The sequence below is a fragment of the Nannobrachium achirus genome, assembly GCF_963921795.1.
Source record: "Nannobrachium achirus genome assembly, chromosome: 24".
Taxonomy (NCBI): Eukaryota; Metazoa; Chordata; class Actinopteri; order Myctophiformes; family Myctophidae; genus Nannobrachium; species Nannobrachium achirus.
The window spans coordinates 22,663,797-22,735,885 of NC_137831.1; the positions used below are offsets into that span (position 1 = coordinate 22,663,797).

The 72,089-nt window shown below is 43.2% G+C and overlaps 3 protein-coding genes across 3 annotated transcripts in view; 1 reads left to right on the forward strand and 2 right to left on the reverse strand.

The window, feature by feature from the left end:
- LOC308280042 (receptor tyrosine-protein kinase erbB-4-like) overlaps positions 1 to 90 on the reverse strand; it is a 789,750-nt gene extending 789,660 nt beyond the window's left edge. Inside the window, 1 exon segment of the mRNA XM_080720298.1 lies at positions 1 to 90. This exon segment is cut by the window's left edge and continues 400 nt beyond it. The gene's annotated coding sequence lies outside the window, so the exon portion shown is untranslated.
- A 9,008-nt stretch (positions 91 to 9,098) lies between these two features.
- LOC308280565 (receptor activity-modifying protein 1-like) lies at positions 9,099 to 24,983 on the forward strand. Its single transcript, XM_080720891.1, has 3 exons — positions 9,099 to 9,325; positions 15,934 to 16,072; positions 22,776 to 24,983. Exons 1-3 carry the CDS (start codon positions 9,262 to 9,264, stop codon positions 23,029 to 23,031), a joined length of 459 nt encoding a protein of 152 aa, XP_080577017.1. The 5' UTR covers positions 9,099 to 9,261; the 3' UTR covers positions 23,032 to 24,983.
- A 931-nt stretch (positions 24,984 to 25,914) lies between these two features.
- Positions 25,915 to 37,470, reverse strand: LOC308280404 (putative methyltransferase). The gene is made up of 6 exons (XM_080720673.1): positions 37,236 to 37,470; positions 31,406 to 31,566; positions 29,890 to 30,103; positions 27,977 to 28,080; positions 26,540 to 26,677; positions 25,915 to 26,033 (listed from the first exon to the last, which is right to left on the reverse strand). The coding sequence occupies exons 1-6, from the start codon at positions 37,341 to 37,343 to the stop codon at positions 25,940 to 25,942; spliced, it is 819 nt and encodes a 272-aa protein (XP_080576799.1). The 5' UTR covers positions 37,344 to 37,470; the 3' UTR covers positions 25,915 to 25,939.
- Positions 37,471 to 72,089: the final 34,619 nt, after the last annotated feature.

Here is a 72,089-nt window from a genome sequence, read left to right on the forward strand (position 1 = left end):
ACCAACTCGCCTTGGTGTTGTTGTTTGTTGCCTGTTTGGATGGGTTTTCATTCAGCTCGCTGTTAGTCTCATAGTCATTAGCCCGGCTCTCTCTCTCTCTCACACACTCACATAGACGCACACACTGCCATACTAGCGCCCGGTGCCTGAGAGGGGGTGGGGGGTGGGGGGTGGTGGGGGGGTCTGGAGAGAGAGGGAGGGGAGGGGGGGCTATTGGGGGGGGGGGGGTCTAGACACACCCCCTCGTTACGGCTAACGCCTCCTCCAGTGCGTTTGGATTGGTCTCCCAAAAACCAAGAGAGTTTTTCTTTTTTTTCTTCTTCTTCCAAATACGCCCACAGTGACTTATCACACTGTCCTCCTGATTGGCTCCGTTATAAGGGGCTCCGTGTAGACCCCGCTGTCAATACACCTGTCACCGCCAACTGTTCCATCCTGTGTTTGCTTTGCTCGTGCGTGCGTTGTGTGTGTGTGTGTGTGTGTGTGTGTGTGTGTGTGTGTGTGTGTGTGTGTGTGTGTGTGTGTGTGTGTGTGTGTGTGTGTGTGTGTGTGTGTGTGTGTGTGTGTGTGTGTGTGTGTGTGTGTGTGTGTGGTGCGTGTGTGAGCCGAGCCAAGGCTGAGGTTTGATCACAGCATATTTTCCAGACAAAAGAGAAGCGGGAATTTATGTCCAAAAGGTGTCATCTGGACAAGTATTTCCATGTCAAGGACCCCCAAATTGATGTGTAGGTTAGACTTGGCTCCAAGAAGGGACCCCTAGAAGAAGAAAAGAGAGGGTTACAAAAATAAAAATGATTCCACATTTCTCAAATATTTTCAAGATTTGCCATTCTATAAAATAGGGTATAAAATTGGTTTAAGACATTTTTATGCCATATTAACTCGTTTTGATGGGGACCCCCCCGGAAACCCCTGCCCTCGAGGACCCCTGGAGGGGTCCCCGGACCCCACTTTGAGAAGCACTGACCTGGAGGACATCTAATCTGTGGTGTCTTTGTTAGATTTATACATTCATAATCAGGTCCAGTCCAGGGTGGGTCAAAAGGAATAGTTTGGCTATTTCTGTTGGCGGAGCAGCAATGCATGATGCTGCTGCTGCTTGGTTGTTAAGTGGGCGACCTAGGAATTTGGAATATGGGTTACATGCTTTGTTCTGCTGGTGCTCTGCATAAAAGAGTGCCAGTGGAATGAAAGCCTACAGTGCAAATGTAAAAGAGAGAGAAAAAGCATAATACAATATAACCAGTGATGGAAAAGTGCAATGTTGAAATAATAGCCATACTCTGTTTTGATTGATTGATTGATTGATTGATTGATTGATTGATTGATTGATTGTCAACTAAAAATATAATGAAAGACCACAAGAAAGTTTTAGGCTTGTTTCCATAACTAAATTCAAGTGGGATAGTCGTTTTGCAGAATGTCCCGTTCACACGTTTTTTATTTTATTTTCAAATGGCTGAAATGTATAATATTAATCAGAATCTACAAAGTAACAAGTAACAAGTAAAGTTCTCAAAGTAGGCTATTAGCTACTTCCACGGGCACGGTTACACCACTGGCTACAATATAACCTCTTATTAAGGCGTGTAGCGAAGAAAAGGGGGGGAAAGAAAGAAAGAAAGAAAGAAAGAAAGAAAGAAAGAAAGAAAGAAAGAAAGAGAGAGAGAGAGAGAGAGAGAGAGAGAGAGAGACAGACAGACAGACAGACAGACAGACAGACAGACAGACAGACAGACAGACAGACAGACAGACAGACAGACAGACATAAAGAAAGAATTTGCTCTGAGAGAAAGAGAGAGAGAGAAAGAAATAAAGAAAGAATTTGCTCTGATCTTTGCAACTGTTGCGCATCAGCAGCGCTATATCAGTCCAGGGTCACGCTGTGCGGTATAACAGGCCTGCCTACTTCGCACACTGCCAGCAGCAGTAGCAGGCACGGGGACTGTAAAATGTATACGATGCTGTTGTGGGTCCGCAGTGAAATGAATGGACCCGGCAGTACATTTTCAGGGCCAGTCATTTTTACAAGCAACATGTGTACAGTGCATTCTGCACGCACGTTGCCTCCGTTTGTTGACTGCTGTGTAGTGTCTTGCGTGAAACCAATAAGAGGCCAGGCCAGGGCCTTGCGGAATCCATGTGATTTATGACCTATGTAACATGATAAGGTCTGGGGAGGGTTTATTATGCGTAAAAATATTCTATGTTATTTCCAAAAGCCACTTGAACAAAGCCACTCTCAGACAGACTCTCTATGGTCCGTTGATGCCCATGAAGAATTTAAAGCCCACGTTCATTTGGTGTCGTCTGCTGCCATCTACTGGACTCCAGACAGCATTGCTAGGCTAGGCTACTTTGTATCTCACATCACACAGACAGAGAGATGAGTCATGATATGTTTTATGTAAATGGCGATGTCGAAACTTAATAAAGCCCATTTAAAAACGTATATATAATATAATGATATTAACTGACACGCCATTTGCACCTGTCAGACTTGGGGTCATTTTCATTAAATTTAATTCAGACTAGAGAGAGGGTGGGAAAAAAAAGAAGAAAAAAACTCAAATCGCTTGATAGAGCTTTCATCCTCAGGACTGTTCATGGAATGGATTTTGGCGGAACATTAAGGCTGCTTCTTTTGGAGTTTTGGAGGAAATCCAATTCCTGTTTTTAGCTACTTATTGAGTATTTCCACTTTACATAGGCCTGCAGCTTTACTTCACCACACACACACCTCAAATACAACTATGGCAATTTGTTATCCACTACAAATACTTGACAGCTTTATTAACTATTATATTAATACAACATTAAGGTGATACTTTATGATGTAGCTAGTAGGTTATTATTATAGTGCACGCTGCCCAGCAGCACATCAAGTAATTAAAAAGCACCTTGCAACTGCAACATTAAAGCCATAAAGAAAGACACAATGCATAACTAATTACGCCAATAAAATGATGGTAAATGGGCCGTGGCAGTGGTGGACAAAGCTGGCTACTCCAACATGGCTTGAGTCAAACCAGATACTCAAATATTAGGCTAGGCCTACTCAACAACTGAACATTGCTCTGTCAAATTTGTACTTGAGCAGCAGCACTTCATATAAATTACCTATAAGCTTTTCCAGAAATTCACAAAAAAACACACACACACACACACACACACACACACACACACACACGCACGCACGCACACACACACACACACACACACACACACACACACACACACACACACACACACACACACACACACACACACACACACTATATAAATGTAACACGATAACACAACATCCCACTGCCACATGTTAACAATCTCAAATGCAAACAAATAGCCTATCTATCAACCATACACACACGCAGGTCGTTCGGAGGCCGAGAGGCTCCAAACTGAGTTTTGCATAGCAACAGTGGCCTATAGGCTAATTATTGTCATAAAACAAAATATAGAGTACATAAATAGTAAGAAGGTTAAGTTTGCTTGAGCAAATTAAGTGACATGACTAGGCCTGTTATAGCCAGCTCGGCTGGCCCGACCTCTCCAGTGGCAGGACAGGTGGCAAACGCAAACAAACTTAATAGCCTATTGCTACATTCTACACCGTTTAAAGGTTAATGGAAATATACCCTACTCGAATAAAACAAAAGTTTTAAACTCACCTTGGCGCTGAAAACCACTGTCTGGTAGTTCTTCTGAGTCTGACAATCCCACATCCCAAGGTTGCTTTCACACGAACGCACAGCAGAAAAGCATAGAAGATGGCCATTTTTAAAAGTGGCGCGAATCCGACTGAGGAGTTCTCTGGTCCTATCAGACAGGTGCAGCTTACTTTCCCAATGTCACTGTGACGTGTATTGCTCCGCCTAGCCTAAAGTCCCTCCGCTGGAGGAAATAGTCCTTCCTTGTTTACCAGAGTAAGCTACTGCTGCTACACACACAAGTCAGTCAACAGTAGGCTAAATAGATTTACTTAAATACTGTAGCTTCAATTTTGAGGTGTTGGTACTTGAGTATTTCCAATTTCCAGTAGGCCTACTTTTACTTTTACTCCACTATAGATCGGCTATTTTTCCACAAATGATTCATTTTAAAACATGGGACATTCTGCATAATGAGCTTTTTTTTGACATTTTGACACCAATACTTTTGTAGGCCTACTTTTATTCAAGTAAACTTTGAAATTTACAGGACCTCTATGTAACAGAGTATATTTGTACATTGCTGTATTGATACTTTTACTTAAGTAGCCTATGCTAGTAGTTATTCAGTGTCAGTCAATTGTCTATTTTATTTGGAATTTGAACATAATGCATTGTATTTTTTTGTGTGTCGATCATGTATTGTTTGTACTTCATACATTGCATAAAACAAGTCCTAGAATAAATGTAAATCGTATAGAATTAAATACATGAATACATTATAGAATATTAATATAATTAGGCCTATAAAATATAATTCAAAATAATACATTAAATAAATACATTTAATCCTTATAGGAATTTCATAATCCAATAGGATTCTGGAACACTACATTTCGTACAGTAGCCTAACTATAAGACGCCTCAGGGCGACATGCGACCTCGCCCTAAAGGGCCTAAAGGGCGAGGTCGCGCCAATTCTTGGCCGACACCCCAAGTCCCATTCCCATCACAATGATTGGTACAAAATAGCACACGATTTGAGGCCATCACGGTTCGTACAAATTCAGTATAAAGAAAAGATACCCTGCCCATGAAGTATAATAAAAGAAAACATTTTTTCCCCTCCATATACCCAATTTAGTGTTAAAGGAGCTATAGTCAACTTTTTCATTGTAGGTGTACATCCTAGTCTACAGACTAGGATGTAAACAAAGTACGGGCCCTGTAAATGTAAACAAAGGGCCAAAATGATTATTTTATCATTATTTTACGCTTTTTGTGGTCATTTTTTAATTGAAACACATATATGAAGCTTATTTTTTTATAAAATATTTTCGAAACATTATTTTTATTTTAGCATCCGTTTTTCAAGAAAAAGTTGACTATAGCTCCTTTAAGCCAATTCTCCCATTCCCATACTCTACACGCTATACCCATCCCTGCTAATCCCCATAGTACTCATTGGGAGGGTGAAGACAACAACATCCATCCATCTTTAGCCACTTATCATGGAGTCGGATCACAGGGGCACAGCTCCAGCAGAGAGCTCCAAAATTCCCTCTCCTGAGCAACATTAGCCACTTCCTCCTGGGGGTTCCAGAGGTGTTCCCAGGCCAGTGTGGAGATGTAATCCCTCCATCTGGCCCTTCCTAGTGGGACATGCAGCAAGGACCTCCCTATAGGGAGACGCTCAGGAGGCATCCGTACTAGTTGCCCGAACCACCTAAGCTTCACTTGTGCCAAGGTATTTTTTGCATTGCATTGCATTGCTATAATAAGCCAGTGATTCTCAAACTGGGGTCCCATGGGAACCCCAGGGTCAATTGTCGCATCGAGATCAGTCTAACCACTTTAATCCTACATAAATAGACTATTCGTACAACCCATCGCAATGCAACACTTTGTGAGCTCCTTTATATATTTGAAACATTTAACAACACAAATCGAACATGTGGGGTTCCTGGCACAAAATATTTTCAGATGGTGGTCTGAGGCAGCCCAATACATATTTAATTGGGGGGTGACATTACAAAGTTTGAGCCACTGTGATAAGCTACTTTACTTCCACTGACTAGCATTGACTGTTATGAACACTTTTGTTTGGCGCTGCTTGAAGTACAGTATTGCTATTTGTGTGTGATGTGACACTTATGAGCGTTGATTTTTTTTTGACACTTTATGTATATATTCTTCTTTTATTTTGTTGTGATAGCTTTTTGACACTTTATGTATATTATCTTTTTTTTTTTTTTTATTGTTCCTTGCTTTTTTTGGGGGGACTGTTCACAACAGTACTTTTTTCTTTTCTTACTTCTCTGTAACTTGCAACGTTAAAACTGCTCTGGGCAACTGATTTTCCCCCTTGGGACAATAAAGGTATCTATCTATCTAAAGGTAATCGAGGTCGGGGTGCCCAGACGGACTGCTAGCCATCCGGGCCTCGTCACAGTCAATCATTTTAACCACTTTGACCATATTTAATACTTTCACTGTACAAAAAAAGCAGATATGCAAGCTCATAGCGCGTCACTTCGTTCGTGCCTCGCTATGTAGATCTGCTATTTTCTTTTCTATCATGAAAATGCGTGCAAATATTTGAATAATATATATATTTTTTTTTAAGTGAATATTTGCATCAAATCTTTGCTTCTTCACAAAATATCTTCAGATGGTCGAGATGGGTGCATGTCCACAGCCAAATACATGTCATTTTTGGGAACCAGTAAGGTAGACCATGTGGTTCTCAACCTTTTCAGGCCACGACCCCCAAAATAATCATATTTTAACTGGGGACCCCCCCACCCTGACGAGCACGAAGAGTTGAGGCATTACATTTTGTATAACACGGTTCTATTTTTAAATAGCAGATCTACATGCTCACAACCGTTGTGAGCATGTAGATCGTCTATTTTCACAATTTCTGCCTCTAATATTTGACAATTTGGCCAATGTTTAATTTGTCATTTTAGATGTATTAAAAAAGTCCTTAAATTGTCACGTTTAGAAATGTGCAGATACCTTCTACTTCAACGTTATGCTGGTTGAGTCTGGGGACCCCCCAAAATAATTTGGGGACCCCCCCTGGGCGTCCCGACCCACAGGTTGAGAACCAGTGAGGAGGTAGACTATACTTCCTGCAGGGTTGTGTGCACTAAGTGCAGGCACTTGAACTGTCATGTGAGACAATAAATGTCTGTCCTTATGACCTCGGGCAGAGTTACTCCGTCACACTAGACTGCAGTGGTGGAAAAAGTACTCACATTTTTTACTTACCAGAATTGAAAATGTACTTGAGTAAAGTATACAAAGGTATTGGTATCAAAATGTACTTATAATTAAAGTACCAAAAGCAGAAAGTACTCATTATGCAGAGTGTCCCATTTCACAAGCTTGTAGATCTGCTATTTTCGGCCAAAGTTCTCCTCAGAATAGGGATGCGAGGGTTCAAGTCGTTTATTTATAAGAATGATCCTATCACACAAAGATTTGGAGGACCCCCTGTAGTAACTCTGAGGACCCCCTAAGGGTCCTATACGACCCACCAGTGCATGGGCTCAGGCTCTCAGGTGATCTAAAGCACATGTTCTTAACCAGTGGTCCGGGGACCACCAGTGGTCCTTGAGGGGGTTCCAGGTGGTCCCCTGCAGCTAAATAATGGAGAGTTGGTCACCAAATGGACCCTTGTAGATCTTTAATCCTTGTAAAATGAAACCCGTAAGAGTCCATTTGGTTTCAGTTTACACTCTCAAGAGTTTGTAAACCATCTGTGCTAGTAAGACGCCTCAGGGCGACAAGTGACCGGTCGCGCCATGTCTTGGCCGTCTGGCCAGTGATGTATATCGGACCAGTTCTCCATATATGGATATGAAGTCCTGTTAGATATATGGGCTTAATATTGATTAAAGCAGAAGTGCGCGCACGACTCCAATTCGTTTCAACAATACTCAACTTCTTACCGGGTGCACGGTCAGGAAACGTAACTTTACAAAGAAGATTCTCAAAGAGAACACCAGCACTCACGGAACGTCCTTTTAAGGCACTTTTTTTATTTTATAAGATTGGCATGGTAAGCTGCAGAGCAGCAACAAACGGACGTGTTTCGGCGTTAAGCCTTCATCAGCGTTGCTTAATATTGATGACATCAGGGATCTCCATATATGGGCATAGAGTGGTACCCATGACATCACAACATACAGGTACAATCCCTTTCCCCTGTTAGGGGAACCACAGTGTCAGGTGTTACACATACGGACAAGCTGTGCCGGTTCTGACAGTAAACTGCGACCTACGGTCGCAATTACTTAATTTACAAAAAGTCTACATGATTAAAAATGCTTTTTTTTTATGTTTGATCAACCACATCAATACAGCATGCATGGAATTCAAAATCTTATCTAACGCTAACGAAATATTCCAAGTTTTGGGTCTCATCATTATGAGATCTATAGCTCAAATGCCAAATAAATAATGCAGACCTTGATATGAAAAAGATTGAGAACCACTGATCTAAGGGCCCTGCCTGGACCCCACTTTGGAAACCATTGGTTTCACCGCTTGACTCACCACCACCAGTCACACATGCACTGTGCCACAATATTGGGGTCAAATGCCTGGCATGGTTTGTGTGAGCAGCGGCAGCAGGGCTAATAGAGGAAAGGTGAAGGACATGGGGACCTAAAAGCTCTCTAGTGACTCAGTCTGGTTGGAGTGGAAGTGGCAGCGTGGCCAGATTTTGCGAGAGATGTAAGCAACAAGGCTATGAAAACAAGCCGACAATAATAGTCATCTACGACATGTTTTGAGCTTGTAGATATGCTATTTTCTAATTAAAGAAAAGGGAGAATCACAAATCTAGTACGGGGGTCCCTGCCTGGCACAACATGTTTTCAGATGGGGATATGTGGACATTTACATTAATTTGGGGGTCCTTGACATGAAAATGTTTGAGAAGCACAGGTTTGAACAACACTAGGAACAAACAAGCCCATGAGTATTACAATTCTGAGTATTTGAAAATAGCCGATTTACAAGCTCACAATGTGTCGCGATGTGACGCATTGTGAGCTTGTAGATCTGTAATTTTCAACAGATTTAGGCCTATACATTTTATAGATATGAAAAATTGTGAAATGGGACATTCAAGAGTAGCCTACTTTTACTTTTGGTAGCCTACATTTTGATGCCAATACTTTTGTACTTTTGTTTTACTCAAGTAGGCCTACATGTCGACTCTTTTAACAGAGTATTTTCTACATTGCAAACATTGAGTACTTTTTCCACCACTGCAAACAAACTACCAATATTTACAAGCAACTTTACAGAAAAACATGGCCGAAGTCCCTTGTAATAAGCAGACATGGCAACACGGGCTGTGGAAATGAAGTTCATGGCAGGGCTTTACGCAGAGCGCTCGGATGTCACTCGCCTTGATCCCCGTCCCAGCCAGCATGCCACTGGACCACATATGAGTTCCACTGTCTGCGGGGCTTTTATATGATCCTTTCTTTTATTATAGTGATATTATATGGTCCGAGTGGAAGAATATGAGCCTGGAATAGCAGCTTAACCGGAGCACTGCAGCCTGTACGCGTAAAAGTTGTCCAGTTTGATGGCCGTGATGGCTTTGGAGTGCGCGTCGCTCGTGAAAGTGGGGCTTGTTTTGTTTGTTGCGGGTAAGTGAGTCTTTACTTTTACAATGAATTATTTAAATTGTATTCAGCGGTAAAAATGTCAAATTAGTTCACCATGTTGTTGGCCACAGGCTATATGAAATGAAATGCCCATTGATAGATATGGAAATGAATACTTTTACAGTAATACAAATCAAACCTGCCAGGGGCAATTTCGCGCGGGCTTGTGCGCACGGTAGCAGAGAAGCCACAGTGTAACATGAGTTATCAATCAACGAACAAATTCGAATCATAAATGATCGTGAACGTCCACAATTATTAACCAACAAGTTCATTTCTTGGTCTCTATCCTCTTCATCACTTCTCTTCTCTGACTGCAGAGAGGCATTATGCTGGCAACCAGGGACCCCCAAAAGAGAAGATTTGTGAATTATTATTATAAAATAAAATAAATTGATTAAAATAATTTGATTTTCTTTCAGACATTTTTTGAGATTTCTTTTTCCACAAATAGCAGATCTACAAACTCAAAACGCATGCATTTCCAAAGCTTGTGGGCTTGTAATTGTCTGTTTTTGAATACAAGTACAAAACAAGTAAAAAAAAAAAGGAAAAAAATAGCTGATGTGCAAGTTTAAAATGGTTAAACTGATGTTTATGCTATATTTTACTGGAACCCCCTCAAGGACCCATGGGGTCCCACTCCCAGGGTCACACTTTGAGAGAACCACAGTCCTAATGTAGGGCCAATCTAAACCCAAGTGCGCAATATTGTTAGAAGAATTAGAATTATTTTCTGGTTTTAGTATGATAAGTTCTGAATGAATGATTGAATGAAATCAATGAATGCCTTCAATAAAACGACATATTCCAAGTTGATCCCTGCATGGAATATAGATGACATGGATCATTGCAAAGCGTGGTTTAGTGTCTCAGTTAGCCATTTTAAAATCCACCATCACTAAATACGCCTAAATCCATCCTGTTTAAATGAGGTTCCCTTGCATGATGAGCTACAGCTATGGATAAACATGGATATCCATAAGTGGGTCTTGTCATATTTTGTCATAATCCATAAAGATGGATACGGAATGACATAATTGCATGTCACTGCATGACTTTCATCTCTGGCCCTGAAAGCAAGGCACGTAAGGCAGCACATGATGGATGATGGTACATTCATGAGCATGTTTCCATGTGATGTTCATCATCTGTGGTTCTCATATAACGACAAATGGTTTATTTAAAGGACGACTTCACCACTTTTCAACCTATCTCCATATCATTGGCCCTCACTATAATGTTCATGATAAATAAATAGCACAATGTTTTTCTGTGTCTCATTCTGTGTCTCATAGGAGGGCTGTGGGCAGTTCAGAAACCCATCTACCAGTGACACCATCGATGGGGAATTGTGGGCTCGCTGAAAGCGAGCACATGTATGTTATCTTCATTATTTATCTCAGTCAAGTTCTCCTCAAAATGACTTAATCTATCAGTCAAGTTCTCCTCAAAATGACATAATCTATTAGTCAAGTCTCCTCAAAATTAGCCTTAGCCAATGAGGTGCAGCCAAAGGGTAGATCTTTGTGCCCATACATGGTGATACATGCGAGCCCACACTGTTTCGTAGGAACAGTATTTCTAGTTCTATTTAATTGTTTGTTTAAAAAAATATATCTTCCTAACGATGATGTCACTGGTAGACAGGTTTTTGAACTGCCTACAGCCTCCTAAGAGACGCAGACTGAGAAGAATTTCTTTTTTGCAATTTTATCGTGAACAGTAGGACCAATTATATGACGATGCGACATGCGATGTGACCTCGCCCTAAAGGGCAAGGTCGCGCCAATTCTTGGCCATCTGGCCAGTGATGTACGGTATATCGGACCAGTTACCCCTGGTACCAGGTACCCCTGGTACCCATATATGGAGACCCCTGGTACCCATATATGGAGATCCATGCACTGTATATGGAGATATGCTGTGAGAGCCCAAACGTGCTTACTCAGTTATTTGTTATGTGAAAGTCTTATGATGTCTATGACATCTGACATCATACTGTACCCTTTATGCCCATACATGATGGAGATCCCTGTGTATAGAACCAGCCGTTAGTGTAGTATGTGGCCGATGTGGCCTCCGTATATGGGCATTCCCATATGAAGTCCTGATATGGGCTTAATATTGATGGCATCAGGGAACTCCATATATGGGCATGAAAGGGATTATGTTAGTGTGACATCACAGTGAAGCCAGAGCGTGATGTCAGAGCGACAAACCCATTATGTTAAGAGTGGTTCCCCTGACATCACAGTGATGTCAGAGCATGATGTCAGAGTGACAAATTTAAACAATGCCCAAATAATGTCTGTCTGACATGATGAAACAAGTGACCAACTTTGGAGATGACTGACATCACTGCCACCAATACCCAAATTTGGAGATGACATCACAGACTGGCCTGGACACGGAACACCATATATGGGCATAAAAGAGAGCTAGACAGATAAGAAATCTCCATTAGTGACCGACCGATATATCGGCCACCGATATGACCTTTTTGGCCATATCGGTATGCACCGATATGCGACCATATGCGACCATATGCACCGATATGCGACCGATATGACCGATATAACCGATATGCGACCGATATGACCGATATAACCGATATGCGACCGATATAACTTTTTTAGGGGCTAGTGAAAGTTACAAGTATGGTTTGTGCGATGTGAAATGTGATAATCACAGTAATCCTTAATCATATTCCAACATATTCAAGGGCTTTAGGAGAGAAATGAGACTCCAGTCCAGTTAGAGCACAGCAGATTGGAGGTCTGTGGCTCTTTAATAAAGACTAAAAGGCCTGTTTTATATATATGTATATATCGGTATCGTATCGGTATCGGTGATGGCTCCCCTCTCTAGAATCGGTATCGTATCGGATCACAAAAAAGTCTATCGGTCGGTCACTAATCTCCATAATAATGTATGGGCATGAAAGGGACACATATACTGTGCACACCCCCGGGCACATAAAAGCACTCATTATGCAGAATGTCCCATTTCAAGTTCTCTCCTCCGCCTTTCTGTGTGGAGTTAGGGTAGGTACCCTCACAAAAAAAAGATAGCATAAAAATAACACAAAAATACATATAATCAACAAATATAAAACACATGTACAGAAAGTGTGAAGTGTATACATAAGGTGCATGATTGCGACCGTCAGGGAGCAGTTTACTACCAAAACCTCCACCGTCCGTCCGTCCGTCCGTCCGTCCGTCCGTCCGTCCGTCCGTCGGTCACACGTCACACTTTTCCCCAACTCATAGATACGATGACATCACAGAGTCCACAGCTGATGATGTGGCGACATCACAGAGTGCACAGCTGATGATGTGGCGTGATGTCATACAATACACAAACAAGCCCTATATAAAGGGGCAATTCTCACCAGGGAAGAGAGCATTCCTCGACTCAGACCTTATCGCCAGGATCAACTAAGCTTATAGCTTATCATCACATCCAACCATCTTAAGATACTCAGCTAGTGGGGAATGCTCTCTTCCCTGGTGAGAATTGCCCCTTTATATAGGGCTTGTTTGTGTATTGTATGACATCACGCCACATCATCAGCTGTGGACTCTGTGATGTCATCGTATCTCCATATATGGCCATCTCCGTATATGGAGATATAAGTCGTCCATGCCCAAGTATGGGCTGGTGAGGTCAGACTTTGTGTGATGCGTAGGTTATCTCCATATATGGAGATTCAACATTCCAGGTGTAACTATGGCTGCCCGTATGACGTGAGAGGTGGAGGTTGTGGATTGGCAAGCAAGGAGTGTGTGTGCAAAGTTTGGCATGTGTATTGTATGACATCACGCCACATCATCAGCTGTGGACTCTGTGATGTCATCGTATCTCCATATATGGCCATCTCCGTATATGGAGATATAAGTCGTCCATGCCCAAGTATGGGCTGGTGAGGTCAGACTTTGTGTGATGCGTAGGTTATCTCCATATATGGAGATTCAACATTCCAGGTGTAACTATGGCTGCCCGTATGACGTGAGAGGTGGAGGTTGTGATATTTGTGGAGATAAGCGACCAACGGTCGCTTATCTCCCGATTAGGGAGTCTTACTGGTATATACTACCATAGGTGTGTGGTTAAAATAGCAGGTTGTTCTCCCGACACCAGAGTGTCAGTGATCTGACCTCATCCCTCTCACGTCATGCCGGCCCATCACTGTCCCATCACTGTCATGTCGTCAGCATACGTGATGATGACACTGGAGCTGCGCGTGGCCAATGCCGTAGAGAGGAGAGGAGGACTCAGCACACAGCCCAGATGGGCTCCTGTGTTGTTGAGGGTCAGAGCAGTGTTTGCCCGGGACTCAAACTAGTGAAAACTGCAGATCTACAAGCGCACAACACGTCGCTTCGTGCCGCGTTGTGAGCTTGTAGATCGGCTATTTTCACTATACTTCTTAAACATTTGTTGTTTTCTAATTTATGGAATTTCTTAGATTTTTCATTTATTTATTAATTCGATTACTTCTTTATATATTTTGTATTCATGAATGTAGCTTTTGGGGGAATGTTTTTTTTTGTTTTCATGTATAGAGGGTATGTGTGACATCATCATCATACCTGGAGGTTATGCAGGAAGTCAGGAACGCCTAATGAGTGTCAAAAAAATACTTTCTGTGCCTTGACAGCCCATACATCCAAACAGAAAAGTCCTATCTGATTGCATTAAACTACGTTAAACAACGTTAAACTCACTTTGCCACTCACTTTGCCACTCAATTTGCCATTAACTTTATGCATGTGCATACCCTCTGGCCTCTATTGACAAAATGTAGGAAACAAAAAATTAAGGGACCCATAAAAAGGTGTCCGCGACTCACAAATGGACCGCGACCCAGTGTTTTGGAGCCATTGGGTCAGAGGATTTGATTGTGATGTTGGAAGTCCACTATCCAGTCACTCACGCTCATGTTCAGGTGAAGGCCTAGCTCTCTGAGCTTTGTGCCGACTGTCGAGCTTGGCAGGAACTAATGTGTTTAATGCCAAGCTGTAACAGCATACGTTACAGGGAGGGCAGATGTAGCAACAAAGTAGGCGCAGGGCATCACCCGGCGCAAGAAGAGCACCCAACATCCATGCTATCAATCAGCACATAATCATCAATTCCATAAGGCATTTCTTTCCTATCTTTCACACGTTCATGCAGTCTTTTACCCTATGAACTCTACTTTTACAGTGTTGCTGGTGAATCATATTTTTCTATTGAAAATCTGATATTAGCCTATTGGTGAGCGACAAGGTTATACAAGTCAATATAAGTAATTTCCTCACTCACTCCTCGCTTTTGAAATAGCCCTTTAAGAAAGGTTTGCTGCAGAGGCAAAACGTTAGACAAATGCTTAGCCTTGAGATGCTCGGAGAGTGAAAAAACATACAGTAGCATTCCCCAGAGCGTTAATAGGTGCACTCCTTTTTTCACTCAAAACCAAATCTCTGCAAATCTCTTGTAGATCTGCTATTTTTGCCCAATGTTTTCCCCAGTATGGGGACACTGGGTTTCAAGATTCAAGATTATTTAATTCTGTCCCGAGGGAAATTTGTCTTGGACTTGCAGGCTGCTACATAACATACAAGACAAACAGAAAGACAACTAAAAAGAATAGTGCAAAACACACAAGTGCTGCCATACAGTTCAAGTGCATACATTACATTACATTAAATTACACTACATTATAGAGTCACCACACCCTGCTAACGTCCTGAGTTTAACCCATTTAGGCCTAGGGTTATTGACCGCTTTAACAATTGAAAAATAGCAGATATACAAGCCCACAGCGCGGCACCGAGTGCCGCGCTGCGAGCTTGTAGATCTGCTATTTTTGAAAAATCATGATATTTCTTTGCAAGTATTTGAATATATCCATTTAAAAGCGAACATTTGTAAATCAAATATTTGCTTCTGGGGGGTCCCTGGAACAACATATTTTGAGATGGGGGTCCGTGGCTAAATACCTGTAATTTTGGGGGTCCTTGACATGAAAAAGTTTGAGAACCACTGATTTAGAGGAAGGATTTAGAAGTCGGGTCAAAGATCGGGTCAAAGATATTCATAGACTTGCACACATTTTCACGATTTTTCAAAAATAGCAGATCTACAAGCTCGCAGCGCGGCACTCGGTGCCGCGCTGTGAGCTTGTATATCTGCTATTTTTCTAAGGTTAAAGCATACAATAGTGGTTAAAGTGGTTAAAATCTAACGCGACTCTGGCGCGTTCCAGGTATTTGAGAGTTAACAGAGTAACGGATATGGGAATATTATATAATAACGGATATAGGACAATGTAACGTCTGCCAGAGGGTAGCGGTTCATATTCTGAATACAGGACATGGGAGGGGTCGGCAATTACGATACTGGTGGTCTCTACTCTCTAGAGATTCCAGTGTTAGCAAGAGAGTGCAGACTCCTGTGTGTAGGTGTGTGTCCACCTACACAAATGAAAAACAAAAGGATTATTTATTGCTCCCTTTGTTTATTTGTTTCTTTGTGTTTGTGCTCTCTGGTTTTTCGGATGCTTTTAAATTAATGTTGTTTTTCTCTTTCATCCCCTCTAGTCCATGTTCTTCCGTTGGGGTCTGGCTGCCACATTGGTCTTTATGAGAGGATGATCAATGAGTACTGCCTTCCAACGTTCACGAAAGACATGGGCACTTTGGACCAAGGCCTGTGGTGCAGCTGGCCGGACACCCTGAAGTGAGTTAACTTACTATACATATACAAAAGTGTGACTGAGTTAAATGAGTGAATAAATGAATTAAGAAAGAAAGAAAGCAAAGTAAATGCGGAGAAGTTCATGAACTTGAATATAGAGAAACTAAGTAATCTTGTTTACATTTGGAGAGATTAAAACACAAACTAATCTATTGCTAAAGAGAAGTCCTGTGCGCTCCAGCAGAAGGTAGAAGGGCTCGCTCATCAAGGACAACTTGCATCAGAGAAGATATTGTAATACCTGGGCACTTCAGGAGAGACTACCCAAGTCAAACAGTCAGTCTGACTCTGAGGAGGACGAAAGTTGAAACGTCCATCACCCCTGCAATAGAAAAGGTGCAGACCAGTCGAATGTGTCAGGGGTTCAAAAAGGACTCAATTGCAGAATAGAATAGGACGAATGAAGCAAAGGCCGTCTTTGCATAGAAATATCCCGAACACAGAATAAAGGTCAAAGGAGGTCAGAAAGGCAAGCAAACAAGGCAGGCAAGGGCCATGCAGTAATCCAGCGAAACAGGCCAAACTTCAGGGAAGGGGAGTAGGGCAGGCCGTCAAAAACACACTGGGGTCAAGAGCACAACACAGGTTGCAGTTACAGGCTGGAAGACAAACAAGAGACAGCATTGGTCAATGGTCACTGGATCGCATGTCCGCAATTTGGCAGTCCTCGACGTGAACATATTTGAGAAACACTGAACAATGACTTGTAGCTTATTATGGTATGGTTGTCTATTCTGTTTCCACTGCAATAAAACAGAGAGACAGAGAGAAAAGAACAAAGGAAAGAGAGAGAGAGAAAGGGAAAGACATGGAGACAGATTGAGAGAAAGACCTCAGAGGAAAGAGAGAAAAAGAGATGGTGCGCTACTAAAACAAAATCTTTGCTTCAGTATATGGTTTTGGAGTGTGTGTGTGTGTGTGTGTGTGTGTGTGTGTGTGTGTGTGTGTGTGTGTGTGTGTGTGTGTGTGTGTGTGCGTGCGTGCGTGCGTGCGTGCGTGCGTGCGTGCGTGCGTGCGTGCGTGCGTGCGTGCTTCAAAGTGTGTGTCTGGCCTTGTGCATGCGTTGACACCTATGAATGACATGAACATGACATTTCCAATCCAGTGCTGTTGCTTTCTTCCTTGGTACATTGTGGCAACCAGAAACACTGATGGGATGGCTGGGCTGTTGAACATCCTCACATTCTCCTCCTGTGCTTCTCACACAAAAAAAGATCCTCATCGTTGGAAACAGCCTACTACTTCCTAACGGTGTTCATGTCTGGGTTGGATTTACAGGGGGGGGGAAGCCATTTTTCTGTTTTTAATATCCCTCGTCATTCATCTTTATGGCCGGTGGGCAGGGCAGGAATTTCATGGAGGCCATGGCCGCCGTTGCCCCTCAGTTTGGCCTTGTGCCCCTAAAACAATAGCATGACCTGAGGCCACAGTGGCCTTAATGCCCCAGCTGACTATACCACTTTCTCCTCTGTCTCTTTCTTGTCAATATGTAGACAGTAGACACTGGTGTCTCTTTCTTGTCATGTAGACACCAGTGTCTTTTGTTGAGATTCTGAAATCTTAACTCCCCCGATCCCCATCTTTAAACCAATCCAGTGACTTTGATTGGTGCAGGGCAGAGCATGGATCAGATTGTAAATACCATCATTTATCTATTTCACTGCAGATTAGGTTATCATCCCTAAACCTTAAATTCAAGAAATTATTTCAATCTTGTTTTATTTGATGGCCTTCCTGCCCTGGCATTTGGCCTTTATGCCCTCAGAAAATGGACAACACCAAAGGCCAAGTGGCCTTGCCCCTAAAATGACCATATTCCAGGCATGCCGGTGGGGGATATATTTTATCCTTGTTTCTGATCAGACTGAATTAAATACATGCATTTTCTTTGGGGAAATGTAGACTTGATATGTTTGATATTTATATTTAGTCACAATTTAACAATTTAATAAAAAAGAAAATGCACATGAAACAATTTGACCCTGGCAGCCCCATTTTGGGCAAAAAGAAACATCTAAATGTTTGGTTGACTGAATATTTTATTAAACAGAAATGCAAAACAGTACAGTCAAAACACTTTGCCTAAAAGGATTGTTTAAATGTTGTTATTTATAGTAAAATGGTAAATGGTGCATTTATATAGTGCCTTTATCTAAGGTGCTTTACAGAGATTGTGCATTACATTCACCCGTTCACACACACGGATGGTGGAGGAAACCATGCAAGGTACCAACCAGCTCATCAGGAGCAACTAGGGGTTCAGAGTCTTACTCAAGGACACTTCGACAGTAACTCTGGAGGAGCCCGGGATCGAACTGGGAGCTTTCGGTTACCAAGCGGCCACTCTACCCCTGAGCCACTGCCACGGTGTGTGGGTCATAGCAGCATGACCCACACACTGTCTAGACTTGCACAATAGGAACAACTTTATTTAAGAAACGTTTCGGTCAATAGACCTTCTTCAGGCATCTCTAAGGTCAAAGGTTTATTGACCGGAACGTTGCCTAAATAAAGTTGATCTTGTTGTGCAGACGTGTTGACGGTGTGCGGGTCATTTATTTGATTCTATACGTCTGAACCTACGCACCTGTCTCTGAGCTGATCACGTGTGCACAAGACGTGGTTGTTTCCTGTCATTTATAGTAGACAGACAAGCTCACAACATGTCACTCATAACGCTTTGTGAGCTACGACATAGTATAGAGCTTAAAGTGGTTATGAAAATACCCCCACCTCCTGTATGTTTGTTTTTAGAAACCAAAAACCCTGTTTGTCTGTCAAAAACTAAACAAACACAAAACATCAAAAAACGTCATCTTGTCATGCATCTCATCCAACCAATGGAGTGATAGAGTGACAGCCCCCATATCGTCGTTGTCGGGTGAAAACCTTGTATGTCCAAAACCGTTTGTTTTGCATTTATCATTTTAAAAGGTGCCATGGCATTGGTCCGAAGGTTCATTAGTCCGAAGGTTCATTAGTCCGAAGGTTCATTAGTCCGAATGTGTTAAGAATACTATGCCTAACTCTAACCCTAACCTCAGTAACCCTAACTAAATTCTGACTAATGAACCTTCGGACTAATGAACCTTCGGACTTATGGGCAGTCCCCTTTTAAAAATGATTTAAACTAGTGAAAACAGACGATCTACAAGCACACAACGCTTCGCGGTAGATCGGCTGTTTTCACTACTTTTGTGCGACGGCCTTGTATACTGAAGCAGGGCTTTACTTTGCGAAAAAACATACACATTTGAAACTTGGGAGATACGAGTTTTCCATCCGACAACGACGATATGCAGCTGTACACGTCGACCATCCCAAGTATCTGCAGCCTTGTTGGTATGCGTCTCCATTTCTCCTGCCCCCTTCCACCTAACGGTTATATTTAGCTGCGTTAAGCCTGCCGGTAATTCTAGCTGCTTCTTTGACTTTTTGTATTTATGTATTCCCCCCTTCCAGTCCCCACTACTACCAGCAGCCCCCCACCACATGTCCCTGTGGAGGCTGTGGTCCGCTCTCAGAAAGGACACTTAAAAGGCAAAACTGTGAGAGACCTTGTCCGTGGGAGGAGTACGGGGGCCGCTCTCCATTCAGACATGCTGCCATTCCGACATTGACTTCTAATATAATCGTCTGAGTAGCGGCACTTCCATAGAGGTTTAGGGTTAGGTATATATATATATATCTATATATATATATATATATATATATAGGTATTTTCAAAAGATTTTTATACTTTTGAAAACTTGAAATGGTATATTCTGCACAATGGGTACTTTCTACTTTTGGTACTTTAAGCTAGATGCAGAATAAATACACGCGCTCCTTGTCAGCAGTAGCAATCCATGTTGTATTCCGTTCCGTGGGAGAACTGTTGCTATAGTGAGAATCAAAACAAGCTCCCCAACCGGAAGAAGAGCACGGAGATTCTCCCAGACCGGGGAATTCCTCCACATCACCGCCCCTTTTTCTCATCCTGCCAGAGTCAAATGAAAAGGAACAAAACAGAGAGGGCGCTGTTTTTCCCTTTTCTTTGACGATGGCTAGTTACTTTCCACCACTGGCTCTCAGTCTGAACTCTCAGGCTTCCTACAAACAGTCATACAGTGTATCCTCTTCGTGTCCTTTGAGGATGAGGGGGGGGGGGGGGGGGGGTGTCGTCCAATTCATTCTCTATGGAAGTCACATGGTTTCATGTCCCTTCCAAGCCTCTTGACCAAGAGACAAGAAGATTCAAGCCAAGAGGCTTGGAAGAGACATGAAACCATGTGACTTCCATAGAGAATGAATTGGACGACACCCTCCCGCCCTCATTCTCAAAGGACACGGAGAGGATATATCACTCTTTAGTGTGAATGCGGCCTCAGAATGCCTATATAGTGTACATATGGAATTGCCTGGAGCAAGTATATTACAAAGGTTTGCAAGACCACAGTCATGGTGAAAGAGAGCACCTTACAAGGGCAGATAGTGCTGCTTTGTGAGTTCCAACTAAAGGGTCACAGATTAGATCTTTACTGGTTTTAAAATAGCATTGGTCATCTCCAAAGGAGAAATCTGACCCTCTCGTTTCTATTCCTTTGAGTCAGAGAGTTAATCACTCTATTATGTACTTGGACCATATTTTTCTCTCTACACCAAATGTTTTTGCCCCCACAATAGCTGTCCTGCAAGCTCACAATGCATCTCAGCACACTGTGAGAGGCGGTCGCACAAATGACTTGAGTAATGTTTTATAAAACGAGTCAACTTGATTTTATAATCCCTTCTGAAGTGATTCTAAATTTTATCCACTAAACTGCATTGTCAGTCGTCACCACAGTGTTGATTTTGACAGCAAAGTTTGATTTAGTTTTAGTCACGTTTTAGTCTTCTGAATTTAGTCAACTAAATATCATACGATTTTAGTCGACTAAATCTACAGTTAACTCATTGATCGCAACCCCCGATAGTCCCGAGAAAATCCCTATGTAGCTCACTGCCTGTCTTCTCTTACCTTTCAACGTGGGCGCGAGAGTATCCATCGTGCACGATCGGACCCCAACCATGCATTGTGCGCGTTTACGTTGTCCACAGCTTCAAAACAAAAACAAAACTGTGAAAAACTGGACAATCTGTTCAGGAACTGGCTACTGTGTTGTATAACCAGTGTGTGAACCATCCCATGGCTCGGAAGGACGAAATCTGCTTCCGGTTGCCATGGTAATAGTGCAGCGATCAAATGGGTCCGTGAAGAAACTGTTCCGAGAGGTTTAGTTCTGCTTTTTTTAGTTCCGGGGGCGATAACATTTTTTCTTTTTAATTAAAGCTTATTAAATTCTCAGGTTTATCGGCCTGGCAGGGAGCTACATAGACAGAGTTATTTTTGGCAGTAAGTGAGTTTTAATATTGTTTACTAAAATGTATTTTGGTAGGCCTTGGTGGCATATTAATTGCTGATTTTACAATTCGTTGCAAGTTGAAAATAGCTGATCTACAAGCTGTGACGTGTTGTGAGCTTGTAGATCTGCTATTTTCAAAGCGCAACACCCGAGCGTAACCAAACATAAAATTACTTGTCTTTTAGTTCTACTGGATGTTCTCCACTAGTCCCTCCCTAACGTTTTAGTCTAGTTTTTATTTGTTGACGAAATTGTCAATATATTTAGTCTTAGTTTTTGTCATCATAGCTTAGTTTTATTTAGTTCTTAGTTTTCGAAGATATTTGGTCATAGTTTTAGTCGACGAAATCAACACTATTTCACCAGTGTATTTACTAGTAATATAATTTTTTGCTGTTGTCAATATCTTTTGTAAAGCACATTCACATTTCATATGGTTGCTGTCGGTCAGGCAAAAACCTCATATCTCCAGGCTTCAGCTTTTAATGTTAATATTTTGTATGTATTCAAATGTATCCTGTGGGTCCATTTGGTTCCATTTGCACACTCTCAGAGTTACAGACCTGTTATGGTCATTCGGGGCTAGCTCTTTATGTGTTTCTGGTATTATTATTCGCTCATTTTGTATGTCTGTGGCACAGGGATGTGCTGGCCATTTGGAAAAGCGGGACAACTCCCGAACGGCCGGTTCATTCCCGGCCTGTTGAGGCCGGCCATTAGGAAAAAAAATTAAATAAAATGTCGGCCTTCGTTCCATTTTGGGGGCTGGGCGGCCAACAAAGTAAATCGTTACTGTCGGGCAGAAACCTCGTAAGTTTCAAATGTATACATTTTTTCACAAAGCAAAGCCCTGCTTCATCATACAAGGCCGTTGCACAAAAGTAGTGAAAACAGCAGATCTACAAGCACACAACTTGTAGATCGGCTGTTTTCACTAGTTTAAATCATTTTTAAAATGATAAATACAAAACAAACGGTTTTGGACATACAAGGTTTCCACCCGACAACGACGAAATATAACTCATGTACAGTAATTGGCCCACTGGCTTGTCACTTGTCATGATCTGAAATGGCAAATCTTTGAGTAGCAGCAGCGCTATAGAGAGATTTCTCTCTATAGCGCGCAATGAGGGCTTCTCCAACTCTTTTTCCCGGGCTGAATCAAGGGCCCAGCATGTCCCTGCTGTGGCAAAAATTTTATTTTTACTAAAATGTCCACCACAAGCCAGCATGGCGATGGCCCCTGAACTGTAATGATGGTAATTATTATGCTTTTGTTCATTGTCGCCCCCCCCCTGTAGGCCATATGAGGAACTGACCAACTGCACTTACGTGGTGGCCCTGGGGATGGACTGCTTCTGGCCCAATCACATCATCGACCACTTCTTCATGGACCTCCACCGGCTCTACTTCCACCGCTGTGCCCTGACCGGGCGGCTGCTCCACGACCCGCCAATCAGCATCCTCGGCCCGTTCATCGCGGTGCCAGTGCTGGTCACGCTGCTCGTGACTGCCCTGGTGGTGTGGAGGAGTAAACGCACCGAGGGAGTTCTATAGCGGCGTAGTTCTCAAACTGTTCTCTGTTTAATGGAACCAAACGGACATGTAAGGGGTCCATTTGGTCCCATTTGTACACTCTCAGAGTTACAGACCTGTAAGGGGTCCATTTGGTTTCTAAATATCAATAATTGAAGCTCAGTATGTAGCCTGTTCGCTCCGTTCCACGATTTGTTTTGTCTCTCCGCATCACAGCCTGGAAATGATTCAGTTGACTCGTATTTCTGAACGTCCGTTGTGACGTAGCGAGGTCGTTGTTGATTGGGTGTTGTTCCAACAAATCAGAGTAGGGTTAGGGTAGCTACACGTCATCAGCCAGCCAATACACACTGGTGTATTTGTCCCTCCCCGCACCACATACCAATCGGAAGCCATTGTTGGATTCCACCGAGTTCTATATCCCACCTCCCCTTGGAGATACGGTAGGGGTCTTTCCGGACTGTGATGCGCAGAGACAAAACAAATCGCGGAACGGAGCGAACAGGCTGGCACCCAGGCTACTCAGTATGTGCTCCTTTCCGACGTCCAAACCTTTCTCCGGGAATGGAGGTGATACAACTACAAATTGGCGGTCTCAAAATGTTTTCTTGGAACTCGCACACCTCCATGTCCAAACTCTCTGAAAAATAGTTCAGAAAGCCTGTCCGAACCGAAACCTTTTTCCAACGTCGGAAGGAGCATGTATTGCCTAATTGCCCTTAAGTTAAAGGACCCCCTGGAACCCCCCCAAGGCCCTTGGGGGTCCCCGGACAACCTGTAAAGATACATTTAGTTCCATTTGTATACTCTCAGAGGTATAGACCTTTTGGTTTTATCAATAATGTAGCTGGGGGCCCTCTGGAACCCCCTCAAGGACCCCTGGGGGCCCACGGACCCCACTTTGACAACCATTGTTCTAGTACAGACAGACTGCTATATTTTGAATATGGACTCCTAGAGGATGTTTTTTTAAATGCCTAATCAGATGTGTGGATTATTTTAGTATATGTTATAGTTTTATATAATAATTAGGGCTGGGATGCGATTAAAATCTTTTATCTAATTAATTACAGGCTCTGTGATTAATTAATCGCAATTAATCGCATTTTAATCGCACATTGATATTTGACCTGAGAAGCATTTTTTTTCAAGTAAAAACACATTTTGTTGTACTAGTGAATCAACAAGTGAGTTTTTTAAATCTAAATGTCGCATCCACTGGGCCAAGCAAAGCGCTCTGATTGGCTACTTCTCCCTTTGCGTTTGTTGTCTCTTCTTGGTTGGTGCATCGCTATGATCGGTATGCCCGAAACTGAAGGTTATGTGGTGCAAAAACTAAGTGCGATTAAAATGCGTTAATTTTTTTAATCGCGTTAATTTTCTGTAATTAATTAATCGCAATTAATCAGTTAAAGTCCCAGCCTTAATAATAATATATGTTTTTCCATTAAATTGTGCCAAAAAATGTATATTACGCTACACCAGTGGTTCCTACACTTTTATCCTTGGAGCCCCCTCTTGCTGAGGTATGAGTGTGCGACTGTGCGCACACACACGCATGTTTCTTAGACATGTTTTAATTCAACAATGTTATTACTGTATTTCACGACAATTGTACTTATGGGAGTTACAGTAGCTATGTTAAAGTTACAGGGTATAACAGATAACGTATGATGTGTTAGACTAATATCACATTGAGAATGAGGACGCACACAGGCATGGCCTCACGCCCTCCTTTTGATCATTGGCGGTTCCCAAGGGGAGCATGGACCCCAGGTTGGGAAACTACCTGGGGTATCTAGCCATACATTATAACTCCTGTAGAGAACCCTTATTTTGAAGACGTTTTTCCCTCTACAAGAGTTATAACGGCAAGCGGGGACGCCCTGGCAGGCAGAGCCCTTCTGTCCATTTTCTGCTCCAAACATGTACAAATGCAATACTCACCGCATTGAAACTGTTTTCTACCGACCCGCCAAATATGTTAGTCCATGTTTCCAATAAAGAAGTGTTTACTCAAACTTGTCAGCAAGGGCGTCCCTGCTCGCCGTTATAACTCTTGTAGAGACACGTCTTCAAAATAAAAGTTCTCTACAGGAGTTATAATTCATGGCTATGGGGTATCTACAGTAGAGTGTGTATCTACATATAGAAGATGTTGTGTGACAGCATGACATAAATATTTACACGGAAAACCTACACATTGTTCTTGATTTTTTTTTCCATCCTTCACCTCACTGCCCTTAGAACATAGCATTTGTACATTCAAAACCTTGAAAAGAGTCAAAACACAAGCACACAGGCACACAGTATGCAACAGCACCCTCCAGTGGACAGCCCGTGTATGGGTTTGTGTTTGTAAAGAGAGTTCAAACAAGCAGATAAAAGTCAATCGATGTTTAATGTTCACAGCGAAGGGAAGAGGCGCACAGACAGAGAAACGTGAAACACACTGTCTTTGTTATCTGCCTCTGGTAGGAGACCACATGAAAACTGTTACAAGAAGTCTTCTTCTCTCGCCTCGCCCTCGGGGCTCAGTAAGAAAAGTGAGAAATGTGAGACACACAGACACGTTGCTATTTTTGAATTGGAATCCCAAAAAGTAACTTTTTATTTTCTTCTTTTGTTTTAAAATCTCAAATGCATTTATATGTTCTTAGATTAACTTTATGAACTTAAATACAAATACATTGGACATAAAAAATACAATAACATTTTAATACTAGTCATTTAGCAACTAATATAGACTAAAGTAATTAAAGCTGGTCATTTTTTCCATGTTTGGAATTGTAACAGCTGAAATCAATAATATATCAGTACTCCAATATTAACCTGCGGGCCGCATTAAGTGAAGGTGGGACGCATGTGGCCTCCGGGCCGCCAGTTGCTCATGTATGGACTAGGGGAAGGTTCTGAGGGGGGTCCTCTCCTAGGGTGAGGGTTTGCAGCTCAGCCAGTAGAAGTATTTGACCACCACCACCACCTCTGTGTCCAGAGAAGACGTCCCCATGGCACACAGCAGTCTGGGATGACACAGACCAGAGTCAGATTGGATGGGAACTATAGTCTCCCAAGTCAGACATCTATTCCACAATATTCTAATGCCACGCAGAGTCCCTGCGACGTACTAGCATCGTGTCCAGGGGGTGTACTTGTACATCAAGCTGCCTCATGCTACAGAAACAGGAGATTACAGAGTCTGCAACTACGCCTCCTGAAGGCCAGGAACGGAAGCTGTCAACTTTGCCGGCAGTTATCATTTCAGTTCACAACAATGTATTTAAAGATATATATATATAAAACAAATGTTTTGAAATAGGATGATAAATGCAGACAATTGCTGTGATCTCGCCGAACACCCATTATTTGGTCTACACCACTTTTATAAATGAGGGCAAGCATCTCTGGGGCCGTGTGAGCAAGATTTTATCCGTTCTAATTGGCTATGACTGCCTTCCAAAGTTCTGGGCCCTGGGTATAGACCTGTGCTCCTGAGGAGCTCACTTTTCTGGTCTGGTTTTGAACTGACTTGTCTCTGATGTGAGCAGACAGCCTGGTGGCTTCAGCAGGGTCCTGTTGCAGCAGAGCCTGGTAGCTGGAGAAGGTCTCCACCATACACACGTATGCATCCAGAGGCATGGGCTTCCTCACTGGGACACACTCATGCCTGCACAGAAAGACACGCACGCACGCACGCACGCACACACACACAGCCGTCCATGAAGTCATTTCTAATGACAGACAGTCAACCATGTAGGATATTGGAATTGGGCCCCCAAATAATTGGCAAAACACTACAATTTTGATGATAATATAACATTAGAAAAAGAAAGAAAATGTTTAAAAAGAATTGCGATATAGGTATTCGATGATAAATAAGCAAACAGTGTGATGAGAGGGATTCGATCCCTAGGGCTGGACTCACACATATGCGTGAAACATCTTCTCCGTATCGTCTGAGAATGGCCACTGGGAGCACCGTACTAATGCATTGTCAATGGAAGGTTGTTTGGTTTTTTGTCGTTGCCGTGTCTCTAGCTCAACCACAGCCTGTCTTTTGGCCAAGAGACACGGCAACGACAAAACACCAAACAACCTTCCATTGACAATGCATTAGTACGGCGCTCCCAGTGGCCATTCTCAGACGATACGGAGAAGATGTTTCACGCATATGTGTGTGGGGCGCCTAAGAGTTTTGGGAGTTATTTAATGCGGTCCGCCCACATGAGAGGCGCCTCCACCACCTGCTTCCCCCCTCCTTGCCCCCATGCCCCCCATGCCCCCACCCTTCTGCACAGAGCCAGGAGGAAACGCGGAGTGGAGGGTGGCGATCCAGGAGTCCCGAGTTTGGTGTCAGCATTGCATTGTTGTAGCAGAGTACCCAGGACGGTCTGTCTTCATTATTGTTTGTAATAATAGTGCTGGCAGACAGTTTTATGTCTCAAAGACCCCTCCCCCTCCCAACACGCACACCTCCCATGACACGTTCATATCGTCGTTGTCGGGTGAAAACCTTGTATGTCCAAAACCGTTGGTTTTGCGTTTATCATTTTAAAAATGATTTAATCTAGTGAAAACAGCCGATCTACAAGCACACAACGCCTCGCGGTGCGAGGCGTTGTGTGCTTGTAGATCTGCTGTTTTCACTACTTTTGTGCGACGGCCTTGTATGATGAAGCAGGGCTTTGCATTGCGAAAGAACGTACACATTTCAAACTTGGAGATACGAGGTTTCCACCCGTCAACGACGATATACCTTATGCCGACAGTAAGCATTTCATCCATAAAGTGAAAAAACAAACAAACAACAACAACAGGTTAAGTCCTGGCATTTTAGGCAGCGTTTACTCACATATTGCTGACATGATATGATAATCCATTATGGAGGATTTACATCACAAAGCACAAATTTGCCCAGGTTGCAAAATGATGTTTTCAAGTGGTTGTAGTCAGCAGAAAGACTCACCACTGTTTATCAGGGTAGGGCCAGGCGTCAAACATGTCTTTATAGATGGGCCTGGTGTGGAGTCCTATTGTTGCACTGCGATAGGGCAGCAAGGCAGCATAGAACTAGAAGAATTATAAAAATACATATAGCATACGGGTAAATATACACTATTCCAGGGGTCTTCAACGTTTTCAGGCCGAGGACCCCTTAGTTGAGAGAGAGATGAAGCAGGGACCCCCACAACCTGTTCATAGACTCCATATAGTTTCATAATTTGACAGCACGATTATCAGTGTATTTTGGATTCATGTCAATTTGTGTTTTCAGATATTTAACCACTTGAACCGTCAATACTTAATAAACTTGACCTTTCACGCTGTACTTAGTCTGCTCTTTTTCCCCTCTACACCAAACCTCTTTGCCAAAAATAGCCGATCTACAAGCTCACAACGCCTCGTGCTGCGAGGCGTTGTGAGCTTGTAGATCTGCTATTTTTTGCTACTCAGAATATGAACACTAGGGTTCAAGTTGTTAATATAAAAAGGATTGGAAGATTTGGAGGACCCCCTGTAGTAACTCTGAGGACCCCCTAGGGGTCCCAGACCCCCTGTTGAAGACCCCTGCACTATTCAATATCACTATTTGTCTAAACAAAATAATAGTGCTACGAAATCCTAAAAAAACCTGAGACCTTGTTTGACAAAATGATCATATACTTCTAATTCTACAGACCATTTTGTTTTAGGGATACTGAATAATATATTTTAGGAAATAAATAATAAATAAATACATTTACCTTGTTTATCTCTCTCCCTCTCTCTTTCTCGCACGCACACACGCACTTCTATCCACTATGAGAATAATAGATACTACCCACAACTCCTGAATAGTTTTAAAAGTAAAAGTGACAAAAAAGTGGTTTTAGCAATTAGCATAGTGCTGCAATGTGTTAAAACAACATGTTCTACCACTTTTTGTGGTCACATGTTCAGATACTGGATTCTGATTGGCTTAAAACAGTGGTAAATCAGTCAACAACCTTGAGTTGGCTCATGGACCCCGCCCACTGTTGTGTTGCAAGTTACAACTGTGTTTTCTTTCATTTATATGGTAGAAGTGGTAGAAAAGCAATTTACCATTCGAGGGTTGTGGGTTGTTGGCTGATTTACCACTGTTTCAGGGTTGTGGCACGAGGCGAAGCCATTTACTCTCTCATGGTAAATGGCTTACATTCACAACTTGCATCGTTCCGAAGTAGGCCGGTGCATGGGCCATCGGTATAGTTATTTTAACTGTGGTAAAAACCGTCACAATTCTGTAGTGAATGTTGAAAACCGAGACATTTAATGTTTTACAGATATTCGAGACACCCAGCTTGAAAATCCCAGCCAAACCTGAACGTCTGCTCACTGCATCTCTGACGTCTTTATAGCTCTCTCTCTCTCTCTCTCTCTCTCTCGCTCTCTCTCAGGGGGTATGCAGCTGCCATACCCTGGGTCCAGGGGGGGTAATAAAAGTTATAAATAAATATATATCCATGAATGTCTCTTTGTCTGTCTGTGCTGGTTATTATGTTGTTAAATTACAGTAAATAACTACAAATGCAAAATGTAATAAAATGTCTCTTTAACAAGCTATTATAATTATATTCTCCACACCTGTATTCTCCCCATCTTGACAAAATGGTATATTACCAGGTTCCGCAGGCCAGCTGCAATTCATTATTGTTAATTGTTTCAGACACTGTGAAAATAGATGATCTACATGCTCACAACGCCTCGCAGCGCGAGGCGTTGTGAGCATGTAGATCGGCTATTTTCACAATAGAACCGTGTTATACAAAATGTAACGCCTCTTTTCCATATTGACTCCCATCTTTGCCATACCCTAGCTTTTGCTGAACTGACGCCACTGCTCTCTCTTCTTTGTACCTCTCTGCAGATGTGGTTGAGTTGCTCCGAGACGTCTCCATACTCCAGGTCAAAGTCCATGGTGTAGCTGAGCAGCGCCAGGCAGCCCCCGGGCCTCAGCACCCGCTCGGCCTCCAGGAGGAACCGAGGCCTGTCGAACCAGTGGGCCGCCGTCAGGGCCGTCACCAGGTCAACCTCGCCCGCCGCCAGGGGCAGCTCTTCGGCCCGGCATTGCCTAGAGAGCAGGGAGGGTGGGTTGGAACACCATGTGATGTGATGTGATGAGGCCCAGTGTGTAATGCTCACAGACAGACAGTGATAGAAGAAGTACTCACATGTTTTACTTAAAGGGGTACTGTCACCTAAAGGGGTTGAGGGGCAGATTACACTGTGACATGAGCTTCTCTGAAAACGGTCTGAAACAGTCTGAAGCTCATGTCACAGTGTAATCTGCCCCTCGCCCCCCAACAACAGCTGACCAGTACAGTAAGTAGTCATATAGTCAGACTATACAGACAATTAATTTGATTGGCTTATAATTGCGCATCCCCACAATGACATCATAAAAATATTAACGTGTTTTTTAAGATGATTCTTAAAGTGACAGTAACCCTTTAGGTGACAGGCCCCCTTAAGTAAAAGTACAAGCAATACTGCAAGATATACTTTGTTAGGGCACGGCCACACCACAGTACAGTAAGTAGTCATACAGTCAGACTATACGGACAATTAATATGATTGGCTTATAATTGCGCATCCCCACAATGACATCATAAAAATATTAACATGTTTTTTAAGATGATTCTTAAAGTGACAGTAACCCTTTAGGTGACAGGCCCCCTTTAAGTAAAAGTACAAGCAATACTGCAAGATATACTTTGTTAGGGCACGGCCACACCAAAGTATGGCTAGTGGCTGATAAACTCTTGTTGTGGTCATGCAGTCGACTGTTTTTCGCAGCCAGTGGATTCTCCCAATAACCAATGACAACCACTTGTCACTTTCTGGAAGTTCCTGAGTCTTGGGATGGTCCGCCTTCGACTCACCCGATTGGATAGAGGGGAAAAACAATGCTTCAAGCATAAACGCAAGGTAATGCGCGGCACGCTGAAAGCTGCTAAGACCAAAAATCCACGCCATTCCCATTGAAATGCATTGGCGGAATCCACTCTGTAGAATATTTCTCCGGTGTGACCGTGCCCTTACAAGTTAGAAGTCCCATATTAAAAATGTACTTTGTTTCAGCCAACTCCTTCCCAGCATTGGGAAATCCCAGTGGGCGCTAAAGGGTGATTTAGGCTTAGTTTCATGCCAGTGTTGTTCACTGAAAATAGCCAATTTACAAGCTCACAAAGTGTCACGCTGTGACACATTTGAGCTTTCATGTCACGCACGCACGCACGCACGCACGCATGCACGCACGCACGCACAAATGCCCCCCCCCCCCCCCCCCCCCCCCACACACACACACACACACACACACACACACGCGCACACTTTGAATTTAACCGACTTGAAATGCGTGCCACCACCCTACCTGAATGAAACATTTGGAGGGTTGCTATTGGCCATGGCCAGCTCCAGCTGAGCAGGACTGACGTCGGTCCCAATCACTTTGGCGAAGTAGGGAGCCAATAGGACGGTCCCCTGTCCTGAGCCACAGCCCACATCCACCGCCAGGTCCAAACGCCCTGCTGACTAGCAGCAACGCAACACACAACTAATTGACAACAGCAGTACAGTATGTAAACAGCAGTTGTTCCCAGATCACTCAACAGTAAACAAACCAACATACAGTATATTGTATAGGGTATCTGCATGTTTCTAAAGTTACAATTTAATGACTTGAATGGGCTGTGTGGAGTTTGCATGTTCTCCCTGTATCCCCTAGGGCAGTGGTTCTCAACCTTTTCAGGCTGTGACCCACAAAATAATCATATTTTAACTGGGGACCCCCCACCCAGATAAGCACTAAGAGTTGAGGCATTATATTTTGTATAACACAGTTAGATCTACATGCTCACAACGCCTCGCAACGTGAGCCATTTGGCCATTGTTTAAATTGTCATTTTAGAGGTATTAAAAGTCCTTAAATTGTCTCTATACACTTAAACTTTATGTTGGCTTCTTTACTGTTGAGGGATAAAACAATGCTGCACAATAAGTTAATCATCTGGGGACCCCTCCAAATAATTTGGGGACCCCCCCGCATACAGTAGCATCATGGGAAAGTATGGCACAGGGTTTTATTGTAAATCTGAATCGTGTCCTTAAAAAGTAGATAACCAGAGTGTACAAAGATGTGTACAGTATGTGCAACAAAAACAAGCATACTACGGTAACTCCATATCACATACAGTAGAGTGTCTGTATGTGAACGCAATAGCCTTTCCAGTCTGTTCTAGCATAATATGACTTAAATTCTAAGACATAATTGCGTAGCACAAGTTATAAAAGTGAGATTAAGACCTGAGGCCAATTCTACAAATGCCTGCTACTGTAAATCAAACTTTTTCGTGTCATGAAAATGTTTTGTGGCCAGGGACTCCCCAAGCCCAGACGACAAGATGAAATAATCCAAACGATATTCGATATTTTTCAAAAAAATGTTCAAATATAGCAGATGTACAAGTGTGGCACGAAGTGACGCGCTGTGAGCGTGTATCATCTGCTATTTATGAGAACCACTGTTCTAAACCTAGGTTCCAAATCCTAAGAGCTTTCAGAAAAACATATGATGCTATATTATATAGGCCAGGGGTCTTCAATGTTTTCAGGCCAAGGACCCCTTGGTTGAGAGAGAGATGAAGCAGGGACCCCCACAATCCGTTCATAGATATAGTTTTATTGTTTGACAGCACGATCATCATTGTATGTTGGATTCATGTTAATGTGTTTTCAGATATTTAACCACTTGAACGGTCAATACTTAATAAACTTGACCTTTCACTGTACTTAGTGTGCTCTTTTCCCCCTCCAAAGCTCTTTGCCGAAAATAGCCGATCTACAAGCTCACAACGCCTCGCTGTAGATCTGCTATTTTTGGCTAAGGTTCTCTGAATATGGATGCTATAGGGTTCAAGTTGTTAATATAAGAAAGGGGGAAAAAACAAGTTCCTATCACACAAAGATTTGGAGGACCCCCTGTAGTAACTCTGAGGACCCCCTAGGGGTCCCGGACCCCCTGTTGAAGACCCCTGATATAGGCTATATAGCAAAATCTAAAATGACACAGATGCTTTCCCAGCTTTAATGGGTTAAGGGTAGATGTGCATGTTTCTACGGTGGGGACCATTTTGATATGGGATAATGGGAGGGTAATAGCTCATTCCATCATTTGGGGGCTTCTACTGAAAAGGTGCTGTCGGCTCTGGTTTGTAAACCTGTCTTTGGGGTGGCAAAATGCAGCTGATCAGCGGAGCGCGGTGACCTTTAAGGACTATAATCGGGACTGTGAAAGGTCAGAGAGGTACTGACTGAGGCAACAAACCATACAGTGATTTAAAGACAAACAAATAAAAGCTTAAAATCAATTCTGAAGCAAACAGGCCAGTAGAGAACAGCCGGAAATTGGTGTGATAGCAATAAGGTAAATATACAGTATATATCCTTAGTGTTAACCACTTAAACCAAAGCTTCTGTATTCATTAATATAACCGTTGCAGAAAACAGAAATATACTAGTAGCCTATAGAGCCCTGAGGGTCTCAAGCAGAGAGGTTAAGTTATTAATTTACACTCAGGGAGTGAACAGATCTGTACACTCACTATTAGGCTCACAAGTCTACACAGCAATGAACAGAAACGATACATTTCGATACATTTCCAGAAACCCAGCCGTTTCAGGGCTACGGTCCTCAAAAAAGGGAGACACCTAGTGGCAGCCGATTACACACACACACACACACACACACACACACACACACACACACACACACACACACACACACACACACACACACACACACACACACACGTCCTTGTGACTGCGAAATGAGTGACCAGTAAGACTCCCTAATCGGGAGATAAGCGACCGTAGGTCTCGCTAGAAGAGGGCCATGTGAGAAATGAGGGGTGGGGTCTCCGCGTTGCCTTGGCGGACGAATAGGTACCGGCCCCGGCTCTCCCGGACGCTCCTAGGCCGAGTTAGGGCATTTTATGTGAGCTGCAGTGGAGGGGGTCCTCCACTGGGGGCGCCACCACTTTTGCATCCGTTCTGGAGTAGCAGGAGTGGGTGGTCCCCGGGAATTCCCCGTGAGCAGCCCCGTGGGGGTGGTCATTTTTGCACATTTGGTATTTTTTTTACACCTGGGGGTCCCCCAGGGACCTGGGGGTCCCTGGAACTCCGGGGGTCCTTGGAGGTTGTAGTTTGGCAGGTAAGGAGTGTGTGTGCAAAATCTGTCATGGATCGGGGCAACGGTTGCGGAGATATGAGCAGGGCAAAAGTGTGACGTCTGACGTGTGACGGACTGACTGACGGACACACGGACACCTGGTGGAGCTTTCTGTAGTAAGTGCGACCTACGGTCGCAATTAGTGTGAGAGCACTGAAACACAACACACGTGATGCATATATCTCCTTGTATGGGCCGTTCTGTCTGTGACGTAAGTTATCTCCATACATGGAGTTCCGTGCTCATATGGACATAAGCCAGACGTAGGAGAGGTTAGCACCGCTCAAAGTATGTACAGAATGCCTCAGGTAGAGCCATCTAGCCGTCTGTCTGTCTGTCTGTCTGTCTGGGGCTAATCTCGCTAACTGCTGGACCAATCAGTGCTACAATTCTTGTGCATGTTGCCAGAAGGCCAAGGCATTACTTCCATGCATCTCCTTTCACATACGGTATGTTTTCTTTTTGAGCGCTGCAAACCGCTCCTATAAGTGGCTGTGCGTGTGTCTGTAGCCTTTTTCCTCAGCGTTTTGCCATAGCAAAATGTGTGTACGTAGCATCATGTTTGTCTAGTGATGTCATATGTCGTATGTCTGTAGCCTTTTCCCTCAGCGTTTTGCCATAGCAAAATGTGTGTGTCGCATAGCCTGTACATCCTAGACTCAAATCCTAGTCTGAAGACGTTATGCAAGCACGACCACCGCTCACTTCACATTGGGTGTGATTTTCTTTTTTCTTTTTTCTTTTTTTACAATTTTTTTATTTAATTGTACAAGTAAATTAATGGCAGTCAGATGCACTCGGAACAGTTTGAAACCTTTCCCAAATATGGGCATAGCACGCCAGGGGTGACATAGAGTGGCCGTATGAAGTCCGAGATCCACATGGAAGCAGGGGTAATCGCCATGCTGTATAAATATTACCAGAAAAAACAAAGAGCTAGCCCTGAATGACCAGAATAGGTCTGTAACTCACACCAATCACACCCAGTGTGAAGTGAGTGGTGTGCCTTTTATGAGTTCATTTCATTAAACGACCTGCGAAGCTTTGCCAATGCCCAGCTTCGCAGGACTGACTTACGGACATACATACGTACACATAAAGCCAGATGTAGGCGAAAATGTTCAAAAAGGTTCCATTTGTACACCAGTCGCCCGTGGGCTGATTGCCAGTGGACTGCAAGATTATTTTGGATAAATAATAATAATTAATTAATTCAGTAAATAAAAAATAAATCTTTCAGACAGTCCCATTGATAGTTATTGACTGCCACACCTACAGAACCATGTATACTTCAGTGTATGGTGGTACAGAGAGATTGCAGATCTACAAGCTCTCTACAAGCTCACAATGCATTGCATCCATCAGTCTTGCCTGTGCAGGGTATCTGCTTTCAATGTATGCATAGATTAAGCATTACGGTTAGGTCCTCACTCGGGATCATTTCCCCTCACTCCCTGTAAGCATACAGTAAGTAGCAGCCTGATTCGGTGATGGTAGCCTACAGCGTGGATTTAAAAGCTCTGCGAGATCATTATGGATCATGCATGCTTCACAAATGCTGGTGAGACTTCAGGTGATCTAACCTACTGAAACTCTTGTCACATAGTTTACAGTAGAAAGGTTTTTCTCCTGTGTGGATACGCTGGTGTATCTTCAGATAGCCAACCTGATTAAAACCCTTGTCACATAGTTTACAGTGATAAGGCTTTTCTCCTGTGTGGATAAGCTGGTGTCTCTTCAGATTTCCTAATTCATTGAAACTCTTGTCACATAGTTTACAGTAGATAGGTTTTTCTCCTGTGTGGACACGCTGGTGTGTCTTAAGACTACACGACTGACTGAAACTCTTGTCACAAAGTTTACAGTGATAAGGTTTTTCTCCATTGTGGATACGCTGGTGTATCTTCAGATTTCCAAATTCATTGAAACTCTTGGCACATTGTTTACAGTAGAAAGGTTTTACTCCAGTGTGGATACGCTGGTGTCTTTTCAGATTACTTAACCTACAGAAAGATTTGTCACACTGCTTACAGATGTGAGTTTTCTTTCCTGTGTAAATACCGGTAATCTGACGTCTCTTTACATCTCCTGTTGGCTGAGTTAAAATCTCGGTAAACTGTTGATGACTTTGAGATTTCGGTGGGTACGCCGTGTCTCCTCGTATCCGGCTGGTCACAGAGCTGACTGTTCGCTCTGAACAGATTTGTCCTTTCCTCAGAGTTTTGCGGTTGAGGTCGCTGTGGCTCGGATGAGATGTGACGGTACACTCAGAAGATCGGGAAAGCACTCCTTCCAGGAGTGGCGGTTCATGGTCAAAGCCGCTGCTATACATGTACTGTGATGGTGACAGCGTTGTAGGTTCTGTTGAGGCCGGACAATTTGTCCTCTCTCTCTCCTGTCCTTTCTCCCTGTATTCTTTGTCTCCCAAAGTTCTGTATCCTTTTCTCTCACAACACTATTTGGAAATAACCACTTCTGGTCCCAGAGGAATTAAGTGGAAGTAACATCATCACCATGACAGCAGAGATTCCACATAGAACACGCCATGTCTTTTTCAGTTTCACGTGTTTATCATTTACCATCTAGAAAAAGTGCTCCTACGAGCACAGGTTTCTGCCAAGTCAGGTAGGTTCAGAATTGTTCGGAAATCACCAATCAGGATGGAATATGAAAAATTGGACGGATCAGTCTTGATTACTTGACTATCGAGATAATGTGTACCGATAATGTGTAAATCCACAACCCGCAACTACGGTACTTACAAGCAACTTCACAGGAAAATAAGCCCAAAGTCACTTAAGACAGTAGTTCTCAAAGTGGATTCCAGGGACTCTGTGGGTTCCTTTAGGGGGGTCTAAATTGACCCATACAGGTCTGTAACTCTAACTGTCAGAGTTAAGAGGAGACCTTGAAATTTGAAAGTTTGAGAAACACTGACTTAAGATAAAGCGGACATAGCAACACTGGCACCTACCTTTCTCTGCAGGAAGTCAACGACCTGAGGAATCAGTTCATTGGGGGTCGGCCTGTATTTCAAGTAAGCAACAGTGTGCTCCTTGCCTTCAAAGCGACGCTCACCCATGGTCCTCCTGTCCTGTGCTAGATGTATGTCTAACTTAGTTCGCTGTAATCTTAGCCTTCACCAGCCTGGCTCTGTTTGTAATCTTAGTATTATATAGATATGGCAAGCTGTTCATTAACTTTCTGCTTTAAATTGCCTACTGTAGTTCGGCTACATTTACAGATGGCCACATTTCACCTGAAAAAGAACAACAGAGAGAGAGAGAGAGAGAGAGAGAGAGAGAGAGAGAGAAAAGAAAAGCCTGGCTGCATGCAAATCAAAGGTCACCAGTGACCACCACCGGGTTGTAAATGTTTACTGCTTTGCAATGAATGGTTTGCTCAGGAAAATGTCGAGTTTTTGTTCCCACAAGAAATATGACAGCTACATTGACAAAAATGTCAACGCATAAGGGTTAATAAACCTGATATAGCTTAACACTAACACAGAAATGGATAGTAATAATGAGCACTGGCCAGCAGATTTCTTCTAGCTTAGCTGACTTTGTGTACTTTAACTGCCCGTCAATTGACAGCAGATGGCGCTAAATGCACATATATAATGCTTGAGGCCAACAGCATGCAGTGTCCTGTGCAAAATAGGTCTACTGTGACTGTAGGTAACAGGCACACATTTACTGTGGAAAATGTTCACATTTAACACTGCAATCCTGGACATATTTTAATTAATGAAACGTTAATTTCTCTAATATGTATGTTACAATAGCACAGGGGTTTTCAAAGTGGGTGACGGGGCACCCTGGGGTGAAGTGACGGCAGTCCAGGGGTGCCGTGAGATAATTAGATAATATTTGGAATTTATTTGGACAAATATTTAGTATCATTTTTCAAGTACAAAGTTATTTTATAGATAGATAGATAGATACCTTTATTATCCCAAGGGGGAAATTCAGTTGTCCAGTAGAAGCACAGTAGTATACAGTTATTTACAAAGTTACAGAGACGTAAGAAAAGATAGATAAGAGGGAAAAAACAGTACCAATAAAGAGAAGGTGCATCAATAGAGGGGGTATTCTGCCCTGGCAATTGCGTCCTAGCAAGGCTTAGACAGACAGATAACAAATGAAGGTCCAGTCAGACTGTTTTCCTCAGAGTATGGTCTTTACTGGGAGGTTCTTCATAATATTGTAAAACTGAAAACATAGACAGAAAGAATAGAAAAAATGTATTTTACCAACAGCTAAGGCATGGCATTTTAACATTGTAACAATGAAATACAGCTTTAGTAATATAAGTTGCCTTTTAACAATTTTGAGTATTTTAGCCATAGTTTTTAATCTTTTACAAAGCAAGTAATATGAACTAGATTTTTCTTAAGCTCACAGTATGTATAAAGCCCAAAACTACACCATACGTTCTCATGTATTCAAAAACCTTTACAGGGTATATAGGCCTACAGCATGTAGAGTTGAAATTCAGATAAATGGCACCAAGGAAAGCAATAAACAATTATGTCAATAAAGTCAACATCAACAAAGGTCCTTCACTCTAAAATAACCCATATTGTAATAAATGCAACTGTTAACACTCACGGACAAATCTACTCCAAGGTTTGGATGTAGAAAAAGAACTGGAATTGAACTGCTTGCATTCAAGTTGTGTTGCTCAGAATGAATGGAGAACAAACAGAAAGTGAAACCTAACGTGTAGCAGTGTCTAGTGAGGGGCTAGTGACTGACTGCCATCTATTGACAGGGAATGGTACTGCAGATAGAACGTCAAGTAAAGATTGCATTCAAAAAGATAATTACAACAGAACCTCTAGATTAATTCAAAACATAGGAAAGTACACATTTTGGCTTTTCCTTTTTTGTAGACAGAACACTCCCCGCTTGGTATAATTAATTTTATACCACTATTACAATTATTCTGTCCATATACCATACCAAGTTTCTTGTGTAGATGAAAGGAGGCTTGTCTAAACTGCCTGATGTTGCAGAGTCTGAGTGTCCTTTGCAGGGAAGGATGCTGCAGCTCTGGCTACAAGATGTGAGATGTGAGGAGGCTGCGGAGGGGGTCGGCTGTTTTGATGGCAAAGATCTGGAGGGCTGGATGGAGTAGATGGAATCCATTTTTGGGCCAGAGTCTTGACCATTAGAGATCTGGAACATGGATGGCGTCGCCGGCGGGATGATGATGAAACTCGTGTAGGCTTGGGTCGGAGAGGAGCCGAGCTGGGTTGTGGGTGGTCTTGTACATGGGCATTCAGGACCATGATTGGGCCAGTGAACGAGTGAGAGGTCTCCAGGAGGGCAGGGGGAGAGGTGGCCTGGATGAGGTAAGGCTGTGATTCAGTGAAATGGTTTAAAGGCGTATTCAAGACTCTGTCTGCCTCAGACTTTTTCGGGAGTGTTTGCTTCAGGCTATCCGAGTCACTGCTGAAGACTCTTGGGCTCTCGGTTTGACTGGAGACAGGGGCATACTGCTGAGATGGTGCACTGAGTTTTCCTTTAACAGGAACACTGCTGCATGAAGTGAGGAATGGATTACGGTCACTGGGAAGCACGTTGGTCTTGTAGACAGTAATGTCAGTTGGCTGGTGGACTCTGTTGAGGCAAATCTCTCCCACGATTACCCAGCCCAAGTCTAGGCGCTGGGCATATGGTGTATTGTCAGGCCCGTTGTATTGGTCTCGCACCTTGTGCACACTAAGAATATCCCTTCCAAGCAGGAGCAGGATAGGAGCGTTGGGATCTGCAGGTGGAATCTTGTTCGTTACTGGAGCCAGATGAGGATAGTATAGTGTAACATCTGGTGTGGGGATCTCGGATCGATCATCTGGCATGGTGTTACACTCTATTAGAGTCGGGAGTGCTACTCTTCTTTTTCTATCAAGCGTTTCAACTGTGAAGTTGCTTGCCTTCCTCCCAGCTGTCTCTAGTATGCCGGAGCATGTCCTCAGAGTGTAGGGAGATTGGTTTCCACCGATGCCAAACAGATCAAAGAACTGTGACTTTGCAAGTGACCTGTTGCTTTGTTCATCAAGCACTGCATAAACTTTCTGTGCCTTTTCTGGATGGCTTGAAGGATAAACCCTCACAAGGCAGATCTTAGCACATGATCTGGGCTTGGGCGCATCCCCACATATTTCTGTGCATCTGGATGTGATGTTAGGGGACAAGCCTTCCGACTCCCCGCTGTGATCTTGCTCGGTCACCAAAGTTTCAGAGGACCATGGGGAACGTCCTGGGTGCAACGCAGCAGTATGAGTATCACTATCACACTCCATGCATTTAACAGCGACCTTACAGTCCTTTGCAATGTGACTGTATGATGCACAGCAGTGGAAACAGATGTTGTTTTCTCTCAGATAGGCCTTCCTATCATATATGTGTTTGTCTCTGAAAGCACGACACTTAGACAAGGGGTGCGGCATGTTGTGAATGGGGCATTGTCTATCTGGTTCTGGCTTGTCAGGCTGTGTTGGTGTGGAGGCTTCTACCTCCGTTCTTCTTACAGCGATGCTGTCCCTGTTGCGTGAATGAACGGCCCTTTCTGTTTTCGCATAACTTATGCCGCTGGAGGAGTTGAATGCAAAGCTAGGGTCGTTTCTCATCTTTGCTTGTGTGCAGACAAACGTCACAAAGAAGCTGAAGGGTGGGAATGACACATGGTTGACAGCCTTGTACTGAGAGCCTTGTGTGATCCACCTTTCCTGCAGGCTATGTGGGAGCTTTTCAACTATGGGTTTAATCCCACGTGCTGTGTCCAGGTATGCCAGACCACTTAAAAACCCACCTGACTTTGCTGATTCCAACTCCATGAGTAAATCTCCTAACTCTCTTAGCTTATGAGCATCTTTGTCAGAGATGTGGGGGAAGTCTTCTAGACCCTTTAAAAGAGCATCCTCAATGACTTCAGGGCTCCCATAGGAATCTTCTAGGCGCTGCCATATCATGTTCACACCTGCTGTTTGGTTATGGATGTGAACTGACCTGATGCGTTTTGCCTGTGCAGAAGATTCTGGGCCAAGCCATTTTGTGAGTAGGTCGAGTTCTTCACTAGCTGTTAGGTCAAGGTCCCTTGTGATATTTTTGAAGGTTGTTTTCCACGACCAGTAATTCTCTGGGCGGTCGTCGAATTTTGAGAGTCCAGAACTCACCATCTCCTTACGGACTAAGTATCTGGCCAAGTCAGAAGTTTGGGATGGCACAGGCACATAATGGCTTACAAATGCATTCTGAGGCATGGGGGAAAGGGGTGCATGTGGTTGCCCTGGGTTACCCAGGAGGTCTGATGTCTCGTCCTTGATATACAGCCTCGCCATAGTATTACGAGGGTGGAGTTGGCTTGTGCTTTGGTCGGTGTGGCCTGGAGATGTAGTTGGTGGCTCCTGTCTGCGAAGTTCTGTGAATTGCTGCTGTTGGCTTGTGTTTGCATGGGTTTGGTTAGATGGTGGCTCCTGTGTGTGCGGATCGGTAGATTGATACTGATAGTGATAATGATTCTCCACATAATCACTGGTACGTTGAGCTGCATTTCCAGTGAGCCTCGGTGTCTGTGCCAGCTCATCAAGACATTCCTCTTCTTGTGCAGCTGCTGCTGCTTCATATATTTCTGCCTCTGTATTAGCTGCTGCAGCCTCCTTCTGTATATTTAACACATAGAGATCGGCTTCCAACTCTGCATTGCGACGAGCTGTTTCTGCATTGAGGCGAGCTGTTTCGGCTTCCAAATCTGCACTGCGACGAGCTGTTTCAGCTGATAGCCAGGCCTTCTCTTTCATCATGGCGGCTGCTTCTGCTGCATAGGAGGCCTTTACCCTGGCTCCTTCTGCTTGGGCCCTCGCTCTTACAGCAGCACTGCTAGCAGACGATGATGTTGAGGACCTGTCCGACTTGGCTGAGGACCTAATGCTACCAGTCTCTAATTGTTCCATGTGATCTGTGTTACACTGATTTGTCATCATCTTGTAGCTGGGTATGATGCAGAGTGCAGATGCCAATACTCATTCGCTATCTTCACCCGTTGTGTAAATGTCCTTTTACTATTCTGCCCTGGCAATTGCGTCCTAGCAAGGCTTAGACAGACAGATAACAAATGAAGGTCCAGTCAGACTGTTTTCCTCAGAGTATGGTCTTTACTGGGAGGTTCTTCATAATATTGTAAAACTGAAAACATAGACAGAAAGAATAGAAAAAATGTATTTTACCAACAGCTAAGGCATGGCATTTTAACATTGTAACAATGAAATACAGCTTTAGTAATATAAGTTGCCTTTTAACAATTTTGAGTATTTTAGCCATAGTTTTTAATCTTTTACAAAGCAAGTAATATGAACTAGATTTTTCTTAAGCTCACAGTATGTATAAAGCCCAAAACTACACCATACGTTCTCATGTATTCAAAAACCTTTACAGGGTATATAGGCCTACAGCATGTAGAGTTGAAATTCAGATAAATGGCACCAAGGAAAGCAATAAACAATTATGTCAATAAAGTCAACATCAACAAAGGTCCTTCACTCTAAAATAACCCATATTGTAATAAATGCAACTGTTAACACTCACGGACAAATCTACTCCAAGGTTTGGATGTAGAAAAAGAACTGGAATTGAACTGCTTGCATTCAAGTTGTGTTGCTCAGAATGAATGGAGAACAAACAGAAAGTGAAACCTAACGTGTAGCAGTGTCTAGTGAGGGGCTAGTGACTGACTGCCATCTATTGACAGGGAATGGTACTGCAGATAGAACGTCAAGTAAAGATTGCATTCAAAAAGATAATTACAACAGAACCTCTAGATTAATTCAAAACATAGGAAAGTACACATTTTGGCTTTTCCTTTTTTGTAGACAGAACAGGGGGCGAATAATATATAAGTATATATACATAAAGTGTCTTGCAAAAGAGACCATAGCAGTCAATGCTAGTTAGTGCAAACAAGTATCTCACTGTCATTGTTAAATAAAGCAAAAATACTCAGAAACTACCAACACAACCTAATAGTGCAATGTCAAAAATCAGTGCGAAAAAAGAAGAAACTAGGAAGCGTGTCACCGCAAGACGCACATGAGCACTCTTCCTGGACGGTCCTTATTGGTCAAAGTCAATACAGCAATAGTTCCTTAGAGGTCAAAGTCAATACAGCAATGGTTCCGTCAATTTTCAGTCAGTTCTAACTAAAATGGCTATTATCTCAACGTTTTCCTCGCAACATAATCACTAAGATATCGTCACTTTTGGTAAAGAAAAAAAAACTAGCGAAAACAGCCGATCTACAAGCACACATTGTAGATCTGCTGTTTTCACTACAGAAGGTGCTGGGCGTGAAAATTATAATGTAGGGGTGCCTCGGATTAAAAAAAATATTTATGGGGTGCCCGAGACAAAAAAGTTTGGGAACCCCTGCAATAGCACATCTGCAGGCCAGGTGGTTGGGGGTTGGTCTCCCTACTTCTCCATTGAGAAATTCAGATCCTGATGTCAGGTAAGAGGACACTACTGGTTGATAGGAAGCGGCTGCCCTACTGAAGCGCGTGAGCACAATTTCTCCCCTGGCCAAATTCCCTGGTCAGTGTTTGGTTTCCCACGTGGCAGACCCGAGCGTCCAATCACGGGTGCCATCATTGCAATTAGCTCTCTCATATCAGGAGAGGACGTAAAACCTGCAGATTGTAGATCTTAATTATCTTCTCCCAAACAGGAACAGACAAAAAAATCTGCTGGAAAAATCATTAACAACAAGCCAAAGGCTGAACCATCAGGTGGGGAGGGGAATTTCATAAGCCGGCTGGCTCGGTTGATCTGAGTCGTGTGAAACTATTCTCACTGGCAATAACTTGCCTGCAGTAAATAATATATAGCGATGCCCGACCTGTGGGCCAAGGCCCATTAGTCGGCCGTGAGGATATTACGTGTGTGCCGGCAAATAATTGGCAAAACACTACGGAATTTATGTTAAAAAAATGTGTTTTCATTGTGTTACTGCTGATAAATAGGAAACTAAAATATGCTATGTTAATATACAGTCGATAATTGATCTAGTTGATAGTCTATTAGTTCATCATGCTCTGAAACATTCACGTTTTACAGTATGTCGTCGGATGGGTGGACAACGAATGCTTTCGGGATTTTCAAGTGGGCCTTGATCTAGAAAGGGTTGGGAGCCACAATATTAAATATTAGACAGTATAAGGGCTGGTGTCCAAATTGACCTACAGTGCAGCTCAACGCTCTCAGTGATCAGTGAATAGAATACAAGAACGCACGCCCAAAAACACGCTCGCCCCGGGGTCAGATCCTTGGAACGGTGGCCACCAGTTATTCCTAAACTTCGCCTAAACCTAAGCTCATTCCTAAACGTTACCTAACCTCAGTAAAACTATGCCTAAACCCAACCTTATTCCTGAACATAACCTCAGTATATGCCTATAAACCTAAACCTATTCCTAACCTGGCACGTGCACACATAGACATCAAAGTGTAGAAATCAAGCATCGAAAATAGCTGACCTCCAAGACATCAAATATGTAGAAATCAAGCATCGAAAATAGCTGACAGCTGAGGTCTGCTATTTCCGATATTTTCACCAAACGGCCCTTTTAGAAATTTCAGCCCCTGCCTCTCTAACATTCTCTGCACGTCCCTGTTCCTAACCTTAACCTCAGTAAAACTAATACAAGAACCGATTGTGAGCTTTCCCTCCAGTTCCCAGTGAAAAACGAACCCTCAGAGTTAAATGAACGCAGAGGATTCTGCTATATAGTGCATCTATCCCACTTGTGATCACCATCATACTGTACCCCCCCCCCCCCCTTAATGCAACATAATGCATTCCCACAAATGCACTTCACAATGCAGTGGAGTTGGCCTCCTCACCCCTGAAGGCAGAGGCGTCAATTGGGTATGGCAGGGCTATGGCAGCTGCCATACCTTGGCTACAGGAGGGGGAAAAAAGGTATGGCAACATGACTGGTGATGTTGTGTTGCCATACCTTAGTCATGTTGCCATACCTTAGCTTTTACTGAACTGACGCCACTGCCTGAAGGATTCCATGCAGAGCCCTGGTTGACAGACAGGGCTTGAAACCAGACCCAGCTCCTATCCTTGTTGTTGGGCAGAAACCTCATATCTCCCTATTTCAACGTTTTTTTTATTTTTATTTATTATTATTATTATTATTATTTTTTGTAAATTAAATTGAATGCCCGACTCCATCATGCAAGAGCGTGGCATATAAGTAGTGAAAACAGCAGATCTATAAGCTCACAAAGCTTCGCAGCTTGCAGCAAAAATATAAAACAAAATGAATGAAACCGGTTTTGGACATACAAGGTTTCCCACCCCGAGCAGCGACGCCATGCTCACCAAGGCCTGGCTGGAACGCTGTCTTCTCCACCCAATCAACACGCATCGATCCATCCCCATCCACGGATCAATATCCGTCGTCAGATATTGTTTGTTATAGGGATTGTGTTAGCGGAGAGAGGGAGAGGGGAAGGGGAGGGGGGCGACCAGAGGGGGCACTGGACAGCTGTGCAACCCCCCAACCCCTGCCATGTTCCTCCAGCCCCCCCCCCCTCTCCCTCCCAACCCCAGACCCCTCAGCCGTCCCCCCCACCCCCACTCAGCCCGTCCCCTGCGAGGCAGACCACTCAGTGCCTCCATCAAACCAGTCAGCAACGCGCAATTCCAACCACTACAGCGGATGTGAATGTCTTGCCCACTGCCCACGCATGTGCATGTGCATGTATTACTTTACTTGTGAGGGCCAAGTATAAAAGATAAAAGATAAAGATGAAAGAGTTATGCCACCATGCTTTGGCACGTGCAGAGAATGTTAGAGAGGCAGGGAGCTGAAATTTCTTAAAGGGCCTTTTGGTGAATATCGGAAATAGCAGACCTCCAAGCTCACAACGCGCCATAGGTGCTTGGAGGTCTGCTATTTTCGACGCGGTGTGATCTTGGAGGTCTGCTATTTCCGATAATAGCTGTATAAAGTGCTATCAAGTGTGGTACTTGATGCCACACTGAACTAAGCATAATCAAGTGAATACTGGAGATGTGATGTACGGCATGGATTTCTACAGAGAGAGCAATTCTTTCATAAGATGCTGCATTCATGTTCGGTATAGAGTCTGGTCGGACATGGCAATTCTCTTGAATGCTGCCTTCAGGTATGGCATGGGAAGAGGGCATTTGCATTTCTTTCACCATAGTAAAAACTGTATTCATAGTCTGGAGAGGGCAGTTTTTAACAGACGGATAAAAGGGCAGGGGCCCAAGCCCCCTTTGGTGCATGTGCCTGTTGGTGTGGCAGTCATAACATCGCGGCTCTATTGTTGATGTCCTCACAAGTATATTAATACAAACGTGTGTGTGCGAGCGAGCATGTGTGTGTGTGTGTGTGTGTGTGCGTGTGTGTTTGTGCGTGCGTGTTTGTCCTTGTGCAGCCAGGGCTGGTGTGCGTGTGTCTCGGTCATGAACGATAGGCTTTTGGGGGGAAAAATGTTGTCACAGAAATACACGTGTTTACCCAGACACAACCAATTTTTCATGCCGGGTTTTATGACAGTGTTTTCACACACACACACACACACACACACACACACACACACACACACACACACACACACACACACACACACACACACACACACACACACACACACACACACACACACACACACACACACACACACACACACACACACACAGCAACACTATCGGAGAAATTGCTGGAGAACATGAAGTCAATGGAGTCAGACGAACAGCCTCATGTATTGCTTTAATATCTGCAGGCGTTTGTTCGCCAGCCATAAAAAAGAACTATGGATGCATTTCTGTCAACAGTGAAGAGCAGCGTTACAAGCACGACTTGATGGTTCTCCACTTAGGCTACTGCTACTTCTCTAATCCCATTAGACGGGCTAGACTGAAAGCCAGCAATACGCAGGGGCCCCCAGGGCTGAAGCCGAAAAAAACCACTGTGCTAGAAAGGTCACAGGTCCGATCCCTAGGAAGTGTCGGCGTAGCCATGGGAGGCCCATGGGTATACGGGTCTTTACTTTCAAACGAACACGACAGAAGTGGATTTCACACAGCCGAGTTCTGAATGGTTACTCTCTGGGAGAGTAGAAATAAATGGACCTACGGGTCCCGCAAGGGTCCATTTTGACCATTAACAACAACTCTAATCCAGTTGAGAAAACAAGAAGAGTAATGCAGTACATCTGCAGCCTCCTCAAAGATTAGTTTACACAGAATTGAGTGTGTTACAGACTTTTTAACCACAAAGTATATAGCGTCGTTGTCGGGTGAAAACTGTCCAAAACCGTTCGTTTTGCATATCATTTTAAAAATGACTTAAACTAGTGAAAACAGCCGATCTACAAGCACACAACGCCTCGCACCGCGAGGCGTTGTGCTTGTAGATGCTTGTAGATCTGCTGTTTTCACTACTTTTGTGCGACAGCAGCAGCTTGTTTAATAATGCTTTCACATGCTGCATTGCTCTGGGTGGACTGATTAAATATTGTTATTATATTGTTGTTGACTTGGAATAAAACCCAAACCCTTATGGCTCCATTTCTACACTCCCAGAGTTGAATCGACCCAGGGTTTAGCAGTGCACCAATTCGGGAAGAGATGTGCTAATTAGGCATGGGACGATATGAAAATTTCATATCACGATTATTGTGACCAAAGAAATCACGATTTACGATAATATAATCAGCGTAATCAAAATCCATTATCCTGGGGCAGAACATTGGCCAAAAAATAGCAGATCTACAAGCTTGGCTATTTTTTGGCAAAGACATTTGATAGAGAGTGAAAAAAGGATGTATCAAGTACGTATATTATAAGTACATTTTACCAATTATAGAGGGTTTAAGTGGTACCGGATATGCAGCTCGGCAAATAAAAGGTGAATTGAACCCAGTGCATGACGGAAGACGATATCACAATGAATTAAATCTCCGCGATGCGATTATCGTGAGTGTTTTTTATCACAATAAACGATAATATTGCGTATTGTCCCATCCCCATTGGAATGATAAAGAAAGGATCATGAATCTCTGCCATAACAGCATGTATTCTATCTGTAGACCTACAGCTATAATAACACTCATAATGTGCATAACACTATGAGCGCCTGATGCTTCCACCCCCCCACACACCCACCAATTAGACTTCGATTGGGTGAAAGCAACGATCCCTTATTGATCTCACCTGCTAATTCCCCTTCAGGTCATGAAAGCCAGGATGTAAATGAAGGCCATAACAATATGTTAAACAAGAATTCTATGCGCCCGAAGACAAATCAAAAAGCATGATATTGAGTCTTTTGTAGGTTTTTCCTTCACATTATGCCACTTGAAAGAACGTTTCAAAACCACAGCTAGTCAACATTCAAACCTTTTTTAAACAGGCTACTGTCAATGGCTCAATTCAACAGCATGAAACGCAGTCTCTCTCCAATACACTTTCCTCTCTTTCTGCACTGTGAAGAGAAAATGGGGTGCGCTAAGGATGAGACAATACGCGATATTATCGTTTATCGTGATAAAAAAACACCCACGATAATCGTATTGTGGAGATTTAATTTGTCGTGATATCGTCCTAGGTCATGCACTGGGATCAATTCACCTTTTATTTGCGGTACCACTTAAACCCCCTGTAATTGGTAAAAGGTACTTATAATAGGCTATACGTTCTTTTTTTCACTCGCTATCAAATGCCTATCAAATGATATATCTTGTAGATCGGCTATTTTTTGGCAAATGTTCCGCCCCAGGATAATGGATTTTGAATGTCGCGATAATATCGTAAATCGCGACTTCTTTGGTTACAATAATCGTGTTATGACCTTTTCATATCGTCCCATCCCTAGTGTGCACGCGCTGTGAAGATAAAATGGCCGTGCGCGCCTTTAAAAAAACTTGATTGTCTCCAAAATTGGAGTTACAAGGTCTGTCGCCGGCAGGAGATGGACGTTAGATCAAGTCCCCGGCATCATGAAGGAGGACATGAGCAGGGGCGTCACAAGGGGGGAGGGGGGGGGAAGTGGGACTGAGTTACTAGGGCCCAAGTAAGGTGGAGGGGGCCTAAATTATTTTATACTTTAGCTATTGAAAAATAGCAGATATACAAGCTCGTAGATCTGCTATTTTTGACAAGTCGTGAAAATGTGTGCAAATCTTTGAATATATGTATTTTTAAGCGAACATTTGTAACTCAAATTTTGCTTCCGTGGGGTCCCTGGAACTAAATAATTTGAGATGGGAAAGGTTTTTCAAAAAACCTTAGAAGGATTTGAAATATTCAAAGACTGCTATTTTTCAATAGTTAAAACACAAAATAATGCGTAATAATGTGTTTGTTCCCAGTCTAAACTCCCCCTATGAAGAACATTCATCGGGGGCCCCGCAGTGAATCCTTGTACCCAGGGCCCAGGATTTGGTGATACGACACCCCTGGACATGAGAGGAAGAGGCCTCTAATGTGTCCCCCCTCTGCCTTCATGTTTTATAGCGGTGCTACATATTGTGCCAAACAGCCCCTACGCAGTCTTTCACCCAGATATGAAGCTCCTAAATCTCAGCCCGTTAAAACTTCACTCAGGTATAAGTCTCTGTTCTCCCCCGCCGGTTGTAAAGCACATATACAGAGATCTGAGATGCGGACGGTCGGTCCCTACGAGCCTGGATTTATCCGTCGTCGTCAATGCGGTGCTGCGCGGCGGAAATAGTCGATCTACAAGCTCAAAAAGCGCTGCGTTTGAGACGCGTTTTGAGCGTGTAGATCGGCTATTTCCCGGCACGCGGTACCGTAGTAAGACAGACCTATAATTTAACCAACATTCTCTCTGTTTCTTTTCCTTGTTTTTTTCCCCCCCTCCGGTTCCTTTTTTAATAGCCAGGAATATTCTCCTCTCCCTCTCTCACACACAGAGGCGGGAAGAAGACTCACCGGGCCTAATCCTGAGCTCTGAGGAGAAGAGGTAGATATTGGCTTTGATGAAAGAAATGGATTAAACAGATTACATTAAAGGCCAGTCTAATTGAACCGATCTATCCTGATTCTGCTGCATGGAGATAAATGATGAGAGGCCCAGATACCATGTCTGGGCTATGTCTGCGTGTGTGCGTGTGTGTGTGTGCATGCGTGAGTACACGTGCACATTAATGCATTATGTGTGTTTGAGTGTACGTTTTGTCACAACCCAGCTCAATGGGGCCTTACAAAGATGACTGGTTTCCTCCCGCAGAAATAAAAAATGAACTCAGCAATTCAGAAGGATAAACTGGTGTACATGTAAAAGAAACAAACCATAGAAAATAGAATTACATTGAAATCGCACAAAACGAGGGTAAAGAGGGTTAGTAGGACTAGGAAATTAACCGGAAAATATATCGAAGCCGATATTTAGAACCAATAACCAACCGCCTTATACTCTCGCGCTCATCGTCTCTGTGGGGTGGAATCCTCATTATGTTCAAAACGGTTAGTTTTCAGGATTCAAATTCGAAAACTGCAGAAGTAGCAAGATCTACAAACTCGAAATGTGTCGCGAAGCGCCGCATTTCGAGTTTGTAGATCTGCTACTTTTGACACTATTGTGTGACGCAGTTATGTTATGTTATGTTTAATTTATTTGATATGGACATCACAATCACATTGGACAAACCAGATGCATTGATATAAGTGATTATAGCACAAGTGCTAATTGTCATCTCCTGTCCACAGGAGGCTTTTCTATTTTACAAAAATCTAATCTAACACCCAGTCAAGTACAGTAAACATTAATACTAGTCTAAAACCCAATCAAGTACAAAAACAATAATACTAGTCTAAAACCCAGTCAAGTACAAACAATTATAATATACGATTACTAATAAGAACTAACAATCCACAATCTGACCCATCAGTCTGTAGGACATACAAAATCATAAGTAGCCATAATCAATTCACACAGCAGGTAAGGAACAGAAACTAGTCATGTGAGCACAGTTGATTTGATTTCAACCATAACTTGTGGTGTGACAATGTAGGCAGGGCGATCATTTACCAAAAAAAGACCCACAAAAAGTCAAAATGATGGAGACTAGAGGTGTCTGCCCGACAACACCGTCATGTAGGAGGAGACTATTGGATATAGCGCCATTCCCACTGGGCACGAATCGATAACTATAAAGATGACTATAACTATTTCTTTCACCATAGTATTTGGAGCTGTGTGAAACACAGGCTCCCTATACGTGGCTGTGTGGGTCTGTGTGTGTGTGTGTGTCTGTCTGTCTGTCTGTCTGTGTGTGTGTCTGTGTGTATGTAGCCTGAACTTCCTAAACTTCGGCACGCCACTAGTCCCACAGTTTTGCCACCAAACACTCGCGACATATGTCAAATCGACCGGCTTACTCGGGAATCGTGGGCTATTACTTTTCTAAGAGAAAGGTTCTATAGTTTAATTGATATTAATTTATTAGTGAATTAATTTTCCCCATTGACTTAGAATGGGAATCGCAAAAACTCACATTCAATTATTTGTCTCTCGCAAACCACAGGGGCTACAGTTTCAAGACTTGGAGAGGAGGTTCATAATGATTTCAAGGATTAAATAAAAAATAATTGTGTCATTTGGACTCATGGTGGCGCTATAACACCCCACTTTACGTTTTGGCCTGTAACTCTTGAACCGTAGGTCGGAAAATTAAAAATATTTTTTCCCTGGATTCCTTGGGTCATGACGCATCTCCCCATATAGGCCACGCCCATTTGCGCCATGATAGATTTTCCGCCATCTTGAATTTTCTCCAAAACACACTTTTTGCTCCTTTTCCTACATATTTTCTTCAAATGTCACAAAAATCGGTACACATGATCCACACACACACACACACACACACACACACACACACACACACACACACACACACACACACACACACACACACACACACACACACACACACACACACACACACACACACACACACACACAGCTCCACTTCACACGGGTGTGATTTTTTTTTTTATAGTTGGTGTGAACACTGCCATCCACTTGACGATTTGAAAACTATATCTATGCTATATTATAGTGCTAGGTGTTAATGGCCCTTATAACTCTGGTCACTCACAGCTGGCAACCATCCTAGTTCAAACCAGACGATCTCTTCTACAATCTTTGAATGCCACAGAGACGTTCACAACAAGATACAAGATATCATCCGCTCTTCAGACCAACAACCACGACACTGCTCTTTAAAATAGCTTTAAAATGTATACATTTTATTTCCATTTCTGCTTGCAGCTAGCAATAGGTTTCAACCTATTTCAGTTATTTACAGACCGCACTGCAGGCGAAACAGGGGAGTGGGAAAATAAGTGACGCTTTATTTTTTACTTATTTTCAGAGATTCTGAAGTAGCCTACAACAAAGAAAATTGTGGGAGCCTCAACCAACACACACAACACACATCTGTCTTGAGAGACTAGAGTATATTCTGCCTATATCAGCCGTCTGCAGGAAAGAGCTACAGTATACACAAGCCCTAAAAGGCAGAGGCAGGAACAGTGCTTGTGAGAGTGTTTGTGTGCATGTGAACACATATCGCATTCCTGTTCCTGCTCATAAAAATCTGCTACAAATAACTGTCTTGTTCTGTCCCTCTCTCTCTCTGCTAGTCATCTCAGCACTGCCTATATTCATTTACATGCACTTCATACACAGAGCTGCAATACTGGTATTTTAATGAATGGCCTACAGTGGAGTATTTTAATACAATATTAACGGATCTGCAGTGGTTGGATGTGGTCTCCCACACGCTTCCATTGAGACATTTCGACCCTGGTGTCAGGATACCTACTGGTTGTCAAATAGCCATGCCTGAAGCCAGGGGCGTTGCACCAAATTCTGGGCCCTGGGTACTCACATTTTGTGCTTTAACTATTGAAAAATAGCAGATATACAAGCTCACAGCGCGGCACCGAGTGCAGCGCTGCGAGTCTGTAGATCTGCTATTTTTGAAAAATCGTCTGAATATTTAAAATCCTTCTAAGGTTTTTTGAAAACCCTATGGTTCTATGTCAGTGGTGCTCAAATATTTTCATGTGAAGGACCCCCAAAATGATATGTATTTGGCCACGGACCCCCATCTCAAAATATTTAGTTCCAGGGACCCCCCAGAAGCAGAATTTGATGTACAAATGTTCGCTTAAAAAGTACATATATTCAAAGATCTGCACACATTTTCACGACTTTTCAAAAATAGCTCTAGATAGATCAAGCTTGCAGCGCGGCACTCGTGCCGTGCTGTGAGCTTGTATACCTGCTATTTTTCAATAGATAAAGACAGGCCCCTACACCTTGGGCCCTAGTAACTCAGTCCCACTCCCCCCCCCCCCCTTGTGACGCCCCTGCCTGAAGCACATAAGCCCAATATCTTCCTTGGATTCCCTCTTACTGAAACCATGGGTGTTACAGTTAGCAATAACCTCTCTCCGCCGGGACAAAACGTACAAATTTCAGCTCTAACGCCTCGGAGTGATGCTGAACCCTGCTTTCCAATACCCCAAAAGATCAAAGAGGAGCCTCCGTGATAAAAGCTGTCTCTCTCCGCCAATTTCACGCGTCAGCATTCTGCTCCATCGACCTTGTTCAGAACAAGGAGACAAGCACAGTGAGAGTTTGCTTTTTTTTTTAAATCTTCTGTTTTTGTTTTCAATTCTTTTCCCCTTGAAGTATAGGGCCCGACTGATATATCAGTATGGCAGATATATTTGTCATTATTTGTCTTTTTTCAGTAACGACAATTATGAGATCGATGTGTCCGGATTTTTGTACCTGTTTCTGTCCCTATATTTGGGCATGTCATTCTTGGTAAAAATGTTCAAAAGCTTTCAGAACATTGCAAAAAATTGCAGATATACAAGCTCACAATGCATCAGGCTGTGACGCGTTGTGCACTTGCAGATCGACAATGTTTGAGATGTTTTGAATATTGCTAAATAAAATGAATTCTAGTTAAATGTTGTGAAATTCGTGTAAAATCTATAGGTGTTTCAAATGTATTTGAAGATGTTGCACTTATTGGACAAAATATCAGACAAAATAAGGTAATCGGTGTTCTGGGACTCTGAAATCGGTCGGCGTGCTCTGATCTGAAAAGGTGATAGCGTGTGTCGTTCATTTAGGTGTTCTCATGTTCTCCCCGGGATATCGACGCTATATTATCCGACTTGAAGTGAGCGCGACGTGGTGACCTTTCCATCCAGCCTCGTTATCTCTGCGACCTCGTTAGGTAGGGCTGTTTAATTAGCGGTGGAGGGGCAGTGGAACGGCCAATCAGGGAGGATTCTGTCCCTCTGTGGCTATGATACGGATCAATGCTCTACAGGGAGGCTGGACGGGTGGAGAGCATACCACTGTTGTCGGGGAGGAATCTATTTTTTTCATAAATTAACGCCCTACTTGATTGCGACCGTAGGTCGCAGATTAGTATGTGAACAGCTTGTCCGTATCTGGCTTTAACGCCTGACACTGTGGTTCTATGGGTTTGTCTCTCTGACATCAGGAAACACTCTTAACAGAATGGGTTTGACGCTCTGACATCATGCTCTGGCTTCACTGTGATGTCACACTAACAGAATCCCTCTTATGCCCATATATGGAGTTCCCTGATGTCATCAATATTAAGCCTCTAACAGGACTTCATATGGGAATGCCCATATATGGAGGCCACATTGGCCACATACCACACTAACCGAATCCCTATATGGCCAAGACAGATGGCAGAGACAGCCCATATCTGTGTGGCTGGTTCTACAGACAGGGATCTCCATGTATGGGCATAACAGGGTATGATGTCAGATGTCATAGACATCATAGGACATTCACATAACAAATAATAATAATAAATAATGTTTGGGCTCACAGCATATCTCCATATACAGTACATTGATCTCCATATGGTTACCAATACCAGGGGTCTCCATATATGGGTAACTGGTCCGATATACATCACTGGCTAGATGGGTGAGGTTGCATGTCGCCCTGAGGCGTCTTATTAGTCATATATACAGCACGAAAGTATCAAAAGTAGCAGACCTGCAAGCTCGAAACGCACCACAAAGCATTTTGAGCTTGTAGATCTGCTTGATACAGTACCTTTGAATGTGAATTTCAGTCCTTTTTGACATATGAGGTTTTGAATGACATGCTGCAGATTCTTTGCTACAGCCAGAGCCAAACTATGCATTCCACGTACCTTGAATGTGCGCACACTCTACACAATTGTCCATTTGCATTTATAGAAAAAAAAAACACACACAGTGCATAATTTATGACTAAGGAGATAAAAGCTCTAAAAGATTTATAAAACACGGATCATGTGCAATGGGATCAATACAGTCAACAGATATGGCTTAATATGGAATAAGACAACACACACACACACACACACACACACACACACACACACACACACACACACACACACACACACACACACACACACACACACACACACACACACACACACACACACACACACACACACACACACACACACACACACACACACACACACACAGGACCTTCTCGCCTTGTATAGTGCGAAGGAGACAGGGGGATTATCAATAAGTATACAATCGTATATTCATAAATATAGGCTCAGGCTCTGTTAGAGTCTGCACAATTTTATAGAGGGTGCCCCCTGACCTTTGGGCCCCGTTTGAGGATCCAGCTCTCCCACCCTGGGGGAAAAATAAAGCTCTAAAAGTGCAGGCGTTTCGGGCAGTATTTTGATGGAATCGTGCACTTTATGAAAGAAGCATGAAATTTGGCACACAGTTAGAACATGCCATATGGAACATTTTTGGCTATAGGGGCATCGCAGATTTGTCTTGGGAAACTTGTGGGAGCCAATCAAAGTTGGGCTCTCATAGACTTTACTATAGAGTAAAATAATACAAAAAATAAATATGCTTTAAGTAGCATGTGAGGGGTCAAACTAGGTGTTTTTCGGGATTCTGAATCCAATGCAAACATTTATTTTGCAGGAAAACCATTCCTTGGGCTAAAAACGGACCCCATATAAGTGATAAAAGTATGGTTTAGTGATGAGTCATCACTTTTCAACAGTTTTGTGGTGGCCGTTTCTCGGAAAGGAATGTTTTTCGTGCAAAACAAATGCTTGCATTGGATTCAGAATCCCGAAAAACACCTAGTTTGACCCCTCACATGCTACTTAAAGCATATTTATTTTTTGTATTATTTTACTCTATAGTAAAGTCTATGAGAGCCCAACTTTGATTGGCTTCCACAAGTTTCCCAAGACAAATCTGCGATGCCCCTATAGCCAAAAATGTTCCATATGGCATGTTCTAACTGTGTGCCAAATTTCATGCTTCTTTCATAAAGTGCACGATTTTTGCCTGAAACACTCCCACTATTACCTCAGTGGCTCTCAAAGTGGCGTCCATGGTCACTGTCAGGGTTCCTCCTTGGTGGGGTTCCAAATGGACCCTTACAGCTCTGTAACTGAGAGAGTGTGCACATTTACAGGTCCATTTGGTTCCATTAATTTGTACTCTCTCCAATGTTTAACACCAAGCTCTAGACATGTTGAAAGCCGTATACGGATAGTTCCACCCTTTGCTGCCATATAATGGAAGTGAATGTTAAGCTGCTTCTGGGGCTTGCTGTGTGTGTGTGTGTGTGTGTGTGTGTGTGTGTGTGTGTGTGTGTGTGTGTGTGTGTGTGTGTGTGTGTGTGTGTGTGTGTGTGACCTGCCCTAATGTTACTGCCTACCTTCACAGGTGTTACCAATGATACTAATCAACTACACAAGCCATTATATACTTTATATATACACAAACATATGCTTTGTGAGCTTGTAAATCTTTTAATTTTTTCATGTATTCTTTTACAGAAACATGAACATTTTAGAATGTTCTCACACAATCTGCCCCAAACAGGGAAACCAGGGTTAATGAGGTTAAGGCTCTGTTCCATTCAGTGAAGCAGAGCCTTTCCAGTCAGCCAACCTGCACAATAGCCTGACTCTGACCTGAATGGTAATCACTGGTAACACCTGTGAGAGAACTAACATAACACAACAACTTATTAATAGGCTGCTGTGGAAAAAGGCCTATTCAGGTAGCCTGGAAACCAGACTGATTCGCTCCTTTCAGCAGATTATTTTTTTGTTTTCCTCACTTCGCTTCTCTGTCTGGAACTGACCGAATTCACGTTACGCAACTTCCTGGCGCTGACGTCACGGTAGAAGGGGAAAAACTACTAATAGTAGGGCAGGAGAGAGGGGTCTACCAGCACCCCAATGACAGTTTTTCGAAACCTGTTTTTTTTGGACCGTTATGATGTCTAGTTATGATTTCTGCTTGTTGCCGTCGCCAACTAATGTCCCATGGGGTTCATTTTTAACCTTTTCTCACAACCATTCCCAATCTGAACCATACAATGGTCATAACAGAAAATGCCATAACGCTTGATGTAAACAACCTACAGGGACAAATGAACACACTTTTCTATATGATTTTGACCCAGGGAATTCATTAAAGTGGTTATTTTTTACATTTAAGCACATCTTGACCCTATTTCAGGACAGAAACGGCGAAGAATAACCCAAAAATGTTCAAAACACGTCTATACTTCTCTTTGTACAGATTAATTAAGGTGTATTCTTTTGATACCACAGGTTTTTTAGGACCCTTATGATGTCTAGTTATGATTTCTGCTTGTTGCCGTGGTCAACTAATGTCCCATGGGGTTCATTTTTAACCTTTTCTCACATATCCCCAATTAGTGTGGGGATTTAGGAGAGCAAATGCTAATTTCGTACAATTTTGACTTAAAGCGCGAAATTTTGCACAGATGTAGCCCAGGGCTTGCTCTAATGATTTAGCTAGGGCGCCCGAGTCTGCGACCTTCGGGGTCACCACAGCGGTCAAATCAAGTTGGGCTTCCATTGACTTTCTATACAGGAGGAAAATACACAGAAAAAGATTTTTTTTCTGGGTATTTAAGGAGGATCTGAGGGGTCTAACTAGGGGTTTGTCATGATGCTGAATCCATTGCAGGCATTTGTTTTGCACAAAAAACATTCTGTGGGCTAGAAATGGCCTCAGAAAACAATACACGTATGGGTGAGTATTCATGTTAGTCGGAGGCCTTAGGGTTTTTTTTTCTTGTGCTAATCAGTCTAAAAGTTCAAAATTTTGCACAGATGTAGCTCAGGGCATGTTCTAATGATTTAGCTAGGGCGCCCGAGTCTGCGACCTTCGGGGTCGCCACAGCACCCACACAACTCTGAAAAGTGATGACTCATCACTTTTCATCACTAAAGTCGATGGGAGCCCAACTTGATTTGGCCGCTGTGGCAACCCCGAATGTCGCAGACTCGGGCGCCCTAGTTAAATCATTAGAGCATGCCCTGAGCTACATCTGTGCAAAATCTTGAACTTTTAGACTGATTAGCACGAGAAAAAAAACCCCTAAGGCCTCCGACTAACATGAATACTCACCCATACGTGTATTGTTTTCTAAGGCCATTTCTAGCCCACTGAATGTTTTTTGTGCAAAACAAATGCCTGCAATGGATTCAGCATCATGACAAACCTCTAGTTAGACCCCTCAGATCCTCCTTAAATACCCAGAAAAAAAATCTTTTTCTGGGTATTTTCCTCCTGTATAGAAAGTCAATGGAAGCCCAACTTGATTTGACCGCTGTAGAGACCTCGAAGGTCGCAGACTCGGGCGCCCTAGCTAAATCATTAGAGCAAGCCCTGGGCTACATCTGTGCAAAATTTCACGCTTTAAGTCAAAATTGCACGAAATTAGCATTTGCTCCCCTAAATCCTCACACTAATTGGGGATATGTGAGAAAAGGTTAAAAATGAACCCCATGGGACATTAGTTGACCACGGCAACAAGCAGAAATCATAACTAGACATCATAAGGGTCCTAAAAAACCTGTGGTATCAAAAGAATACACCTTAATTCATCTGTACAAAGAGAAGTATAGACGTGTTTTGAACATTTTTGGGTTATTCTTCGCCGTTTCTGTCCTGAAATAGGGTCAAGATGTGCTTAAATGTAAAAAATAACCACTTTAATGAATTCCCTGGGTCAAAATCATATAGAAAAGTGTGTTCATTTGTCCCTGTAGGTTGTTTACATCAAGCGTTATGGCATTTTCTGTTATGACCATTGTATGGTTCAGATTGGGAATAGTTGTGAGAAAAGGTTAAAAATGAACCCCATGGGACATTAGTTGGCGACGGCAACAAGCAGAAATCATAACTAGACATCATAACGGTCCAAAAAAAACAGGTTTCGAAAAAGTGTCATTGGGGTGCTGGTAGACCCCTCTCTCCTGCCCTACTATAATATCCCATAGAGTTAACACAGAAATCTCAAATTTAATGCAATTTCCAAATAGTAATGTATAAAATACGGCTAGCATGATCAAGAACACAAGATAGTAAAAGGCACAAAGCGGTATAATTTACTTTACCTTTCGAAATAATGATTTGTTGGCTTTAAGTCCAGCTATTTCTATGTTATTTTACCCTCCAAAGCTGACGTCAGCACCAGGAAGTTGCTGAGAAATTCGCTGAGTGCGCATGCGTGGGCGGGCTGTGGGCTATACTCATGCAATTTCCAAGGGCTCCCACTGGCCGCGGCTTCTGATTGGTCTGTGGTGCGGGGCGAGACCAGTGGCTTCCAATGTAAAGGTCCGTAGGCGGGGCGGAACAGAGCCTTCCAATGCCTACGTAATTGGTGACATTTGGAAATCCGTCTCAAACTAGATGATGGCCAGACGGAAAAGCGTGGAGTAAAAAATAAATAAAAGAATCACACCTAGTGTGAAGTGAGCGGTGCTATTTATGAGTTAATTTCACAATGTGACCCTGGGCATACAACACACTTTGGGTGCTTTGTGCAAAGATGTAGGCCATATCATGGGGCAAGCTTTGTGTCCCAAAGAAAAGCCTCTGTCTGGATTGAAAGGCTGAAAGTTCTACTCACCACATATGGAGCTCCTAGCAGAAGTTCAGGGGCAGCAGGACCACACCTCCAATCAAGATATCTCCACTTCATATCAAGGTGACTTCCTGATCACCAATCAGGTGACTTCCACTCACCTACAGTATAAATCAGGGGTCTTCAACGTTTTCAGGCCAGGGACCCCTTAGCGGAGAGAGAAATGAAGCAGCGACCCCCACTAGATATTGTATACAATTGTGTTATGTTCATAGATTTATTAGACAGCTTAGACTTGTTGACATGTTGTGTATTTTCAGACATTTAACCACTTGAACCGTCAAATACTTAGTCTGCTCTTCTTTTCCCTCTACAAACCTCTTCTGCTGCGAGGCGTTGAAAGCTTGTAGATCAGCTATTTTTGGCTAATGTTCCAATAATAATATATACCTATTTCGTCCCGCAAAGGAAATTACTGGTAAGCATTTTCAGCCCAACCCAGCTGATTCGCTACCCTCAAGGAGCACATGAGCAATTAGGGGTTAAGTGTCTTGCTCAGGGACACACGTCGACATTGCTACCCTGGCCTGGAATCAAACTAAGGCTCTGGTTCCCCAGGCAGGCTCCCTAACCATTCAGCTATGCCACCCTTATTCCACTCAAAATAGGGATGCTAGGGTTCAAATGGTTAATGGAAAAAACATGATCCTATCACACAAAGATTTGGTGACCCCCCCTGTAGTAACTCTGAGGACCCCCTAGGGGTCCCGGACCCCCTGTTAAAGACCCCTGGTATAAATGCTCACCCAACCTAACACCTAACCACTGCCTCTGTTCTCACATGCCCCCACCCTACTTCTCTCCCCACTCCCACTCCCTCTCCCTCTCTCTCTCTCTACTCTTTTCTTTTTCGTAGGGCCCTGAGGGAAGGTTTTGTCGTGCCCGGGAGCTACGGCGGACCCCTGAAGCTTCCCCACCTCAGCTTAATCACAGGCCAGACCATAGCCCGAATGACCAGCCCCGAAGCCAGTTTTTCTTCTCTCCATTTTGTTCATTTCATCCATTCATTTTCTGTACATAAATTCTATAAACGCATATAGTTTGGCGGCGGTGTGGTCCGTCCTTGCTATAGTGAATCGGACGAATGCCTTCAAGACATCTCAGAATATCTGCAGCATACAGGCAGGCGTGCAGCAGCAGCCAGTCCATTCCACCAAGCTCCATTTCCAGCACACATTCTGAAACACTCCATAAATATTCACCTGCTTAGCCAGGAGCCACTCTAATGCTGATGTTTATTCACAGTAATGGCGACCTGCAAATAGTTCTCCTGCTGCAAATGGCACTGGTGATATTTCCACACACTGCGGATACCTTTCAGTGTGTTGGCTGCATACTGTACTGGATTTAAAAATATATAAATCGTCGTTGTCGGGTGGAAACCTTGTATGTCCAAAACCCTTTGTTTTGTATTTATCATTTTTAAAATGATTTAAACTATGTACAAATTTGAAACTTGGAGATACGGGGTTTCTGGCCGACAGTGACGATATATATACTGTATATATAATTGATGCAGGCTGGGCACAAGCGAACTTGCACGCATGCACACGTGCACGTACACACACACACAAACATTTCTATTCATTTAAACATATTTTGGAACTCTGCGCACACAAACATGCCTGCACAACTGCACATACTAAGTTACACTCATACACGCACGCACGCACGCACGCACGCACGCACGCACGCACGCACGCACGCACGCACGCACGCACGCACGCACGCACGCACGCACGCACGCACGCACGCACGCACGCACGCACGCACGCACGCACACACACACACACACACACACACACACACACACACACACACACACACACACACACACACACACACACACACACACACACACACACACACACACACACACACACACACACACACGAACGTATCTGTACCTGGCTTGCTCGCTGAATGCAATGTGACTTTAGAAGCCACCGCTACACCGTGGGTGCACCTGGTGAGATTCAAGTGAGGAGCATTAAAAAAATAAAAAATAAAACAGAAAAGCTCAGGTCTGTTCGTCTATTTTTACTGCAGAGGAGGGGAGAGAGAGAGAGAGAGAGAGAGAGAGAGAGAGAGAGAGAGAGAGAGAGAGAGAGAGAGAGGTTGCTGCATAATGCATGACCCCTTGCAGCAGTGGTGTCTTTTCAAACTCTCTCTCTCTCTTTCTCTTTCTCTCTCTCTCTCTCTCTATCACCAGGTGTGTGGGTGCTGCATATGAGTCTGTCAAACACACAGTGGTTTGCGTGTGGAAACGGTAGAACTGTGATTCTCAACCTTTTCCATTTCAACTATGCCCCCCGGTTTGATATACACTAGGCCACGGACCCTCATTTTATATGCGATTGTTTAATCGCTGGGACCGCAATCGATTCTGTAAAGTCAAACACTCTCAGAGTTAATGTAAATCTGAGAGTGTTCAAATGGAACCAAATGGACCTGTTTACAGGTCCATTAGGTTCCATTTGTACAGACGGATCCATTTGTTCCAGACAAATGTAACAGGGATCATTTGGACCCCTGGTGGTCCTTGGCCGCGTCGCTGATAAACCGCGTGGGAGAATTATTCTGATTCCGATCTTTCGGAGAACAGGAAGGACGACAGGACGATATCAACCCATTCTCGTTTCTCTCTCTCACAGATTCTGATGTCCATGATTAAAGGGAGAGTTCACCTCCAAAAATAACCTTTTCTCTATTGATTACTCACCCCATGGAGACTTGAATTCATGGATGTTTTATTTTTATTTTTGTCGCATGCCTAAGCCAATAATTCTTATGACCAGTAGTGGTTCCCTAAGGAGACACAAAGAGCCTCCTTTGTTCCCGATGGAGACACAAAGAGTCTCCCCAAATGATTGGCTTGGGAATGCGACAAAAACAAGTCATTTTGGGGTGAACTATCCCTTTAATACAGCAAACAGATGCTAATGTTTCTAAATAATCATGTACAAGCCTGCATCTGATGCTATAATGTTCTAAACATTATGTATATACATGCTATCACATGCACTCATCATATGTCTATATCTGTATTTGTTTTACAGTATGTAGCAGAATGGAAAGAGATAGGAACAATCCTATCTCTTTCCATTCTGCTCTTACTTCTTTCCTCTCCCTTCTCACCATATGTGAAAATTATTTCACCCACTTCTTTACGCCTGTGAACCTGTGACGGAACAAATAAAGCTGATTCTGTTTCTATGCTAAACATTCATCAGATTCTACTGGCTGGTGTGCAGGTGTCTTTGATTGTAGTCAGACTGACATGCTTTTAGGGCAGAAACAGCCAAAAAAGGTCTTTAGTTTTTTTTTTAGATACCCCTACCGGAGATAGGCCTAAACATGACATTGTTTTTCCTCATCTCTAAGTCCTCCCATACATGAAATGGAGACTTGTACCAAAATATTTTACTGCATAAGTGGTGAAATCGATATATATTGTTATACAGTACACCCCAAACTAAACATAAAGCCTGTCCGTCTGGGGGTTGAGACATATAAACTCATATAGATTCACAATGAAAGCTCAAGAGAGATTTAAAACTTGGCAAACTTGGCCAGAACGTCTTTCTACATTCTAGTAAAGACCAAATGTCAATATCTGAATGTAAATAGGAGATACAGTAACACCTACGATAGGCAGAAATGTAAGTCTATGTAGAATGTTTTCTTTATTTTGTATTGACTCTGACATGGATCTGACATGGATTGTCATAGCAAGACATATGATGTCCTGGAAAAGCTTTAATACTCATGGAGTTATGTCACTAAACGTATATGATGTCCCAAATGGGGAAAACATGAAACAGTCCTAATGAAATATACAGTATCACACCAATTAGTTATTATTTATTTTTAGATATCCTCATAACAGCAAGTCATTACGTTCTGTATATTTAACAAGCTTTACCAAACCCACAGAAAAGACTTCTGTTCATTCCACACTTGACCTGGGTTTAATTTCTATTAAGCAGCTTGATTTGATGTTATTCCAGATATCAATCTCTGGCAAAAACAAAACAAAAAAAGCATCTTCTCTTACAATCTACACAGATATACTGTAGCATTTTGGAGTAAACCCATTCTCAAACATTGTATTGTGTATTATGTGAGAAGAATTGTGTGATGAGTGTGGATTGGTGCCGGGCATCACAAGCAGGCGGACTAATGAAACGTTGATGAGTATCCCTCTCTGAATCCACAAGCATGATTAGGCTTTAATTACTGAGGGCCACCCCGACATATTCCCTATAATTGGAAATACCTAAGCACTTGGCTGTCTGTGGCAGCAGCCAAAAGAATCCATCGCCTCCCGGTCCCGTCCATGGGACAAATCTCTCTCATTTTAGACAGAAAATCCACTTGTTCTGAACATGGTGTCAGGAAAATTCTTAGACCTCTAACCAGTTCCAACTGTGCAGCTCTAATCTGAGTACGTCTCAAATAACCCTATTCTTCAAGTAAGTCGTGTAAGCGGAGTAAAGGTTTACTTATCCATGCCTAAATCCGCGGCGGCGCACAATAAAAAGGTGTGATCGGGGGACCGGGGCATATTGCGAGGGAGAGGCTTTCAACTTGCAGAATGGCATCCCTGCGAGTTGGCATCCTAACACCGCCAGATGTGGCAATCACTTCCCCTAAATGGCTGCCAAGCGCCTACACGACACCCACTGGCACTGGCAGCTCTCCCTCCCCCTCCGGTGAATGTTATGCCACATAAGAAAGAAAAAAAGAAAAAAAAAAGAAAATCCAAAAGAAAATAAGAGGCTTTATGTTTGAGCTGATTCACTGAAGCCCAGAGAAAGCCTTTTAGCTCCTTTTTTATTGCAGTAGCTTGAACTCGACATGATCGCCGCAGCGTTCACGTCCTCCCTTAATGGAGCGAGTCCCCCTGAGCGGTGGTGGACAACCTCGACAGAGCTCAGCTGTCAGTGGAACATTTCTCAGGTGTCTCTTGGTTAAAAGGTGGATGTTTCACTTTCTAGACATCCAAGAACAGACATTCCCCGACCATGCACGGGCCTGGGGACCGTGCACAGAACAAGGACAATCTCGCGGCCGATGAGACGTTTATACGTGCGTTGTCGCCTCTCCTTAACCGCTGCGATTGACTGAGATGTGCAGAGGAAGCGTTTGGCGACACGTGAGGTTGTTCAGCACATGGCGATTCTCAAAATAATTGGTTCGGATGCTAACCCGTGTACTTGCGCACAGCCTCAGTGTTTGTATATACAAATAATTGGTCTGCTGTATTTAGAGATAATAGCTGATAGTGGCCCTTTAAGATGGATGGTAAAGTGCTGAGATGTAGCTTCTGTATAGGAGGGACATATAGCAGAGGTAGCATATACGCATGCCCTGTCGTGACACTTGGACAGGTGCCAGGATAGCTCTCTATGCGTATCTAATCTAAAGGCCGGCATGACACATGTTTATCGACCTCTCTTCTTATAATGATGTCTTTCCCGGTTGTGACCTCCTCGCGCCAATTAACTGGGCAAAGAATCCACTGCTCGTGACCTTGCCTCTGCACTCTTGTGCTGAATCTGTGCCATTATTCGACGACTCTCTAAATCCTATTAGAAAAGCGGAGAAATACACACATGCCTGCGTGTGCTACAGTATATAGGGGAGTGGTTCTCAAAGTGGGGTCCGGGAACCCCCAGGGAGTCGCCAGCTAAATTAATGGTCCCTTACAGATCTGCAGTGTACACATTTGTACACTCTCAGCGTTATGGGGGTCCGTGAAATTGAGAAGAGAGGAGGTGATCAGAGAGGAAGATAACCCTGCCCCCACCATAACGCCCTTCCTTCCATCCCGCTATTCAGGTCAGGCAAGTCGCATATTCCAGTTGAAAGTCGTCTGTTTTTCAACCGACTCACTAAGAAAAAAAGAGTCCGCACTCCAAATTGCTGCTCCCAAAGATATATAGTTTACTCAGTAATGTTGGGAGCAGCAATTTGGTGTTTTTTTCTTGGCCATGTCACTTGCCCACAAAACCTGATCTCCAAGTTAACAATGCGCTGTGCTGCGACACGCTTTACGACAGTGGTTCTCAACCTGTGGGTCGGGACCCCCAGGGGGGTCGCCAAATTATTTTGGGTGGTCCCCAGATGATTAACTTAATGTGCAACATTGTTTTCTCACTCAACAGTAAACAAACCACCATAAAGTTTAAGTGTATAGAGAGGTTCATCCACATGTCTAAAGTGACAATTTAAGGACTTTTTAATACCTCTAAAATGACAAATTAAACATTGGCCAAATTGTCAAATATTAGAGGCAGAAATTGTGAAAAGCCGATCTACATGCTCCAATCTACATGCTCACAAGCCGAACTACATGCTCACTGCTGTCAGAAATTGTCACAATATAACCGTGTTATACAAAGTGCTCGTCAGGGTGGGGGTCACCAGTTAAAATGTGATTATTTTGGGGGTCACAGCCTGAAAAGGTTGAAAACCACTGCTTTACGAGACCAGCTCTCGTTGGCAGCGACACTGCCGCAGTGTGACGGGGTAGAGTACATATTCGGGGATCATAGTTTCCGTACTTTGTCATCTCTGTCAGCGCAGGGCTAAGACGCATACCGGCCCTCCAGCGACAGTATGCAGGACCCGCCGAGCTTCGGCCGTGGGTGAAAAATTTCTCTTTCGTCTCCGACTCCGACAGCCCTCCCCCGCAGACCGAAAGCGCTAGGTGCAATAAGGTAGATAGCGCGCGCTACGTCGCTGCCTGTAATTACAGATAAAAGAACATTAAGTTCGACAGATACATGTAAGCTGGCTGATGAGGGTGCCCATTTCAATTAAGGAGCCTTAAATGAGAAAACCTTATGGGAGTTTCTCTCTGCCACTCCTAAGCAGGATTAATACACTGAATAGGGCCATTTACTAGGGCATAATTACTCCCTAATTAGCTATTAGTTATTCTATTACCCCTTTTATCACTTAGTCACGGTCAAAAAGGCAGAAATAGTGGATAAGTCATCACCTTGGTTGCGGTAACAGATGTAATTAACACGCCATGGAGACACAGAGAGAGCAAGCGAGAGAGAGAGAGAGAGAGAGAGAGAGAGTTAGTGTATTCAGTCAAACTAGCTGCATTCCGGTCTCTTTCCGGTCCGTGACCTGCTCTGCCACAATCAATCGAATTTCACTAGGAGCACATATTGAGTTTTAAGCACCGCACAAAGGAGGGGATTCTTAGCTTTCATAACGAAGTCTGTGTTATGTTCTGTATTCTGAGGAAAACAGCCCCACAGAGGTTGTTGTCATAACCTTAAAAGAAAAGCAGACACAAATTAGTTGGATGATGAGTTGGCATCTTGCTGTGTTGATGTTGTTGTCTGGCTGCTTTCTGTTCTCCTTCTCATGGGAATCCAGTGGTAGTGTGTTTGTGCGACACGTATAAACTTAGAATCTTGCCCAGAATCTTATCATGCCTGCTCAAGGAAAGACAAAATACAGTGTTGTTGCCTCTAAACAGTTTACACTTTCTTTTTTTTTTTTTTTTACAATCCTGTGTGTGGATTTGAGTGGATTTGAGACATTTAAGCCTGATTCACACGTGCAACAGCAGTTATGCGCTGGTTTAGCGTGCAGAGCCTGTGTAGCCCACAAGATTTATTGTAGATTGTAGAATGGCTTTTTTCTGCACGTGACACTGCACTCAACAAAGTATAAATCAAAACCATAGGCCAGTTTAGACCAATGGATGATACAAACTAAAGATTTCCGAGAGCAAAACATTACTTGACAGGAAGAATATTGATACTGTGTTATTTAATATATCGTCTCTGTCAGGTGAAAACCTCACATGTCCAATGTTACTTTTCAGGATTCAAATGCAAACGTAGCAAAAGCATCAGATCGGCAAGCTACTTTACGAAAAAAGAGAAAAGATGGTTTCTGCCCGAATAATTTGTCGAGAACTAGGCTATGCTTTATTACAGCTAAATTACGTACCTACTGGTAATTGAAAATAAATGATTACAATTATGAATGCTTGATGTGTGGCCTTTGTCATCAAACTCCATGGTGCAGTGACATGGCTTGATGAGGAACTGTGGTATTGCATGAGGTGAGCAGTGATGATTTGCTGAATAATGTGTTGTCGGCGGATATAATTAGGGCTAAATAGATTAGCCTGATTAACCATTAAGCTCTATGTTGTAGTTTCACACGAAAAAGCAGATCCTACACATCGCGAGGCTTTGTGGAGTTGTGAATCGGATATTTTGTTTATTTAAAAAAAAAGTTATTTTTTTTTACATTTGATTAAATCTCTTTAGTTCGGTTAACTGAGGAAATGTCACACAATAACAGCCAAGAACCATGAATTACTCCATGCCAAACTGCTTCTACCATTTATTACACATTCTTAAATAAAAATGATTCACTGAACAGTTCCTTGCATAGAGAATATTACAATACCAATTTAAAAAAGGAATTATGAAACAAACCGGTAACAAAAATAAATCTTTCTCATTGTTTTTTCTCTTTTTTGTTTTGTTTTTTCTTCCATAATAAAGAACATTATTGTACTCGTACGTCATAATATACAAATGATAAATTTCAAACAACTTTTTGTACAGCGAAGGGGGAAAAACAAAAGAAGGCGAGGAAGGGAACAGAGAAAGACAGGGAGTGGAAGAGAGAGAGAGAGAAAGAGAGAGAGAGAGAAAGAAAGAGAGAGAGAGATATGGGTGAAGAAGTGTATTTGATTAGAGAGAGGCCTGATGGAAACAGCTGCATCGTGATGCATATAATAATAATCATAATAATGACAATAATCATAGTAAATGTGTGTTCTCATGAAGGACTTGATACCAAAACACATGTGCAGAATGGAGTGGTTATTATGTATTTGTGGCTATGTGTCTCTCTGTTTCCGTGTGAGTGTGTGTGCGCGTGTGTGTGTGTGTGTGTGTGTGTGCGTGCGTGCGCACGTGCGTGTGTGTGTATGTTGTCTTTGTACAATATGCGTGCATGTGAGTGAACTCACATTGGCGCTGATGTTCCACACATAGCCTATCATGGGTTGCATTTGTCGTCCTACACCAGCCATTTTGAGGACCAACACAGGTGTTTTGATTAACGTAGAACATTGGTTCTATGCCAATCAGACAAATTGAACACCTGTGTTGGTCCTCAATATGACCGGTTTAGGACTACAAATGCAACCCATGAATTAGTGTGTATGACAAGCTAGCGAGCGCACACGTCACCACAAGGGGGAGCCAGTGAGCGGTACGGATAGGGGAAGTGGCGGTGGAAGCGGCGTCTTTTTCCCAAGACGGACATCAGAGTGCAAAACAAATAGAAGGTACACAGGTGCAGCAGCTTTCACATTCATTCGAGAAAAAAAAACAAAAAAAAAAAACGTTGACCTCCGAACGTCACGCCACTGTTCCAGAAAGGACACATTCGTGCTGGTCGCGACGCCCAAATGATTTACCGCCTGTATCAATTTTGTCTGCTCCCTTGTTTTTTTGTCACCATTTCCAATTTTCACTTGTTTGTCCCGTATCCTGTACGAGTTCTCCCCGTACCTTTTCCGTTTACAAAAGAGCTGGAAAGACATGGGATGATGGGAGACTCCTGTTATTGAACAACCAGTGATAATGTCGTTGTCGGGTGGAAACCTTGTATGTCCGTTTTGAAAACAGCCAATCTACAAGCACACAACGCCTCGCACCACGAGGCGTTGTGTGCTTGTGGATCTGCTGTTTTCACTACTTTTGTGCGACAGCCTTGTACGATGAAGAAGGGCTTATTACCAATTACCAATTTGAAACTTGGAGATACGAGGTTTCTGCCCAACAGTGACGATAATGCATCACAAGAGAGCCGTTTAACATTCATTTCAACAAAAGAAAATCACTTACACCCTTCTTTAAACCAGCGATCCCAAATCAGATTTGGATTTTGTCCCCACCGTTTTGGGAGTGTTTGTTTCTTTGTCCTTTTGGTCTCAGTGTGTGAAGAGAGGAACATGGTAGAATAAAACATCCACTGCAGAGTCCAAAGCCCCGGGAATGAACCATGAATGATGAATGTTGGGGGGGGAGGGAGGGAGGGGGCGGAATCAAAACAACAAACAAAGGCTCCCAATTATCACAAAGAGCATATTTCATAACCCCTCCCCCCACCATACACACACGCACAAACGCACGCGTGCACGCACGCACAGTCGCACACGCACACACACAACCACCAAATTCAACAGGAGTGTATGGTGCCCTGTTGAAATACTGAAGGACACACAAATAGAGCTGCCAAAAAACGATACAATCTTGACCCCAACCGGTCAAACGACCTTGTTTCATTTCCCACAGACGGACAGACGGACGGACGGACGGACGGACAGACAGACATACAGACAGACAGACAGACAGACAGACAGACAAACAGACAGACAGACAGACCCACCTGGCTTATAGCAGGAATTCCACATCCACCCACACATCCACCCATTCGAACAGCGGCGGCTCCAGCGAATTGTGACTGGGGGGGCTATGGGGGAGCTGGCTTTTTTAGAGCGGGGGCTAATTAATTTTGGCAACAAACAATAATGACTAGTAATAATTAAGGGTGGGGAAGTTAACGCGATATTAACTAATTAACGCAAAATCCTTTTATCGGCGATAATATTTTTAACGTGCGATTAACGCGGTGATTTTTGCCCCCCGGTGCAGTGAGTTTTGAGCCTCGGTGCATCCCGTAGTCAGGAAGCGAATGCAGCCTCAGAGACACGCAGTAGTAAACAAGACAGTCACACAGACAGTCAGAGCGGTGGAGGTTTTGGAACACAGGCAGGGGCAGACACAGACAGACAACCACGGTTGCACTCATTGGAGACTATTGGACTTCACTCAGTAATCACAGTTCTCTCGAGAACACAGCGCATTATTTTGACGGGGAGTGGAGGCTTCTGTTGCATGGGCTGACTGTTATGAAGACGTTAGCTTCACATTAGCTTCAGACGTAGCCTATTAGCCTACTAGCCCTGGAACTTGTCTGCCCCAAAGCCTCCACCATGCGTGTAGCCGGAGAGTGTATCATTGAAAATAAAGTCAGCAAACTGCTGATCACTGACAGTGCACACAACATGATCGCAGGGGCCAGGGAACTGGATGGGCATAATGCCTTGTGCCACACATCTTCAGCGAGCTATAGCCTATAATCTCCAAGCAATACCACCGCAATGTGTGGCATCGTCACGTTAATGTTAATGTATTGTTAATCTAAGGCTACCAACGAGCCATCACAGTGTCTACATAATAACAGGGTTTATCAAAGTGAACTAGGGGTGCCATAATCGTAACACCAGTCCAGGGTGCGGTGCCTCAGAATACTTTGATAATGTTTCAAATGTAGCCTATCAATATTACTTCAGTTAAACCTAGAGCCTCTATGCTTTGTAAAAGGCTGCACTGTACTTAACTTTTCCATAATAGATTTCCATAGATTACAAGCTCACAACGCATCTTATGTGAGCTTGTAGATCGGCTATTTTTGGTGAATGTTCCACCCAGAATAGGGATGCTGTGGTTAAAGTGATTAAATGCCAAGTAAAAAGTTAATTTATTTCTAATCTGTCCTAATGGAAACGCACATTTTGCCCCAGAATACTTTGATAATATTTAAAATGTAGCCTATCAATATTACTTCAGTTAAACCTAGAGCCTCTATGCTTTGTAAAACGCTGCACTGTAC

What these genes read in the sequence shown, in the direction of transcription:
- LOC308280565 (XM_080720891.1), top strand. Translation starts at nt 9,262, where the DNA reads ATGGCCGTGATGGCTTTGGAGTGCGCGTCGCTCGTGAAAGTGGGGCTT. An exon ending in GCTTGTTTTGTTTGTTGCGG is followed by an intron (nt 9,326 to 15,933) that starts GTAAGTGAGTCT and finishes CATCCCCTCTAG; the next exon opens with TCCATGTTCTTCCGTTGGGG. An exon ending in AGCTGGCCGGACACCCTGAA is followed by an intron (nt 16,073 to 22,775) that starts GTGAGTTAACTT and finishes CCCCCCCTGTAG; the next exon opens with GCCATATGAGGAACTGACCA.
- LOC308280404 (XM_080720673.1), bottom strand. Translation starts at nt 37,343, where the DNA reads ATGGGTGAGCGTCGCTTTGAAGGCAAGGAGCACACTGTTGCTTACTTG. An exon ending in TTGACTTCCTGCAGAGAAAG is followed by an intron (nt 31,567 to 37,235) that starts GTAGGTGCCAGT and finishes CGTTGCTGCTAG; the next exon opens with TCAGCAGGGCGTTTGGACCT. An exon ending in CCTCCAAATGTTTCATTCAG is followed by an intron (nt 30,104 to 31,405) that starts GTAGGGTGGTGG and finishes CCTGCTCTCTAG; the next exon opens with GCAATGCCGGGCCGAAGAGC.